Source organism: Pinus tabuliformis, chromosome 2_2 (genome assembly GCF_031772625.1).
Source record: "Pinus tabuliformis cultivar Carrire ecotype Pingquan chromosome 2_2, CPIR1, whole genome shotgun sequence".
NCBI classification, from domain to species: Eukaryota; Viridiplantae; Streptophyta; class Pinopsida; order Pinales; family Pinaceae; genus Pinus; species Pinus tabuliformis.
Genome location: NC_142300.1, coordinates 458,405,219 through 458,477,307, shown reverse-complemented (window position 1 = coordinate 458,477,307; position 72,089 = coordinate 458,405,219). Strand labels below are relative to the sequence as shown.

General features: G+C 36.4%; 2 pseudogenes; both read left to right on the top strand.

The window, feature by feature from the left end:
- The first annotated feature begins 35,267 nt into the window (after nucleotides 1–35,267).
- On the top strand, nucleotides 35,268–42,363 carry LOC149193254 (putative kinase-like protein TMKL1 pseudogene; annotated as a pseudogene).
- A 3,551-nt stretch (nucleotides 42,364–45,914) lies between these two features.
- Nucleotides 45,915–64,437, top strand: LOC149193253 (protein NRT1/ PTR FAMILY 8.3 pseudogene; annotated as a pseudogene).
- Nucleotides 64,438–72,089: the final 7,652 nt, after the last annotated feature.

The window sequence follows — 72,089 nt, the reverse complement described above, 5'->3', positions numbered from 1 at the left end:
CGGAGGAGAATTTGTGAGTAAGGCTAAGATGCCTTATACAATAATCGAATTCTGTATATAATAGAAATATGTGTGTTGTCTGGATATTTTGTGTATCTGTATATTGTTTGCCTATAGTTCAGATGTATGTGTTGAAAGAGTTAAATTTTGTGTGACAGGTTATTGATCGACCATCGATCACTATAAGGATTGATGGCGATCTAATGATAATGTGAGAGTTGTTGTATGGAGTGATGTGAGTGTAGGACGAAGTTCCTATGAACTTTGCCTTAAACAAGTAAGGCAGAGTTAAATGTGTGTTGAACACGAATTCTATCAAATAGTGAATGAAATCAAGTCAACAGAGGAGTCGATGGAGTAATGCAGTGGCACCGTCAGATTGTCTAGATCGACGGATAGTATGGGAGAAGTTCGTGGAGAAACCTAGGAGTAGACCTCGATCGTCCGATCATTAGATCCATAGATCTAACAGTCATTGCGTGGTCACCAGCACCGAGGTTTAATTCTAAAAATGGACCCAATGAACTCATTAAAAAGAGTTTACAATTCCAAAGGATCGGGTCGTTTGTTTCAGAGTGATCGGATGCATATCATGTCGAGACAAGCATGGACGTTAATTTAAAAAATGGACCTGATGAGGTTTTATTTAACAAGGTTAAAACCTCGTTGAGTTTCAGACATCGAGACTGTCCGTTGAATGTCTGATCGGACGGTAATTGCGCACGAATGTGTGCATGGTTTAATGTGCCAGGTGGACCCGATAGGTTATCAAATTTGTTTTATTTTATTTGGGGTCGGGTATTGTGCGTTCAAAGTGGGACTGGCGTTGTAGGTCGGGTTTTATCATGATTCCATTATTTGTTTGCTTTCGGTTTAAGGCCACCTATTAAAGGGTTTCTGATATATATATATATATGTGTGTGTGTGTGTGTGTGTGTGTGTGTGTGGGCCCATAACCCATAGGTCCACGAATAATTTTGTAAAGATGCAGCTTTGCTGCGTAAAGCAGTTTAGCTGTCATCATTTTGGTACCAGAGCATAAGAAGATTCTGTGTGAAGTATGATTATATTACAGAATTGTCAATGTTAGTCTTTCTAATTTTTGTGCAGAGTAATGGTAGAGGAAGGTGAGAGATTTGCAGTAGCCTAGAGTAAGGAGTGCTCATATGGTTCTAGAGGAGTGAACCAGAGAAATGCTAACAGACTAATATCAGAGGAGGAAAGCTTGGTGAAGCATGTGTAGCAAGAAGGAGACTTGTTACTATAGAGGCTCATTGCAGCTCACAAGTTAAATCTATTAGAGAGATCAAGAAGACATATGACAAGGAAAATCAGGGCGCAGCGGAAGAAAAGGAAAAACAGAGGAGTTAGTTTTAGAATTTGATTAAGGTAGATATTTTTTTTTATTAGATTTGATTTTGAAGAATTAGAATGGAGAAACTTAGGAAAGGTTCAAATAAATGTTAGATGAGTGATGAAGAGCGTAGGATAAGTATTGCAGAGATGAAAGAAAAATTGAATATACTACAGGAATGGTTTCAAGAGAAAGTGAATGAAGACAGAAGACATGGATGGAGAATAAGGAAACAAGTCAAGTGGAATCTATTGCAACAGAGATGGAATGCTATGTTGATGAACAAACTTGAACAAATACATATTTCTTTGTTGGAGAAGGAGAGACTCATAGGAATTGAGTCACAACAAAGAGGATTTGCTAAAAACCAGAAATTCCATGGTGGGAATTTGGTGCTTGAAGCATCAAGAGAGACCAAAAGGTCTGATATTTTTAAAACTGATAGTTTGTCTGTGAATGCAGGTATGGAATTTGTTGCTATAGAGACAACTAATGACCATTGTTATGATCCAGAAGTCTTTTGTGAACTTGAAGGAAATTGGGATGATTGTTCTTCATTCCATGAAGTTGAGTTTGCAGCTCAATTAGAGAAAGAACCAGTAGCTGAAGAGTCAGAGGCCAAAGAAGTTGAGACTAGAGAACCTGTAACAAATGAAGGAAAGGACACCATAGAGAACATCAACTGTGTTGATGTGATTAGCAAAGAGGAATTACTCCTAGAGCATGGTGGAGAAAATTGTAATAGATCATCATTGATCCATCCTGTGATCAATGATATACAAAATTTGGTTGACAGTTCGAGTGATGATAATGATGAAATTTCAGGTTTAGTTCTTACTAATCTCAGCATGACAGAGTTACCTGGAAAAGCTATAGGTGCAGATGGTGAACCAGTTCTAGACTCGTTAAACAATTGGAAACCAGGGAAATGGCTATTCAAGTTTCCACATGCATTTCATAAGTCTGTATCTCTAGAACAAGGGATGATAAAGTATGGACAGTCGAGAATCATGTTTAATAATTCTCTAAAGATATTATTCTGCGAATTTAATACCAAACTACATGATGACGTTGTTCCTTTGAAGGACCATCAAGAAAACAGAGTTTGGAATCTTGGAGGTAGCAAGTCATTCAGACTTGTAGCTGTCACATTACTATAGAAAAGTGACAGACCTCATAGACAGGAGTCTATGACTCTTTTTCTACATCGGGAGTCTGATGCAGGAGCATCCTACTCAGAATATTATTGTACATTTGGTTGAATTAGGGGGATGATGTTTTTAGTTATTTTTAAGAATCTTGTATAAATTGAGTGGAAATATATGTGTGAGGCTTTTAGTTGTGAAATATTCTCAACTATGTGAGAATATCAGGGATAATTAATGTGTGTAGATCTCATAGAAATCTTAGGGATATGAGATCCTCGAATAGGAATTAGTTGAGTATATTATGGAGGAAATCACGGATTTAGGATAATCCACAATCATGTAATTATGCTATAAATATAAGCCTGCGAGGAGAGTGAAGGAGAGAGTGTTAGCCAATGTTATATAGTTTTTGAGATAGTTTTGAGACAAAGTGTTAGAGTGTTAGACAAATCTAAGTAGAAGAGAGAACAAAATAGAGCATGAGATGTTCTGTACATATATGTAAATATTGTGTGAATGAAAGAGTTTTTGTGTTTAAATCTTGTTTATGTGTATTCTATTATTATGTGATTGATTTTGTTGGTTAATTAAGATGTAGGCTAAATTCCTCTGTATCGTGTGAATGCTGTGCATGGATGTATTCAAGATCCTGTTGAATAAAGTTTAGAGAAGGACTAAACTTAGTAGAAGGGATAAGTCTTGGTGGAACCCTAACAATTTCGTGCTAAATCCAAAGGAAGAGCGGAAGCCGTTAGATCAACAGATCTACAGTCATTGCATGGTTAAAAAGCATGAAGGTTAATCCAAAATTGGACGTGATATTTTATCAAACTGGGTTAATAGTGTAGTTAATTTGGGCCATCCAATTAGAGGAGCAAGATCCAACAGATATTGCGTGGAAAGGTGAATGGTGGTTAATAAAATTTTCGGACCCGATGAGCAATTCAACTGTGGCCTAATTCTATTGAAGTCTGGATGATCGTAACCATCCGTTGTGGAGGCCGTGATCCAATGGTGGTCATGTGGTAAAGTTGTGCACGGTTTAATTCAAGAATCGAATCTGAGAAGTTTATGAGTTGTGGTTTTTATTTCTTTCGGTTTTGTGGAAGATTTGGGTTTTCGCAGTATTATGGATAAAGCAAATAGTTCGGCTATTTTAGAAGGATAGCTAAATTAAAGGTTTGAATGGGATTTTGCTAAAGAAATCGAGGTCTATTAATTAATTAAAGAGGGTTTAATTAATTTAAAAAATTTTGATATGTGTTTAAGTGATAGTTTCACCCCATCAGAATCCAAAGAATTTGTGCCAACCTACAGCTCCAAGGATGAGTAACTCAACCCACAAGGCTCTAAAGTGTTTGTCCTAACTTTTAGGATCAAGGAACTAATAACTCAACCCATGTTGTTTCTAGGCTTTAGAACATTTGTTTCAGCCCATAACCATAGAAAACCTGAGAACCAATCATGAAATATGTAGGGAAACCACAATACGATGACTAATCTAGAAATGGAAAGGAAAGGCTGAAACCACTACCAATCTAGTAAAATATCAACGCCAAAGACAACACATAACTAAGGAATGACATGCATATACCATGTATCCAGAGTTCAACAAAGAAATCACACTTGCAACCTATTACCTTCAAAGTATCCCTATTGTAGCTACTAATCCATTTGTCCCCTTGTGCTCCCTTACTTTCCTCTTCTTTATTTCTCCAATCCAAGTGAATGATAGAGTTCTCCAAGCATGTTCTAAGTGTGAAGAGTATGAGATAATAAGAGAATGAAAGGAGAGAGACAAAACTGAATAGACCCAACAATCGTAAATGACCAAAAGTTGTGAACTCATTCTATGATGCCTTTTTATTATTGATGTTTCATTTTTCTTCATTTTCCCTCTAATTTCCTTTGCATGCAAATCTCTGTCTCTTCACCTTCCTTTTCTCCTATTTTCCTTTATTTTCATAATTAAATTCCAATTATCACCTCCTTTCCTTTGCCAATTCCTTTCCCAATTTCCATAGTCATTAATTAATCACAAGTGATTCCCACCATAATGTCTACCCAAAATTCAACTTGGAATACGTGTTCCATGACCTTGGCCTTATTTTATTTACATGGAAAAACAACCAGAGGTTGTTACAAACCCCTCCCCCTTGGGGAACACTATCCTCGATGTCCAATGATGATAATAACTAGAAAAACATGCGTATCATGGAACTTTATAACAAAACTCAATGCAATATTTACATCATACCAAAATATTGAAACCATGAACACCATACTTCTTGTTGTAGCTTTATAACACAACTCGATGTAGTATTTATAGCATACTTCTTATTGGTGATTTATAGGACAAATCATTACATTATTTAAAATAAACATATGAATATGTATATATGTATATATGTATATATATATATATATATCTATATATATATATATATATATATATAGATATAAACCAAAACACATAAACTAAACACATCTAATCAACTAGAAAATAAAAAATGATACAAAGCCTGCATCTAATCATTCATCTCCCATGTAGCTTCATTGGGCCGAAAGTGCTTCCAATGCAGTTTAACTTTCTCGATTGCATAGTTCCAGAGCATGACTTGTTTCAGTTGCAAAATGCATTGAGGTTTTGGATGGAATTATCCCTCTAGTTCCACCTACAATATAGACCAATCAATCACCTGAATAATATCCTACAAATATCTCTTAAGCAATGAAATATGGAGAACATCATGGACTTTCACTCTTCGCAACAGTGAAAGTCTATAGGGCATTGGTTCAATCCTCTGAAGGATCTCAAAAGGCCCACAATTCTAAGGTTCCATCTTAGCACATGGTCGAATCATCAAGGAGATCCTCTTGGGTTTGATGTGCAAGTACACATCCTTTCCAACCTAAAACACCTTGAATTCTTTATTAATGGTTTACATAAATATTCTGCATGTCCTTTGTTGCCTTTAAATTCCTTCTAATAACTTTCATCTTGTATTCCATCTCATTAAACATATTGGGTCCAATCAACACCCTATTCACTAGATCACTCCAGCTAATATGAGTATTACAACTTCGACCATAAATAGCCTCAAATGGACTCATCTTCAATGACTCTTGATACCCATTACTATATACAAACTCCGTCGGTGGAAGATACTCTTCTTACTTCCTCTATTGATGCGTTACATACATCCTCAACATATCCTCAAGAATCCTATTGACCCACTCTATCTATCCATTTGATTGTAGATGATAAGTTGTACTGCAAGCTAACTCTATCCCCAAGACTACAAACAACTCCTTCCAAAACATCGAATTTAACCTGACATATTTGTTTAATATAATCTTCTTGGTAACACCATGCAACCTCACTATCTCCCTAGTGAATATCTGAGCTACTTCAGTGGCTGAATTAGTAGACTTCATTGCAATTAAGTGAGCTACCTTACTCAACCTATCAATCACAACCATGATGAGATCATGTCTTGGTGTCCTCAACAAACCAATAATGAAGTACATGGAAATGACCTCCCACTTCTATTCTAGAATCCGAATAGGCTGCAACAAACCAGCTAGATGCTTACACTCTACTTTCACCGACTAACAGTCAAAACATCTCGTAAGACACTCAACCACGTCTTTATTCAAGTTCTGCTAATGATATAATTTCTTAACTATTTTCAAATTCTTCTTTTATCTCAGGTGAACCAAATGCAGCTTGACATGAAACTCCCTCAAGATAAGCTTCTTCAGTTCACTTCTATTAGACACATAAATCTTGTTCCTCAATCTAGCCAAGCCATCTTCCATGAGGTGATACTCCTCATCCCTATCACCTTCAACCTACTTCTACAATCTTTAATTTAGTTGCTGATACATGTCATCATGCTTGCTTTAATACAAGATATTCTCCTATAAGTTTATCCCATAAGAGCTTACAACTGAAACATCATTCACCTACACTCTCCTATTGAGAGAATCTAGAACCTTGTTCACATTTCCCTTGATGTATCTAATCTCAAAGTCAAAATCATTGAGGGTAGCTAATCATCTAGATTTCCTAACATTTAGATTAGGTTGGAAAAATAAAGTGCTTCAACCCACTGTGATCACTCATCAGAAAAAACCTCTTGCCAAGAAGATAACATCTCCACATCTTCAATGCATGGATGATAACTTCCAACTCAATATCATGAGTCACATATTTCCACTCGTGCTCATTCATCTTCCTCGACTCATAGCATACCACCTTGCCTTCCTGCATTAGGGCTCCACAAGTCATTCTTTGAAAGCATTTGTACATACAACGAACTCTTTATCAGGATCTGCAATCTTCAAGAGTGGGGCATTTGTAAGTGAATGCTTCAACTGCTCAAAACTAGTTGAACACTCCTCATTCCATTCAAAATTATTTCCTTTTATTTGCGAAGATGTAATAGGATAAGAACTTTGTGAGAATTTCCTTATGAAACTCCTGTAATAACTTGATAGCCCCATGAATGATATGACCTCATCCATATTCATAGGAGTTGGCCACTCCATGATAGCCTTAATATTTTCTGGGTCTACTGATATCCCCTCGTTGGAAATAACATGCCCGAAGTAATTAATCTGAGTCTCAAAGAAACTAAACTTATTGAGTTGGAATACAACTCATGCTCTCTCAATAATGTCAACACGGTTGCAAGTGCTCTACATGCTCTTCTGCATTCTTGCAGTATACCAATATATCATCAATAAAAATTATCGCAATATTGTCCAGGTAAGGACACAACACACTGCATAAAACACATGAAATTGGATGGAGAATTAGTAATACCAAAAGGAACAAACACAAACTCATTATTCCCATACCTGGTACATAACGTGGTATTGTAAATATCTTCTTCCTTGATGCGCACCTGATGATATCTTGATCTGAGATCAATCTTTGAGAATATTATTTCTCCCTTTAGTTGATCAAACAAGTCATCAATCTCAGGAAAAGGATATTTGTTCTTGATAGTCACCTTATTCAATTGTCTGTGATCAATGCACAATATGAGAGTACCATCCTTCTTCTTTACAAAAAATACTAGTGCACCCCAAGGTGATACACTTGGACTTATGTATCCCTTATCAAGAATTTCCTTAAGTTGCAACTTCAATTCCACAAACTCTGGAGTAATCATCTTGTATGGTGCCTTAGATTCTAGTGCTACTCCTGGCATCAACTTAATAGAAAGTTACACCTGTCTATGAGAAGGAAACTCTAAAATATCTACAAGAAACACATCATAAAACTACTACAAAATATAACACCTCTTCAAGAATTCATCATCCTAAACATCCTTCACTTTGTCACTAGAAATATGAACTCCAAATAATACACATCCATTCTAGAAATTGTGATTTTCCTGCATAGTTTTAATTGTTCTCACTAAAGTATGCCTCTTCTTTCCCTGTAAGATTCTCCTTTCCTCAACATCATCCAAAGAGTCAATAGCCTTTCCATAGAAGTCCACCTTAGTCCTGTGAATTAACAACTAATCCATACCCAAAAGAAAACTATATGATCCCCAAGGACACACATTTATATGTATTTAGGTAGGCATACCATTCAACTCAAATGCACAAGATTTCACCCAATAATTAACTCTTCTCTTTGTCCTTGTAGCCAATTGCACCAACCAAGATTTTGCATACACTTCTTTATTCAGGAAACACTTATCCACTAGGTGATGAGTGATATAACTATAGTTAGATCTAGGATCAATCAAAATACAAACAACTTGATCATAAATATTACCTTCCATCTCAATAATGGATATCTGATGATCAACCAGCTTATTATTCATTGGTGAATAAATTTGGGGAATAGTCTACCCAACATTTCCAACTGTTTATGACTCATCAACATTATAGATATGAGGCCTACCACCCTGATGTGATTCAAAATCCATCATTTGATGCTATCCACCACAATTCCAATGTTGCAAAGGCTTCCTTCCATAACCCTTGTTCTACGCCTTAGACTGAAGTCCATGTCCTCTGTCAATTGCATTTAACTTCTTATAAGGTTCCACAATCTCCTTATCACCTTCATCTTGAGTTCTTCTTCACTTCTTAGCCCACTTTCCTTTAGTATTATCATTACCTTCTCAATCTTGCTTAGGCTCATACATACACTTAGACTACTCATAACAATGATTCAGCTTCTCAACGAACTCCTCCAATGGCTTATGCTCATCATACTCAATATGATATTTAAATTCTAAATGAAATCCACTGATGAACATTTAGACCTTTGGCTTCACATCCTTAATATATGGCAAATACCTTAAAAAACCAAAAACATAGTCATGCACTCATTATCTATCATATAACCCATCTTCAAATCAGATAAATCCTTATCCTTTCCATCATAGTATCTCTCGGGAATGTACTGCTTCCTAAAGAGTCTTTTAAACTCATGCCAACTCCTTTATCTTGATGCCTCTAACCCACTTCACATATTCCCACCAAAGATCTACTTTTCCCTTGAGACTGAAGATCATTATCTTGGATTTCATATTCTATGAATAATCATGCAATACAAAAAAATTATTCATCCAAGGAAACCATACTTCTACATCTTTCAGTTTCTTCACATCCCCATCAAAATAGGAGACCTAGATTTCTTGAACTCCTTTGGAAAATGTTGCTTCTCACTCCGCCTATAAGGATGTTTGAAGTAATTATAATGATGTTTCTCTGAACCAGAACTAGAATATAATCCATGAGTGTTAGCATGTTTGTCAGGTGTATCCCAATATATGCCACCTATGACTGTATCATCCATGTCCAACCTATATCTTGATTGAGACCTGCTACCATATGCACCATTAGTCTTTTCTTCCTATCCATGATTGATTCCCCATTGTCCTTGCTTTTACAAATATGAAACAATATGAGGTATCACTACATTAACTTATGCTTGCTTTTCCTTAGCCCTAACAAGTCATTCATGTGACTCAGTCAACCTGTTATTGTCTTCCTTGCAACTTCTGATTTATTCCTTCAAACTTCTCATTGTATCTTCTATATCAGGAGAATAATCATCTCCTTTCTACTCAACTAATCTATAAGAAGATTCACGTGAACTGTAATCCACCATTCTGCTAACAATTTATGATCTTCTATCTCCTACAAACATGTCATGTTAGATAAATCAAATAGAGACATAATCAAAATCATACCTCGGTCTTTCTCATGGGAAGCTTTCTTATTTGCATAATCAATTCTAGATTATAAAAATCTATATATACATAATAACATCAACATGTCAACATGTCAACATCATCATGATGACACGAGACTACAATAATGACCACCATAATGCATATCTGACCTACTTTGCATGATAGCCATAACAATCATAATGCATGCACAAAAAACACATTGACAACTAACATGCATGCATAAAAATCACATATATCCCATTTAGTCTAAGTGCTTGAACTTGGAAGCTCTAATACCACCCTGTAACCACCGCTCCCACATTTACACACTTTTACAATCTCTCTAGCGTAAACATGAGATGAACATCACTATGATATGAATCGACCTCCAAGTTCCAATTATGGAAGTGGGGTCTACAAACCCACAACAAACTAACATCCCACAGGGACTACGGATCACTCATGAGCCTGCAAACCACCCCACCTGATCAATCGTTGAGCTGGAATTATTTTTCACTAGGTTTACACCCAAATCGAACCATTGATACCCTATGCAAATAGTTATGAATCCAACCGCACCCATAGGCCTTTCTGCATGTTGTTATGAAAAACATTTCCTAGTTCAATGCATGAAGTCATGATATTTGTGCCACTTTTTCAGGCAAGCCTCCAGACCACTTCCCAAAACTGCTTATAACTTTCAAAAATTATATTAATAATGATAATGATCCTAAACAATCAAAACTTAAGCAAGATCTTGACAAGGAAATGCCTAGTACATAATAGACATTTTGTCAAACATATGGTAAAGATATAAGAAATATTTCATGAATACATATTTAATCATAAGATTCTAAATTTCATCTAAGAATCACCAAGAAGGCTTTAAGCCCACTCTATCTAGCTACAACCAGACTTGTTAGTCCATGCAATCATCAACCCTCCATTAACTTAAAAATCATGGACAATATCCATAGTTAGAGCACATCATATAACAAAGTATATAACCAGAATAGAGACCATAAAAAATTAGCCATAATATCAAAATGATAACAAGTATGTGCTCATAGATCACAATAGAAATATAGCTCATAATAACATATGAAAATTCCAACCAATTAAGACACTTCCACATATCGACCAACCATAGATTGAGCTGAACCAAATCTCTCTTTCAACCAATCACCCCCATGCCATATTCCAAGCATGAATGTGGGATAATATGGGTTGAACCAAAGAAAACCAACCAAGGCTTCGAGAGGCTAAACCACCTCAACACTCAACCATAGTGATCTCACCTATATGGTCCAAAATTCACTAACATCAACCAAGTCGGTCTCTACCCAAGCTTTCCAGGGCTCCAAGAACTAGTAACTCAATCGATAGCTAATTCAAGCCTCTAGAGAATTTGTCCGAACCCATGGATCTGGGGACTAGTAACTCAACCCACAAGGCTCCAGAGCATTTTTCCCAATCTACAAAACTGATTCTCTGATACATTTTTATTATTGATGTCTCATTTTTCTTCATTTTCCTTCCTTTTTCCTTTAATTTCCTTTGTATGAAAATTTGTGTCTCTTCACCTTCCTTCTATTTTCTTTTATTTTCATAATTAAATGTCAATTATTGCCCCTTTACCTTTGCTGATTTCCATAGGCATTAATTAATCACAAGTAATGCACACTATATTGTCTTCCCAACATTCAACTTGGTATACATGTCCCATGACATTGGTCTTATTTTATTTACATGGAAAATCAATCAACAACTATTACAAAAGATTCTTGAGTGAATCATTACTTTCTCTGCCTAAAACATCTTCCCATGGTGCAACCAATCTTAACATGTTGTCTAACAATAATTTTTATACAGAAGACCAATTGGGCCTGTGTGGATTATAGAACATTGGTTGAATGATGTTATATTAAGAAAAAATATCGTCATATAGCAATGAGGTAGTAGGAATTATAAAATGAATATTTTTAATTAGGATTATGCTTGACAACAATTCAAGTATTGATATTGTGATCACAACACGATGCCTCCATTCCTATCTTTGGCTTGTGATGTAAGAATGGTCCAACCTCTCGTAAAAGTGGTTTTGGGAATCCTGCATTTCTCGTGTCTACGCTGCTTTTTCTTTCATAGCAACAGAACCTCGAAGCTATGCACATTCTTGAATTAAGCTTCTAGGCATAGCAAGCTAATAATGTTGCTGACATGAAAGAAATCAACTTTTAGTTACATTAACAAAGTAACGAACTCTGGTACATTTTTGTTCAAAACACAGGAAGGTTGTAACTATCAAGTTAATAATTTACACTCATATATGTATTAACTTCAATCAATTTGTTTAATTAGGTTACAAGATCCCCGCGAAAGCTATCAATTTCTTAGGGCATGGGACACATGTCAGGAACCCTGAAATCAGACATACAAAATTTTAAGCCAATGAAATGCTAACAAATTAATTTTTTCAATTAAAATAAAAATTACTTTAATTATTTATAAATTTAAACATTATAACTTGCCATGGTCAATGCAAAACTAATAGTGGTCAATAGGAAAATTGATTGCTAGAGTCATGCCTTGGAGGGACTAATAACATAATTTTATAACAAATTTATATAAATAATAAAGTAATTTAAATTAAAAGTTTCCTTATATTTTCTCTTTCTGCTTTTAAAAACATGTGAAAATATTAATAAAAGAGATATATAAAATTTCAAAAAATATTTATAATAAATCAATTCGATGTGTGTGTGTCTGTGTGTGTGTGTGTGTATGGAGAGAGAGGGGTTTTCTATTTCTAAATATGAGGGGGCATATATTAACATTGTAATGTGGATAATGTGAATCGTAAATGAAATATTTCAATGTCAACTATGTATATATTGTATAAAGGAAGTGAAGAAAATATGTATGTTATCATTAAAACATTTTATTAGCATGTTTCTCAAATATAGAATAGATTTATTGGGACAAACCTCTCCTCAAGTTTTCACTCAAAAATGGGTTTCCATCATGAGAGATTTGATCCCTCTTAGTGATTGGTAGATCTAGAATTAAGGTGGATCTATGCTAGTTTAAAGTTTCATTTCATTTGATTTTGATATCATATATTTTTCTTGATGATAAAATTATGTGACATTGCTAACAAAAAAATGTTTGGTAAGATTTTGTCTTATTAATATTTATTTTTAATATATTTTATTAGTATAATTAATAATTATGTAATTTAAATTTTATGGGGTTTTAAATAGATGGTAATAATTGTAGTGCTACGACATTTCATAATATTAATGTGAGTGGTGGACAGTCTCACTTGGAGAATTAAATAAGAAAAAATAATTATATAGTTTAAAACTAAATGTTAAAATTAATAACTTAATATAAAATATATAGAAAATGATAATAATTAAAAAAAATTTTCTGTATTAATTAGGTATACCTTAGGTGGTTGAGAAGAATGATCATTATTCTTCACACTTGCATTCAATTCTCTCAAGTGGCATGTTAAGCCCTTAACAAGTATATTCTATTAATGCCCTTGAGAATTATATTGTGAATCCTTGAGCTGCAAAAAAATCTAGTTTAGCCCAAGAATCATGCTCAAACTAAGGAGAAGATTTGTATTACATGGTAAAAAATAAATTGGAGGATGGATGTTTCCATAGACCAACTTAATATTTTTATAGGTGCATAATACGAACTGTTGATTTCAAGAGTTATGGCATTGGGTTGATTCATGATGAATATGGTGGTAATGGAAGAGGAAGGAGTGCATTATCTAATCAATAGTAGTGAGGGTTAGGTGATCTAGGTTTCCCTAAGGTTTAACCAATCTAGAATTCCAATTGAGTCAAGGAGAACATATTTGGTGGGGTTTTCCCCAATAAAGGAGGACACAATGTACATTATAGGAAAGTTAGCTATGGGCCTAGTCAATAGTGGCCCTATATTTTTTTAGGAGTAGGAGCCAAGGACAATTGATATAAATGGTGATTACCTTGAGGGATGTAATGGTGCACCTAATGTCCAACCTATGGAATACAATGGTGCACCTAATGTCCCACCTAAGGAATACAAATAGTTAAATAATGCTTCACTAGCCTTGACGGAGATGGAGCCACTAATAATAGTTATGATGGTAATGGAATTTGTATCCTTTAAATGCATCCCATGGGAATTTCAAGCTGCATTCCTACATGTTAGCTAGGAATTTTGATGCTCAATTAGAAGTAAGATTCATTTGCAGGCACCTAGATCTAAACCTAATAAGTGACTCCTATACAAAGGAAGTAGGGAGCCTAGTGAGACACATAATAGAAGGATAATGGAAATAAAAAACGAAGAAATGAATCAAGAAAATGCTCGAGTTAATAGCCCTGAATTTAGGCTTCAAAACTAGATTAAATGATGTTGTGGACCTAGAAGAGTAGGTAGTCATAGGATAATTTCCTGGATGAGACATGTCATGTGAATGTTGAAAGGACTAGATAAGGTTAAAAATTGAACCTCTAGTTGGTTACATGTCCCACATAATGACCTTGGAAAATAGTTGGTTTGTATAGGTTTTAAATCAAATACCAAGTTTAAAAAATCATGTAAATTAGGGGTATGTGGGGTTCATAAAACCTATTTATGAAAAAATTTTGGACATGTAGATTTCGATTCTAGAGTAGACTAAGCAAACATACTACAAGGGTTTAAATTCAAAGTATGCCACTTGTATTACAATTAGAGAATGTGTTTAAAGAAATAGGAAACCACCCTAGCTCATTTTAAGTTGATTCATCATCCTGGAACATTAGGTATTTCAAGATGGAAATAATCTTGGTGGGGTTAGATGCTAACAAAGGATTTGCAAAGGAATTGGTTATTAAGAGAGGTGAAGCCCATTATTAGCTAACACATTACTATGAATGTATACCATTTAAATGTACATGTTGCCACAACTATGGGAATAAGGAACCACACTATAGCTACCCTGTTTAGAGGAAGGCATGGGATCAAACAAACTAGGCACAAGTAATTGAATTAGAACTGTCAAAATTTCCTATAAACACTTGAAGGAAAGAAGACATAAATGAAATGAGGAACAAAATTAGTCTTCTAGATAATATACTATAATCGATAGAGCATCCTTCATCCTTGGGCCACCATAAGGAATAGAGCACGGATGACATAAATGACAAGAGGAACATAAAATATCATCCAAATATGATGCTACTACCAAAAGAGCATATTTTATTCTTTGGTCACCACAAGGACTAAACATTACAATAAAAAAGGTCATTGGTGAGGGTTATACCTATGACAGATGTTTAAGGTTTGTCAGCAATGTTGCATATGGTGATGGTCCTTAAAAAAGTGTTATTGTAAGTGTATATAGTGATGGTCCTTTAAGGTTTGTCACCAAATCCATTTTGAATGACACTTTTGGTGAGGGTTGTTAAATGGCCATCATTAATTCTATATTTGTTGACACTTATAGTGACGGTCTTTTATTGAACCTCACCAATGCTCTTTTTGGTTACTTTTGGTGGCAATTAAAAAATGTTCATCATCATTGATGATTCCAATGAGTTTTTGATTATACTATGTGACTCTTGTTATATTTCTTGTCAAAAGATAATGATTTAAGTTGAACTTATTGAGTATTTTTCATTATGCATCGAAGGCCATAGTGGTTAGATTCAATCAATTTGTTAAGAAGTAATTAGTGTGTATAATTTCCCTCTATTAATGAGAATATAGTTTTCCTATGAGTCAACACATGATTCATCTCTGTTAGGTTTTTTATATAGTGAATTCCCTTTAGATGAAGTTACACTAGTGTGTGTAAGACCCATATTGTTTACTACATAATCAAGCTTGCTCAATTATATTAATGAGAGAGACCTGACACTCCTCAACCCTCCTGTCACACCCTGATATGCTTTGGAACACACTAACATTCGTTGGATCTTACATGTCTTGAAACTTATTTGTACCTAGAACATCTTGTCATGACAAGGATTCCCAAGCACATGTTGGCATGTCCTAGCACAAGATAACACTCCCATACCCTAGCATGTGTTGGAATACCCTGTTTTCCCTAGCATACCCCAGAACACATTGGCATGCTGTGAAACACATTAGCACTCGGCATGCATTGGCACATGATATATATTGGAACCTATTGTTAGTGTTCCTATCATGCCCCTTTTGAAAAAGGTAAAGTACTGATTTATTAACCCTCTTATGTGTTGATTTCCTTGCATTTTAGCTTGGTCCTCCCTTTTGTTTCCTTGACACTTCTTGACACATTTTGGCACACCCTAGCACCCTACACATCTTAGCATGCCTTTCCACTATTTGGCACATGTTAGGACGTCTTGTAACTCTCTAGCACTCTTTGGAACTTCTTGAAATGCCCTCGTATTCCCTAGCATGCATTACCACTACCTAGCATACCTTGTCACTCTCCTCCTTAGCACAACTAGCACTCATTAACACTCCCTGGCACACTCTCATATTTATTAATTTCTATTCATTTTTACCTAGTGCCCCCTTGTCATTCCCTGGTACTGCCTAACACTCCTTGGTATTCATTATCATTCTATGGCACACCTTAACACTCTTCGACATACATTATCACTCCATATCATGTGTAACACTCATTGACACACATTGGCACTTGGCACGTGTTGGCATGCCTAGAATGCATTGACATGCATTGGTATCCTTTGACATGTGTTGTCATGGTTTACGATTAAATTTATTTGAGATAAATTATTGGAAACTAAGAGCTAAGTAACAGAAAAAAACTTGTCACTTAGAATGCATTAACACTTGGCACTTGGCATGTATTGGAAACTACACTTCTATTAAAAAAAGGCCTTTAGGGTAGGTTTGTCTTGCGGTAGTCTTTCCAAAACCACCTCTAAAAGTGTTTCTAGAGTGCTTTGAACTTTTTCAAGGGGTTTTCTAACAACTTCCTCTAAAAGTGCTTTCTCATGACTTTTGGAGGGTTTTTAAAATTAGTTCCGCAAAATATATTTTTCATGGTGATTTTTTGAAACCCCTAGAAAGTCATGAAAATTGAACTTTGGGGTTGTGGTGGGGGGGGGGGGGGGGGGGGGGGGGGGGGGGGGGGGGGGGGGGGGGGGGGGGCGCGGGGGGCGGCGTTAATGACTTCCCCTAAATATATTTTTCATGGCGATTTTTAAACCACCCCCCCCCCCCCACTCAACCCCCAGAAAAAGTCATGAAAATTAAAGTTTATTTTTTGTGGTGGGGGGTATTAACAACTGCCTCTAAAAGCGTTTTCTCATGAATTATTTTTGGGGGGGAGGGGTGGGGGGCGGGGGTTAAACGACTTCCATAAAATATATTTTTCATGGTGTTTTTTAGAGAACCTCGATAAAATTCATGAGAATTTAACTTTTGGAGGTGGTTTTTGAAAACTGCCCGCCCAAAAAAAAAATCATCCGAATTGAACATTTGGAGGCGCTCATTTAACAATTGCCTATAAAATTTAGAATCCCCATGAATTTAGGGGAGAAGGTTTCCAAACCCTCCTCCAAAAGTTCAATTCCTATGACTTTTAAGGGGGTTTGTTTGAAAAACCCCTTAAAATTCGCGAGAATTTAACTTTTGGAGGTAGTTTTCTACAACCCCACCTCCCCTAACCCCCCCCCACCCCCAACCCCAAAAAAAAAGTTATTAGAATTAAACCCTTTAGAGGTGGTTGTTAAATGTCTGCCTCGAAATTTTCAAGTCTCATGACTTTTGTGGGAGGAATATATTTTGGTGTATTGAATCGGACAAGGGGACATAAGGGTAGCATGGATGGGTAGAAGCGAGAGGTCTGAGCATGGTTTATTGAGATCTATAATCGTAGAATTAGATAATAATAAAGGGCCTTATGACCTGATGCATAGGAGCTATGGAGCCTAAACGGAAGGCGACAAGAGAAATTGATAGGGGAACCCCCAGTTATTGTGATAAGGGTATTAGGGGCCTCATTATCATAACCCATAAGGCCTTAACAATTGATGACTAAATTCCCTAACTCTTACTATCATCATCCTTTAACATTATTCCTTTCTCTTACCAAATTTATGGGTAACAATATTCTCTTACTATATTTATGGGTAACAGTACCATACAAATCTACAATCTTTCTCAAAGGTTTTTTCCACAACATGATCAAAACAACATTCAAATTCCATTAGTTTCCTCCAAGTCTTTCAAAATTGCCACAAAGCAGTCCTCATCTACATGAGTGGTGCAATCTTCAAGCTATCCATATCTAGGTGCATCCCCTTTTAACCCCCTTTCTTGTGTCTTAAATACAAATCTAACTAAAGTCATCTTACAATTATATATCCCTTTTAGATCTGGTGAGAATATCACCTCATTATTTAGGAATGGTTTAATTCTAAACATAATTACACTAATACTCAACATATGTGGGGCTAGAAGATACATTAAGAGGAGAAAATATAGGTCAAAATCAACCTTATTATCAAACATAAGTAAAAAATATATAAAAAAAAATAAATAGTGTAAAAATGTAATTCTTACATTGTTGGATTGTTTTGGATTAACTCCACCATTTTATTTCCCCACCTCCATGGTAGCATTTCATTCCATTAATCCTTCAAAAACTACTTTCAATTTTCTTTGTTCCTTGTCTTTTTCTCTTTATTTCTCTTATGTATCATGCAATTGAATTTGATTAGCAAACCCCCAATAGTTGTCACAAGGGAATTAGGAGCTCCATTATCACAACCATGAACCCTAATGAATTTAAAACCTTAACCAAGGCAGCCTAAGGGTATAGTTGTAGTGGCATTAGGATTAAATTTGGGGATTCATAACATTAGGAGAAGTTGAATAGTATGACCAAAAAAGTGGAAGGGATATCTTGTTGTGTATTGAATGGGGAAAGGGGAGGTCTAAGCATGGTTTAGTAATATGTATAATCCTAGCATTAGAGAATGAGAAGGTGGCTTAGGACCTAATTTCATATGGGACAAGGGGCGTAGAGGGAAGACAAAGAGATAAATTGATGGGGGAACCCCCAATAATGGTGATAAGGGGATTAAGGATCCCATTATCACAAACCATAAGCCCTTAACAAATAACCACTAAATTCCATATCCCCTTAACCCCCAAGGCATAATACCTTCACCTGTACGTTCATAACTCATAACCCATTAACCCCTTGATCCATTAAACCTTAAGCCACTAACCCCTAACCTAAAATCCACAAACCCCCTAAGCCATAGCCCCTTATCCTCTTAACCCATGACCCTTAACCCATAACCCCTAACCCCCACTAGGACTCTTCTTTGGACTATGAGATTTATAATGATGAAGAATGGGAAGAGGTACCCATCACTAAATATTCTTGGTAAAGAGTCTTTATCCATATTTATGTAAGCTTTTCTTAACTTATCAAATATCTTCAGGAAGATCCCGGGAAAGAATTTCTAACTGTGACAAGGATGATGAGGAAGAAAATATTGAGGCTGAGATAGAGAAGTTTAAATCCAAGGAAGATGATGATAGTGATGGGTTTTTTTGTACCCGATGGATATCTTTCTAAAGATGAGGTAAATTCTAGAGAAAAAAATGTTTCATGAGGTTCTTTAATCTTCAGTACTAAAAATCCTTTTCTGTCATTTTAATATTTCTTTTTTCAATGCTCATTTTTTCTTGGGGGTAGTTGAGGGTTAATATGTTCATAGTGTTGCTAGAATTTACCTCAAGATAGGGTTATTATGGAAGTAGGCATATAAGATGATTGAAACAATTTAGTTCCATTGGGTATGTATATGATAGAATATATATTTGTTGGCCTTGATGACACTTAGGAATAGTGATTTTACATTGGAGTTTCAAAAATACATAGGAATTATATATGGTGTATTATAGTTTGAAAAATACATAGGATGTCACAAGTAATCCTAAGACTCAACTTCCCTAATGACTAGGATGTCTTAAAACTCTACTAGTGGTTTTTGCACTAAATGTGGGTATAATCGATTGATAAAAGTGGGATCTTAGAGAGACAATGAGGGTAATGAAGCACTAAAACATGTATGTGTTTCTCTATAAAAGGCTCTTCGATGCTTTTGATGTTTGTGAAAATAATTTAACAACTATAGTTTTTAAACAAGGCACTATCAACGAAGTTTGAATATGCTGAACATATTCATAGAACTCACAACCAAAGATTCTCTAATCAATCATTTGTTCTCATGCTGGAAGTGTTGACTATCTAATCTTTGATTTCTGATCAAATTGTGAATGCAAGACTATGATCCCCAATGCTCCACCTTTTCTTCATGTTCTACTAGCATCTTAATTTCAGTACTACCAAAACCCATAATAGGTTATCAATAACTCTTTTCTTGGATTGTTACATGCCACAATTCTTTGGCAATATCAAATCTTCTTTAGTCTTGATGTCATTTTCTTTTCTTGGAATTCTATAGCCCTCACACATTATAATCCCATGTTTTCACAATGCATTGTCTATATATATTGACCTTTTTAAACATTCAAGGCATATCTAAAGCCAAATTACTTGCAATCAATCACCAATCACCATGAAATTAATCATTTGTACATCAAGTATTAACTAACGATTCATCAAATATTGACTATGACACCAAAAGAGATTGAGAACTAGAGTTACTGAACTAAAGTGTAGTAAATAAAATACATCAAAAGGATCTCATCCATCCATAGTATAACTCAACAAATCTAGATAATCATACAATAAAACTCAGTTCACATGCAATCACACAATAATTTTTAGGAACATGAGCTAGGAGATGTGCCCATTCAATGGGACTACAAATTTATTTTCTAACCATTCCCATTGCTACATTCTCATGATGAAGGGATTTATTTGTACATTATGAGAAAATCATATCCAAAACTCTCAAGATAAATTCAAATCCCTTAAAAATCAAACAACATCCTAACTTCTACCTAAAATTGCTAAAATTTCATATCTTGAAATTGTAATTAGAAATTATACAGAATTATAGCGAAACAAGGAAATGAACTTCCTCTTCTGGAAATCTCTAAGACCTTCATGAGGAAAAATACAAATTTTGAAATAAATTATTGAAATGATGCTCTTGTATCAATAGCTACCAAAGTATCCTCATAGGCCACCCACTTTAGCAATATAATATCAATGTCCTTTACCTTGAAGGAACTCTAGCTTACATAATTATCTCTTACATCCTACCAAGCATGAAATTTTTTAGTAAAATGGATGTTCACCCTACAAGATTATATCTCCGTGACCTAATATAAGGCATCTCTCTATGTAACCCAAGACTATTGCATTAATGGTACACTATTAAATAGAAACAACATTTGAATGGATCATTCTTGTTGTTGAGTTTCATGGATAGTATAGGAAAGTTTGTTGATCGAGCTTTGTAATTTTTCATCATACTCCTGAGAACCTTCTCCAATCATTTTCTTAATATGCTTCAGCTTAGTCAAAATTTGTCATTCAATGTCTAGCCTCTAGAACTTATCTAGAAATCCCAGCTTTAATTCATTCAAGGCCTTAGCCACACTGCAGGGATAAATCTATATGAACTTCATGCACCACCAGTGAAGCTTCCCCCACAATGTGGTTAGGAACTTTATTGACTTAGAAACTAGCACTAAAATCCTTTTCACCCTATAGATGAATCCACATAAAAATTAACATGGTTTTTCATCACCATCACCCTTTATAAAGATCTTGGAACAATTATAACCATATTGTTGGTTGGATTATTCACCGATATAAAATCTTATGGAACTATTTGAATAATCAAGCCTACTCCCCCACTTGAACTAAAATTAAAACATAACATATGGTACTTATACTTGTATTCCCACCTTCATTTTTTTTTCACTACTACTATACCCCAAATACTAAGAAAAGGTGCTTTCAAGTAAAATGTAGAAGAAACATTTGGGACTACCTCTATACTTTTATAATTCATAGGGGGGTTGGTTTAGACTAGATCAGCTTGTCTCAGGCTATAGAATGTCTACTACTTGACCTTCATCTGGCTCAAACAGTTAGAACACATTACCAATTATTTCTTCCTCTTCTTCTTTTGTGATGATATCTCTCTCCATAGGCTAATCAATACCTTACAAATTGAAGCTTCCTTTTGGACAATCATGATCCATCTAACTGAACATGCTCACCTCCTTGTGCCATAACTTCTCTTTTCTCTTAAAAATTTCTAGACATGTTCTCACGACCTATTCTTCTCTCCAGGCTCTTTCCAATTACTAAATCCCCTTATTTGAACAAATGTTTGGTATCCTCTAGACAACTTTGAAAATTTTTGAACTCTTTTACTTGTGCCTCCATGTTTCCATCTTCACAATACCATATTATTGTGACAAATCCCCTTCATTCTATTCATCCACCACTGCTTAATTATTTCATTTTGATTCAAATCCTATTTTTCGCTCTTTGTGGACGTGCTTACTACATGACACCTTATTCTCTTAGTTTTTCAATATCAATCAATCCATTATAGGTCACCTCCAGGCATTGGTGCTTACACTTATGTTATGATTGGTTCATTAGGTGAGGCTTTTTACTTAGTTTCCATATTATATAGGAGATATAGAGTACAACTATATTTTACATATTAAACAATATTATGCTAATCCTAAGTTATTTAACTTTCAAAATCCTAATTTGTAGATTATATTGATTGTTTACCTTTGTCTTGATATATCTCTAAAACTTGTACCATTCTAAATTTGAAATTCCCTTATTTTCAATCTTGTCAATGTCAATTTGATTTAAAATTTATATTGGTTAAATTATTTGTAATGGGTTAATAATGAAAACACTATTACAAAAAATACCTTTAGCAGCAGTTTATGCTTGTGGTAGATTTGAAGCTGTTGCATCAGATTGAGATGATGGAAAACCCTAGGGGTTTGTATGTTTTTTCTCATGCTCCAAATAGCTTCGTGTTGGCCTTCCTAGGCTTGCACCATGGGCATATGAGAGTTGAGCACTATGGCCTCAAGAGGACAAAATTCATAACTTCCCATGACTCTCACATTGACTTCTTGCACTCACCCTTGATGGCATCCTGGTTGCGACTGCTAGTACAAAGGGGACTCTTATAAGGATCTTCAACACCCTAGACACCATTCGATTGTAAGAGGTATGGATTGCATCTCTACCTATTTTGTTTGAAACATTTATGTTGTCCATTAAAATCCCATCAATCCTTAGTTAAAGTCTCATGCTTTGAAGCATTGACCTCAAAAGAAAGATTCTTTCGTAGACAAGGGTTAATCAGGATGGCCTCTTTGGAAATATTGGTCTTTAAAGATCAATTTTTGTTCGAGAGGGTTAATAATGATCTTATGTATTATATCTAATTGATTGATCAATTGAGGAATTTTTCCATTCCTAAGTACTGATAGATGAAAGTTGTGAACAAAATTATAGGGTTTTGAGTCATTGTTGGTTAGTAATGTAAGTTAGATAAACTACCATTAAAATATGTTAGGCTTATCCATGCTTATTTCTATGCTCTGTCGGACATTTCTGTTAAGAGTAGAGGTAAATTTCTTGTGCATTTCAGCCCATGTGAAGGTGTTTGAACATAGGTTTCTTGAAAATAATCTCGTAGCAGATACAATTTTTAGTAGCAGGTACTAGGTTGTATAGTTTCTTATGCCTGAGGAAGGAGAATGAAGTAACATTATATAGTTAAATATAATTATGTTTATTTGATAATGCAATAAGTTGAATTTATAATCCATTAGAATTGAGAAGAACAAGGTTCGAATCCTCTCATAATTTAGGTATCATAAATTTAATTATTTTTTATTTCAACCATTACTATCTTGTTTGTACTACTTTAACTTTATCAGGTTAATGTTTTTTCAATTTTTTCTATGTTTCCATTTTATAAGTAGTATGTTACTTGCTGGAGAATAGCTGGTAAGTGGTGACAAAATTTGTTGTCTCAAATGAAATCTAATTTGCTAAAATTGTTGGATTACTTAGGTTTCAGTCGATTTGGATGATTTTTATATGGTTACATGTTTTTTTAATAGCAAGAAATATATTCAGGTCAGAACATAGACATTTATATGTTTTGTAATATTAAAAAATTGAAATCGAATTTTCTGAATGAAATTTGTCTTACTTAAAACAGAGGAGAATAACACTAAAATATTTTTTAAAATCTTTGAAATAAAATATTGATGGATATTAGAAAAATGTATGTAACTCCAAAAAATGTATTTCTAGACAAGGGATGGCAACTTTAACTTATATTTTATTCACTATGAGTGGTAGTCTTTGTGTTTTTAGGAATAATAAAATCTTACGAGAGAAATAATTAACCAGCAACTGTAGGAATTTACAGGGTAAGTTCCTCAGAAAGAACACCAAAAGGACACCGCTCACAACCAGATCATAGATCAATACACCAGTATTTTTGACGTGGTTAAAACCCTCAAAGAGGGAAACAGTCCACGGCCTGAGCCAACACGGCCACTTCAGGCAATTTATTAATCAAAGAATAAAAATTTACATAAGCTTCTCTCATGCACGGATTACCCTACAAATGACCCTCCATGCGCTTTAAATAGAATTCATGGACCAATCGGGTGTCAAGCCACGGATCAAGTGTCGGTAATACCGAGGAGAGAATGAATCGTCGGATCACTACATATCGTGACCGTCAGATTGTAAGTTACAAAATGTACAACGGTAAAGAAACACACTTTACCTAACTCTATACCTAACTCTACACTAGACCAAGTTGAACTTAACTATTTCCTATGTGTCGGAATATCCTAACATCCCCCCTTAAGAACAACTTGGGATAGGATTGAAGGATTTACAAATATGACACAATATGAGAAGGAAGGAGGCACTAGAGCCTATCCCCCCTTAGTGACAACTTCCAGAACTCCAACCATAAATCGAAGTTTAGTGAACTTCACCTCTGTGAGAGCCTTTGTGAAGATGTCTGCAACTTGATCATCTGTTGAACAATATTGCACTTCAAGAACATGGTCGTGAATGAGCTTTCTGATGAAGTGCATGTGCAGTTCAATGTGTTTGTTGCGCTAATGTTGGACTGGATCTTTGCATAGCTGAATGGCACTTTGATTATCACACCAAAGTGTAGTCGGATGCTGCTGCTCAAAGCCAAACTCTGACAAGATCTGACGAAGCCACAAGGCTTCCTTACTAGCTTCTACGGCACCACGATACTCTGCTTCTGCTGATGAAAGAGAAATGGCACCCTGTTTCTTGCAAGCCCATGTAATAGGTCCTGAACCAAGAGTGAACACATAACCGGCAGTAGACTTCTGATCATCAGGGTCACTAGCCCAATCGGAATCAGTGAAACCAACCAATAGAGGAGATGCTTTGGCACTGTAATGAATCCCAAACTGAACTGTACCTCAAACATAACGAATTATTCTTTTGGCTGCTTTCCAATGACTTTCACGGGGGTTTTGCATGAACCGAGCAACAAGGCCAACAACAAAGGAAAGGTCAGGACGAGTATGGGTTAGATACAAAAGTTTTCCTACAAGTTGACGGTATAAGGTAGCATCAACTTCAGGAGAAGTACAAGTGACTGAGAGTTTGACTCCAGACTGAAAAGGAGAAGGGGCTGGCTTACAGTCTTCCATGTGAAAATGACGTAGAATATCACAAGCATACTTGGACTGGGAAAGGGAAATACCCTCCTTGGTTTGCAAGACTTGAAGACCGAGAAAATAGTGTAAGTGTCCTAAGTCTGTCATTTCAAATTTCCTTTTAAGGCTAGACTTCACATTGTTTATAAGGTTGGGACCACTACCAGTAAGGATAAGATCATCAACATAAAGAACAAGGGTGATAAGAGAGTTTCCCACTTTCTTGGTGTAGACAGTATTGTCAGAATGACACCTAGAAAAGCCAGATTCTAAAAGAAAGCTATCCATTTTGGCATACCAAGCCCGAGGAGCTTGCTTGAGACCATAAAGGGATTTCTTAAGTCGACAAACAAGGCTGGAGTCTGTTTGTATGAAGCCAATGGGTTGTTCCATATAGATTTCTTCATGCAAGTCCCCATGCAAGAAGGCAGATTTAACATCCATCTAATGGACTTCCCATTTGAAAGAGGCAGCAAGGGAAAGAACAAGGCAGATAGAGTTCATTTTGGCAACAGGGGAGAAGGTTTCAGTGTAGTCAATGCCTTCAACCTGTGAAAAGCCCTTAGCAACAAGACGAGCTTTATGTTTATCAAATTTCCCATCTGGTCCATACTTGGTTCTGTAAACCCATTTGCATCTTACAAGTTTCCGTCCCTTTGGTAAAGGAACAAGATCCCATGTATCATTTGCCAATAATGAATGATATTCTTCATTCATAGCTGCTTCCCAATCTAGATGGCCTGAAGCTTCTGCAAAGGTGTCAGGATCATAATTTACTGGAGCTTGAGCTAGTAAAGAAGAGGCTCTCTCGAACTGAGAACGTGTGCGTCGCTGATCTGTAGGATCACCGGCAAGATCACCTGCTACATCTCGAGTAGCACGAACCCATTTTGGAAGCTCAGGAGCTGAAGGAGGATCCTGAGATGGTGGGGGAGGATTGTCATCCTCACTTTCATCATCTGAAGAAGAAATGTTTTCAAAGGTAGAAGAGATAGGGAGAGGTGGCACATCTGCCGGACTAGGCTCGCAGGCCGATATATTTTCATCAAATTTTACATCTCTTCTAATGATAACATTTTTGGACTTAAATGGAATAAGTCTATAGCCTTTTACATCTTCAGAGTATCCAACAAAAGTACATTTTTCACTATTAGGTTCTAAAGCTTTATGCTTTTCATCTGGAATATGGGCCCACGCTTCACTTCCAAAAACACGAAAGTGACTTACATCTGGTTTGATTGAGCTCCATGCTTCTTCTGGAGTGATATTCTTTAAAGCCTTAGTAGGAGTGCGATTTATTATGTAATTTGCACAGTTAATTGCTTCTGCCCAAAAACTAAGACCAAGTCCTTTATATTGTAGCATACAATTAGCCATTTCCTTTAAGGTGCGATTCTTCCTTTCAGCTACACCATTTTGTTGTGGAGTATATGGAACAGTATGTTGCATTTGAATTCCATTCTCAGTGCAATAGTTGATGAATGTGTTTTTAACATATTCTCTGCCATTATCAGATCTTAACTTAAGAATTTGATGTCCAGATTGTTTTTCAACAAAGGCCTTGAAGGCCAAAAAAGTGTTAAATACTTCACTCTTGAGTTTTAAGAAGTATACCCAAGTGCGTCTGGAGAAATCATCAATGAAAGTTAAGAAATACTTGCAACCAGAGAATGACACAACTGGAAGTGGACCACATAAATCACTATGCACAAGCTGTAAAGGGGCTGAGGCGTGCCAAGAGGCACGTTTTTCAAAACTGTCCCGATGACGTTTTCCGAGTACACATCCGGAACAAACACCATCTCTGCAAGATACCATAGGAAGACCTGTCACCATATTTTCTTTACATAGATGCTGAAGGGAGCGATAGTTTAAGTGGCCAAATCGCTCATGCCAAAGTTTGCTCACTTCATCGTTATGAGCAACAAATACTGAGGGAAGATTTGATGACCCAAAGTTGTGAAACTTATACAAACTTGTAGAATCATCAGCAATGCCAGTAGCCAAAATCTGTTTAGGATCTTTTAAGTCCTTGATTACAACATCATGAGGTGAAAATTCAACGATTTTACCTTCACCTGAATGAGTTATCTGATATACAGATAGAAGGTTGCAGGATAAGGTTGGAACACATAATACATCATTAAACTGACCATTGTCTAGATGAACAGTTCCAGTCCCTACAACATTAAGAGATCTGTCATCACCAACATATATATTTTTGGTGTTACAATCATTTAAAGAAGAAAACATGGCTTTGTTTTTGGCCATGTGATAAGAAGCTCCAGAATCAATGAGCCACTCATGAGAATGAGAAGAAGAAGATACATTCAATGCATAACCAGACCGAGATGATTGACAATGACATGCAGAAAGTGCCATTCCTGAAGATGAAGTTGAAGTTGAAGATTGTCCCAAATGAATGTTATGCTTCTTCATTGCTGCTTCCAAGGCTTCCATCTTTTTAAAGCATTTTGATTCTAAGTGGCCATCTCGATTACAAAAATTGCAATGTCTATCAGTCTTCTTCCATTTGTTTTTATTGGTCTTATCATTTTGCTGAAATGATTTTTCATTTTGGGGCTGAAATTGCTTAGGACCCTTGTTTGGTTTAGGACCATTCTTTTTAGGATATGACTTCTTAGGATTCTTTGAATTTGGTTGCTGCTGGGCGGCTAACGCTTTCTTGGAAGAGTTTCCAAGATTAAGAAGACCAAGGTGTAAGAGTTTTTCTTGTTCTCTTATTAAAGAATCACAAAAAGAGTCAAAGGAAGGAGGCTTATAGTCTTTTCCTTGAGAAATGAAGGCTTCCCTTGTAGAATGGAAGGTGGAAACAAATACAGAGTAGGCTGGTCCCAACTTAGTAAGGATGGAATAAATAAGGTTACTATCTTCTTTCTTAACCTTAACACCTTCCAAAAGATATCTAAGGGTCTTGAACTTAGACAAGAAATCTTCAATGCAAGAAAAATTATTAGGGTCCAATGTAAGCAACTCATTTTCAAGTTGATGGGCTCTAATTTCATTTTTAATCCCAAAAACTTTATTGATTTGTTCCATTGCTTCATGAGGAGTATCAAGTTCTGCAATATGGAATCTAAGATCAGGAGAAATAGACATCCCTATCAAACCACGTGCTTGATCTTGTCTATTTTCCCATTTAGCAGCCTTGTCTTCATCTTTCGGTTTCTTTTCTTGGCCTGTGGCTATTCGGTAGAGACCTTTACTTCTAAGTAAATCCTCCATGTAGGACAACCATTGGAAGTAGTTGGTGCTGTCAAGGGTAACTTGGTATTGACTTTCCATTTCAACAGAAACTAAAGCTGAAGATGCTGAAAGTAAGTGTTCCAATGGATAGATCTCGAAAAATTAGGCTGGTTTAAAAAAAACAGCTCTGAAAAAGGCTTCCGGATGAAGAAGTTATGGCTTTTTGAAAAAAAGTTGTTGAAGTTGCCGACGAAGTGCGGGAATGTGCGGAAATGAAAAAGTCCGCCCCCACAAAATGGAGACTTCAACCCAAGACCTCTACTCTCTTAAAATAGCTTTGAACCAATTGATCTATACAAAAAATTTGAGAGAGAGAGAGAGAGAGAGAGAGAGGGGGGGGTGCTTTGGGTTGCGTGCTTGCCTTGAGAAAGCTCTTTTTCCCTACAAAACACAAAACACAAAACCCAACACAGACATGCAAAGAAAACGAACCTTATGGCTCGAAGTTAGCTTTAGCCGAAAAACTAAATATTTTCAAAAATGAACCTTGCGGCTCAAAGTTAGCTTTGGCCGAAAAACTAAATATTTTTCTCAATGTTTCTGATTTTCCGAGATCACACTAAGGTGCAGGGAAAAGAGCATACGCATGAGAAAAATCTTTCCTTTCTGTTTCTGATTTGCCCAGATCGCACAGAGTCACAGGGAAAAGAGCATACGCAGAAATGAAAGGTATAGATCTGGTTAGAAAAAAAGCTAAATAAACCGAAACCGAAATAAGCAGAGAGAAAATAACAGTAAACTGCAAATAAACACTGTATACCTCCAGATCTTAAAAATGATGCAGCTAGGGCTACCGGAAACCTTTTCACGTGAAACGAAAGGGGTTCCTCACTGGAACAGATGCTCCGAACACAACAGAGCAGTCCTCTCGGCCCGAAAGCAGTCAAAAATAGCAGATCTAGGAAACAACAGTCAGATGCAGTTCTACCGGCTTCAGATTTGGATCACCAACGGACGCGGCCCTCAAATAGCTCTGATACCATGTGGAGGTTTGCCGTTACACCAAAACCCGCAGGTGTTGGTAAACATTACAAGCCAGTAACTAGGATCCCCAGGGTGGAAATTACGGATTCTATAGAGGTGCGGTGATTCTTCCAACACCCCCCCTCAAACGCAACTTGGGGGAATCGAACCTGGGTCCAAGCTCTGATACCATGTAGGAATTTACAGGGTAAGTTCCTCAGAAAGAACACCAAAAGGACACCGCTCACAACCAGATCACAGATCAATACACCAGTATTTTTGACGTGGTTAAAACCCTCAAAGAGGGAAACAGTCCACGGCCTGAGCCAACGCGGCCACTTCAGGAAATTCTTTGTCAAAACTCTGACCGGAAAAACAATCACGCTTGAAGTTGAGAGCTCAGACACTATTGATAACGTTAAGGCTAAAATTCAAGACAAGGAAGGGATTCCACCCGACCAGCAGAGGCTGATCTTTGCTGGAAAACAGCTCGAGGACGGACGCACTCTCGCAGATTACAACATCCAGAAGGAATCGACTCTTCACCTTGTTCTCCGTCTAAGAGGAGGAATGCAGATCTTTGTCAAAACCCTCACTGGCAAGACTATCACTCTGGAAGTCGAAAGCTCTGATACCATGTGGAGGTTTGCCGTTACACCAAAACCCGCAGGTGTTGGTAAACATTACAAGCCAGTAACTAGAGGAGGGATGCAGATCTTTGTCAAAACTCTGACCGGAAAAACAATCACGCTTGAAGTTGAGAGCTCAGACACTATTGATAACACACTAATGATAACAGCAACAAAAACACATAAATCATGCACACATTGATGGGAAATTTACCTTGGGAAACCCTTATAGGGAAAACCAACCAAAGTTATCATTGTACCCTTGAGAAAGGCTAAACAAGTCTCCAAGCCCATTACAATGGAGTATCCCAAGCCTTTTTAAAGGCTTAATTACATCAAAATCTAGGGGCTACCAAAACCATGGCTCGAAATCCACCACTGTTGACCTTAACAAAATCACTCATTTACCAATTTAAGGTTAACCTAACATTCCCCTCTTTAAAGGCTTCACTACATCAAAACCCATGGGAACAAAACCATGGCATGGAATCCACCAATGTTGACATTAACATAATGATTCATTTAACATGTCAAGGTTAACTAGTGTTCTCCCCTTTAAACTTGACTTGGGATAATTATCCATGTTTTATCCTTGTAAAATTTTTTGATCAATGTATCTTGGAATCTGGCGTGTTGCCCCACTTTTTCAGTCTAGTCTTTACTAGTAATTTGCACATGTGACATCATCAATATCGAAATAAATTGCAACAGTTAATTGCCTTGGTGTAGAGGTATTTTAATTTTTAAAAATTACATAGATTTTTCATTTTCCCCGGATTCTATAAACGAATATGTAGTGGATCCTTGAGGAGGGAATATACCTTTGTTAGTAATACTTCATTTAGTTACAACAAACCCCAAGATGGCATAAAGTTCTTTTGAAAATAAGTGGTACTGCTTTAGTAGGGAATTCACAAAATGTCGACCCAAAGGTATATCATTGTTTCATGGTTGCTTCTTAAAATCACTTACTAGATGGTTGAATGGAATGTAGATACTATTGTCGTACAACTATATCAGTGAATAATATTACCATAATATTACCCTATTCCCTACTTAAATATTAAGGGGATTGGTGTTCATGGAGATTGTTTAACAATTAAAATTTCATATTCTTTTTGCACAAGTGACATCATCAATAGCCAGAGAAATTGCAGCAGTTAATTGCCTTGGTGTAGAGGTATTTTAATTTTTAACATTTACAAAAAAAAATCATTTTCTCCAGATTCTACAAACAAGGCTATAGTCGAGGAGGGAATCTATCTTTGTTATTAATTATTCCTTCTCAGGTTGCAATTATTGTAGGAGGGAGGAACTTCTTTTGTGGAGCTTCATGGGTGCTATCTACAGGTCTGGATATAGATTCTATAGATCAGATAGGGTGATGTAAAACTACCTCTGTTTATTCTTGTTTTGTTGTGTTTTGTTGTAGATATTTATAATTTGATGTCATTTATTTCTAGATTTATTAAACTTCATTTTGCAATGAATTTTTATTTTCCTTATAAAATTGTCTAAAGAATACATAACACATGTTAATGTATCAAAAACCTAGGATATTGTTTGAGACAGGCTATTTCTTGTTTATGTTTTACTATAGATAATCATATATAGGACACCTTATTGCTAGTTAAATGAGATGCATGGATTGTATTGTTATTTTTCCAAGAGGCTTATAGAATTAAATTCACTATACCCAATCTTTTGAAGGATATTTATGCATGCATTTGAATTTTGACATTATTCAATACATCCTTTGATGGAACTTAGAACTATATTCTTTTATAAATTCTTCCAACTCCATGCAATTGAACCCATAACCTCGCAGTTGGAATCTTTTATTGATTGAGACGACAATGTGTTATCTTAGGTTTCATGGCTCAAAGAGTATGCATATTATTTGTTTATGCATCAATGTTTTAAAACTCAGACTTAGCCTTGGAACAATCAACTGTTAATTTGGACTTGGACTTGGACCCAGATTGACTAGGGTGGGTATGTTTTCAATTATTTTTTTGCTAAATAATACACAAAAATGTAATTTTTAATGAAAACATATTTTTCAAAGTTTTCAAACCATTAGAGACAAAAAATGCAAAGTATACTCATGTATATACCATGTCGGGGTGAATATATCAAAATGGTAACAAGTGAAATACATATCAACAAGAAAATACATAATCAATGAGGCTTTGCCTCTCCAAGTGGCCAAAAACTCCAAAAAATACACAACAGATTACTGGAGTCTGGCCTACTACATAATACATTATTACATAGTACATATCGTTAATCAACATGATCAACCATCAAACTCATCACCATTGTTGGGAATGGAATCCTCAAGAGGAGCTACAAAATCATTCTCTACCTCAAAGTATTTAGACTCCTCAAGGGCATCTACAATTGCATTAATTATAGTAATACTAGTAGAAGCACAAGCTCAGCTAGCTTGTGCTTGCATGTAACACGCTCAGTGCTATGTCTACTCCTATACTAGTGGATATAGATCCAAACCAGTTCCCCCCAACCCCAAGTGATCAATATGAAAATCAATATCAAACTCTACTAGGTGAGACTCCTTCATCCATTTTGAGGTTGGATCAATATCATACAACATAATGGGATTTTTATCATGTATTTTGTTTAGCAATTAGTTGTCTTAGTCAAATGTTGTATTGCATGAAGGTGAGATCATTTACCCTATTTTGTTCCAAATGGTTTTTCCTTTTCTTGTGAACCCACTCAAAGAAAACCCAATTGTGCTCATAGCTAGAAGCATCACAAGTTTGTCTTAGGACTCTAACTTCAAGCTTTTTCAATTCAGGACACTAGCTACAAACTGAATCCCACCAAAGTATTTCAAAGAAAAAGTTATTTCAACAAATTAGATTGTGACTGTGGCTAAAATTTCAAGTGTATAAATTTTAAACAACTGAACCTAAAAATACTTTGGAATTGGTTACATGGTTAGTCCACATATTTTGTAATCCTTTCTAGGTTTTTTCCAAAGGTGCCCAACTCGTTGTACTGAGATTATTGATCCATCGATGTACTTCCAATTATTTTGTCTCATTAGGGACCATGCACCCCAAACACTTGTGTAATCCATCTTTTACCTCCATAGTTTGATCTCCCCTTAAGTGAGCTCTGTAATGATTTCTTGGGTTCAAGAGAAACTCAGTTGTGTGTATAGGGCGATAGAATTGAATTTTACCTTTGTTGTCAATGATGTCCTAGATAGGCCCATACTTAGATACTTTGCCTTTATATGTTTTACTTATTTTCGCTTTTTCTCGATCCATAGCCTCATAGATGTATCCCATCCACCAACTTTAACACCTTAACAAGAGGCTCACCAATTTCCACAAATTTATAATTGTACAATTATTTCAATCAGCTCATCCATCTGAGATATGGTACTTGGAAAAATGAAGCTCTAAAATCCTTCAATTGTTCCTCTATGTATGAAATATATTTTGCAAAATAAATCCTCTCAAGTCATGCAAACCAGGGCCTTTAAAGTCTTTCTTGTAGCAATAACAAAATCCCACATAGGTCGGTAATAAGGAGAGCATGAAGCATTGAAGGGGATATCTACATCATACTAGCACCTTGCTATGTATTCACAAGTAGCATCTTTGTATTTATTCTTCTAATGGGTATATAAGGTGGAATTAGTTTGACATAGTTGGGACCCACTAGCAGAGTTAGTGGTTGGTGGGACATAGTTTTGAATGTTCTTCTTTAGGCTACTTATCATCACTAGCAGGGGAAGGAACATAATGGAAGGTGTCCAATACATTTGTATAGGGGATAGAGGAAGAGTCTTCAACCTCAAAATCAAAACCAACATTTGCTCCCATTGCAACAGGTTGCCTCTTCTCCTCAATTTCGTTATTTATTTCATTTTGCCTAGCATTTTCTTCTTCAATTTTTTCAAACTGACTTTTCATCTCCATTATTATGTGTCCAATATCCTGTAATGGTTCCTTACATGGGGCAACTTGGCCTCTTATACCAACCAACTGTTGCTTCAACCTTTGAATTCTTATGTTTCTCGCAAAATTTGCAGTACATCTCACCATCAAAAACATCAGAATGGATCCATGTAGGGTCTTTCACTCTTGGGACCATGGTAAATGGAAAGAAATATCAAAATTTGAAACATTGAAAACCTACTTTAAACTTCAAATTTCAAGTTTCAAAATAGTATAACTACGAACTATGGAAGGTTGAGTGAAAAAATACAAAGATAGATTTGAAATATGCATTTGAAGGAGAGAAAAAAATAAGGATGAACATCAGATCCATATTTTAAAGACAGAAAAAATAGGAACAAACTTGTCATTTGACTTTTTACGTACTTGGGAATAAGAAGAATGGACAATGTGCTCTTTTAAGCTTGAAAAAGGGTTGTAGTTGCCTCCCTTATATGCCAAATATCCCCCATAAAAAACCCAATATCATTTCCAAAAAAGATTTAGCCTCTAATATGACTTTGAATCATTGTTCTTCAATGTTGCTCAATGTTATCAGAATCAAACCAGTAAACAAACAGACTGACCCTTTGAACCAGGAAGGGAAAAAACTAGACCAAAAAATTTGTCGACCAAAAATATATATATAATAATTCAAATTTTAAAGAAAAAAGATATACAGTCATGTGCATCCACATGAATCCAAACCATTTATACACAAATATGAAAAGGTTCTCATTTATATAGCAAGAGTGCATATAACCAAAATAGCACTTAGTGCAATACATCTCCAAACCAAAAATACATTAACAAAGATGCTCTAGATGGCCTATAGCATCAAAAGAAAGGCATGCTACAATAAATAACTACATATCATCAAAATAATTTCCTATATTGGGATTCTCATCATCAATATCACCCTCTAAGAATTACAATGAGATAGACATATCAAATTGAGATTTTGTTTGAATGATGGGTATATTTTTACTAGGGTCATGATAGAGGAGAGCCCTGATGCGGTGGTTGGAATTGTGATTGGTCTGATGGCTTCTTTGGTTGTTGCGTTGTCTGTTTTGATTTCATTTTTAGCTCTCATGATAGGAAGATAAGGGGGGAGTTTACGAATGAGTTTGAGGAAGAAGAAATAGGGGAGGGTAGGTTGGTCTTATTTGAAGGTGGGGAGCATCTCACTGTCTAAGATGTTTTGAATGAAACTAGACAAGTATTGGGGAAAACAAGATATGGTACTGTGTATAAGGAAAATCTGGTTCAAGGAGGTACTATTGTGCTTAAGTTTCTTAAAGAAGGCACTGTTAGGAGAAAGGAATTATTCTTCCCAATAGTTACTAATTTGGGGCGTCTTGAACATTCACATAATAATTTAGGCCGTCAGGGAATTTTATGAAAGAGGAGAAAAGTTGTTGGCCAATGATTTGATTTAGGAGGATCCATCGATCCAATTGTACAGAGGTTCGAAGTGTCGTCATCAGTGTTTATGGGTGTTGTTCAGTGTCATCGTCAGTTCAGTTCAGCCTCGACAGATCGACAAGTGTTGGTTATGATCAGTGTTGTCAATGGCATAGACGCATCGTCTGAGTTGTCAATGATGTGTTTGGGTTTTCATCATGGTAGAGTTTTGATAATGTCATTTGTCGATGTTATGTATGGAATAATTGTCGCCTTGTGACAAAGATGTAATTCTGGATTTTTAATTCTAGACCCTAAAAATCCTAAGACCTACTTCTTACTCCTAATGCCAAAATCCTATGCTAAAAGCCTATTCCAAAACTCTAATACTATGTCAAACACCTAACCTAAAATTCTACCCTCAAATCCCATGTTCCACATCAAAATACATTCCATGTATTAAACCTAAGTCCTATCTACCTATCACACCCTAGTCCTAGTGCTAAAACCCCTTTGCAGGCAAAATACATTCAAATAACATTAAACCTATGGTCTATTACCCTCGGCCTATTCTAAATTAAATACAATTACAACATTTCATTTAAACCCACAACAGTCCCTAACCGCGTGGTTGACCACAGCAGGACCGCGCTGTCATGTGAGATATCCATGGCATAAATTGTCGGAGCTTACCACGTGGGGAAAGGTTGACTGTGACCGCAGCAGGTTTGTTTAAACATGTGACCAACAGTTTGTAATACCATCACGGTTTCAGAATAGCGCGGAGAAAACTGGAACCGCCACCATAACAGTTGACATGTGAACACCACGCAGTTATCGGGCAGTTACCAGAACCTCCGGCACGTAAACCGTAAATAAAGTCGACTGTTCACATGAGGTGTCAAGCCTCTGCTCGGTCAGCTAAACTGCATGCGGTTTTCGGGTTTATTACAAAGTATTTTTGGGTTTTATGTGTTATTTTGTTTAAAAATTAATTCCAACACCATGACTATGAGCCTAAGGTGGCCTTAAACAATCTGATTCGACCTCAAAGCCAGCTAATTCATTCCTAAGTTGCAGAAAAGAAGTTTTTATGCATGTACAGTGTTATAAAAGGCATAATGGTCCATTGGAGAAAAGAGGATAGTTTTTATAGTTTTGTGTGCAGGTTCTGGAGAAAGATAGGCTGTTTTGTTTTCAGGATATCGGGAGAAATGGGAATCAGATTGAGGAACCGTAAGTGGCATTGGAAAGCTAATTCAGAGAGTTTTCTGTTGACAAAGGTCAAAATTTCCTATGAGCAAGTTTAGTCTGGCTAAATCACTGTGTAAACCACTTCTTCTTCTTCATTCCTAACAAAAATGGTCGCCCATCTTGAAAGCGGACCCAGAGACATAGTCCATCAGGGACAAACTCCGTAATCAATATCGTTGTCTGGTATATCTGTGTTTTCACTATTTTCACTTCAGTTTTGCATCTTTATTATGGTTTATCAACTGTCGTAAAGTGTTCTGCTTCAGTAATCTTCCTCGCTTTCTGTGCTTTGGTTTTCATTCAATTCACTATGGCTAATCAACTCTACATCAGTAATTAATATATGATCATATCAGATCATATAATTTGGTATTAGAGTAGGTTTTCAATTGTAGAGTTGCCTTTGAATGTTAACTAGGTCTGAGTCGCAACGAGGAGAAGGAATCCTTAAGCAGATCGATCTAGAGATTGAAATGCGACGAGTTGTTTAGAAAGAAACCATGTCAGGATCTGATGCAGATGAAAACACTGAGACTAAGATGAGTGAGGAACAGTTTCAACAGGCATTCTTAACTATGCAGCAGATGTTGGGAGAATTGTACGAAGACAAGAAGGTGAGAGATGCAGCATCCTCTTCGAAGGCATCGAAGAAGGACAAAGGTAAAGGAAAGAATGATAAACCTCCTTCACCTCCATCATCTCCATCATCCTCTTCTTCTTCTTCTTCTTCTTCCAGTGCAGCATCTGAGACGGATAAGAAACCTAAGAAGTCATCTCTTTTGAAACTTGATGTTAAATTTGAGTTACTTGTTTGTGATGGTGAAATGAATCCTGAAAAGTTAGATAACTGGATAAAGCAGTTAGAAGTGTATTTTCATATTCAGAACATTTCTAAAGATGAAAATAAAATTCAGTTAGCTACACTTAGAATGGGGGGAACAAATTTAATCTGGTGTGAAAGAAAAACTCAGTTAGATGTTAAGCATAAAGGAAAAGTTATCTCTTCATGGTATAAGTTTTTGAAAGCTCTTAGGAAATAGTTCTATCCTTTAGGATATATGCAGCACGCTGTTATTGATTGGCAGCATCTGACACAAGGTAAAGGGCAAAGTGTTCAGGAGTTTACTAAGGAGTTCAGGAAGAAAGCATTGGCGCTTGGTATTTCATTCGATTCACGAGAAACTTTGTTAAAATACGTCGACAGTTTACATTCATATTTTCAGCATACTTTATTAATGTTTAATCCTGATGATTTTGACGAGGTCTATGTTCAAGCCATACATATTGAATCAGGTGACAGACCATTCAGGTTGTCATCTCAGTCATCCAAAGAAATGGAAAACAGAGAATCCAAAGACAGTAAGGGGAACAGTTCAAAGAGAAAGAAATCAGTAGTCATTCAGAAGGAAATACCTACCTGTTCTCATTGCCAGAGGAGCAGTCATGATGAATTGAAGTGCTGGAAACTTCATCTGGAACTTAAGCCCAAAAGTTCCTTAAGGCGAAGGATGAAAATAAGGCTAATGCAACAATCTAGCAAGACCTCGGTTCAGATTCAGGTGATGAATGGAAAATAACCGCCATGGTTACATCAGGTAAAACTTTTGATACTGGTTCAAGTTCGAAATCTAATGTATCTTCTTCAAACATAAATCCTCCACATGAGGATAAACGAGTTGAACTCTTCCACATAAGGATAACTACTAAGAATACAAAAATTGACACAATGTTTGATAGTGGATCACAAGCAAATTTAATATCTGAGCATATAGTTAATCAGTTGGGATTGGAAACACATAATCATCCAAGACCATATCCATTAGGTTGGATTAATAAATCAACTCAGATACATGTCACAAAGCAATGTTGGTTAAAATTTGCAATTACATCTAAGTTCATTGATGAAGTGGAAGTAGATGTGGTCCCAGTAGACATTTGTGGAGTTGTCTTAGGGAGTCCTTATCTTTATGATAGAGATGCAGTCTTTTACAGAAGAGAACATAAATATCACCTAAAGAAAGAAGGGGTTGAATTTATTGTTAGGGCACATAAAGTCAAATAAAACTTGGATTTAATTGTTTCAAATCAAGCTAAGCAGTTTATAAGTTCAAGTAAGTATGTACTCATGGTTATTAAGGAACAACATAAGGTTGATTATTCAAGATGCGAGATTCAGTTTATAGATCAATTGGTTAAGGTGGTTAATTCTTTTCCAAGAAATCTTATTCATGAATAGGATAAGAAACATGAGATACATTTAATGTCCTACGAACATCTTATTAAAGACAAAATGAATCTCAATTCATTCATTCAACTGAATTATAGAAGTTATCATCATCAGTAGTGTATTGCAGGGAATGGTACATGTGAGTCTAATCAGAGACTTGTTTCAGATGGTATGTTTATTTTCAGTTTCAGGGGTGCAGGTTATTATTGGGGAAAGTTAATGTCGCATTTCTTTAATATTGCATCATCATTTCATGCTTTTAAAAGTAACGAAACCTCTCTTCAAGTGGAGAGGGAGTCTATAAGTTTTCATGACAAGGCATTTTCAGAAGTAGATCTAAAGTTTCCTTATCGACGTTTGAAAACTAATGCATTAACTGGAAGTGTTAGTCAATGGAAATATCAGTTAATAGACATAGTGATTCAAGTAAATCAACAATTACTTAGATACTTTTAGAATCAAACTAAGTTGCAACAGTCTTTACGTCACAGCTGGATGAGTTATGGGTAGCAAATTCACTTAGCAATCAGTCAATAGGAAAGTAAATCAAGTCAAGTAATTGATGTGAAGTCAAAGTCAAAGGAGTCTTTGAATATTTCAGTTATTCCAGAAAGTAGATTGTTGATACCCATCAGATGTATTGAACAAAGTTCTACAAACACTGTTTTCAAAGATGTTTTTGAATCACTAACTTATGATTCTTCGTGGAAAGAATCCAATTTCCATGTTGATAACAGGTTGTTTACCCGTCATCGCAAGTTGGCCATACTGCGGATAGAATAAATAGGACACCGAATCAAAATGTATCATGGTCAGCATCATCAAGGTCATCGCATGCAGATGATTGATCGAATGTGTTGGTACATCGTCAGGTCAATGTGGAAAGAGAGGGAGATCTACCCTCATCGACTATTTAATTAGTCAAAATTTTGTGGTCCAAAAGCTTTCAAGTGGAGAGGAATGATCCAGGAGGATCCATCAATCCAATTGTATAGAGGTTCGAAGTGTCGTCATCAATGTTTATGTGTGTTGTTCAGTGTCATCGTCGCTTCAGTTCAGCCTTGACAGATCGACAAGTGTTGGTTATGATCAATGTTGTTAGTGGCATAGATGCATCATCTGAGTTTTCAACGATGTGTATGGCTTGTCGTCATGGCAGAGTTTTGATAATGTCATTTGTCGATGTTATGTATGGAATAATTGTTGCCTTGTGACAAAGATCTAATTCCTGATTTTTAATTCTAGACCCTAAAAATCCTAAGACATACTTCTTAGTCCTAATGCCAAAATCCTATGATAAAAGCCTATACCAAAACTCTAATACTATGTCAAACACCTAACCTAAAATTCTACCCTCAAATCCCATGTTCCACATCAAAATACATTCTATGTATTAAACCTAAGTCTTATCTGCCTATCGCACCCTAGTCCTAGTGCTAAAACCCCTTTGCAAACAAAATACATTCAAATAACATTAAACCTATGGTATATTACCCTCGGCCTATTCTAAATGAAATACAATGTAAAACATTGCAATTAAACCCACAGTAGTCCCTAACCGCGTGGTTGACCGCAGCGGGACTGCGCTGTCATGTGAGCAATCCATGGCATAAACTGTCAGAGCTTACCACCTAGGGAAAGGTCGACTGTGACCGCAGTAGGTTTGTTTAAGCATGTGACTAGCAGTTTGTAATATCATCAGGGTTTTAGAACCGCGCAGAGAAAACCAGAACTACCATCATAATAGTTGACATGTGAACACCTCATAGTTATCGGGTAGTTACCAGAACCACTGGCACGTAAAGCGCGAATAAAGTCGACTGTTCACATGAGGTGTCAAGCCTCCGCTCGGTCAGCTAAACTGCATGTGGTTTTTGGGTTTATTACAAAGTATTTTTGGGTTTCATGTGTTATTTTGTCTAAAATTAATTCCAACACCATGAATATGAGCCTAAGGTGGCCCTAAGGTGGCCTTAAACAACCTGATTCAACCTTAAAGCTAGCTGATTCATTCCTAAGTTGCAGGCAAGAATTTTTTATGCATGTACAGGGTTATAAAAGGCAGAATGGTCCATTGGAGAAAGGAGGAGAGTTTTAATAGTTTTGTGTGCAGATTCTGGAGAAAGATAGGCTGTTTTGTTTTCAGGATATTGGGAGAACCGAGAATCGGATTGAGGAACCATAAGTGGCGTTGGAAAGCTGATTCAGAGAGTTTTCTGTTGACAGAGATTAGAATTGCCTGTGAGCAAGTTCAATCTATCTAAATCACTATGTAAACCACTTCTTCTTCTTCATTCCTAATAAAAACGGTCTCCCATTTTGAAAGCAGACCCGGAGACGTAGTCCATTAGGGATGAAATCCGTAATCAATATCGTTGTCTAGTATATCAGTGTTTTCATTGTTTTCACTTCATTTTTGCATCTTTCTTATGGTTTATCAACTTTTCTAAAGTGTTATGCTTCTACAATCTTCCTCATTTTCCGTGCTTATGGTTTTCATTCAATTCACTATGGCTAATCAACTCTACATCAGTAATTAATATATGATCATATCAGATCATGATTATATGCCCAAAGTTATCTTGTTCAATCTTCTTCATGGTTCAGGTAGGAAACATCTGAGTTGGTCTCATAGGTAAACAGCTTGGTAGCTCACCCTTCTGCATACAGGGCTTGAAACACCCATAATTGATGGAAACCTTAAATTTAAGAATGTTTTGGTTGATGAATAATATGTATCCCATCTCACAGATTTTGGGTTGGGTGGGATGATGAGTTCTAGTGTTGACGTTTAGATGATGGCAGCTATAAGTCTAGAAGGCAACAAGGCTCCAGAAGTTCAGAAAATAAAGACGGCTAATACCAAGACTGATAACTACAACTTTGGTATTTTTCTTTTGGAAATATTGATGGGCAATAGGTCAGGTAAGAATGCCTCAAATGACATTGTGGACATGCCTAATATTTTGAAGTCTGCAGTGCTTTAATAATGCACCACGGATATTTTCAACATCGAAATTTTCAGGGGAATTAGGAGCCCAACAAATGATGGATTGCTTCATACACTTCAACTTGCAATGGGTTGTTGTTCACCTTCACCTACTATGAGGCCATATATAAAGGAAGTTGTGAAAAAATTGGAGGAATTAAGACCCAAAATGCATTCTCCTTTATACAAGCCTAGGACCCCTGCTCTAGATTAGGCATGTACCTATTTTGGATTTGATCATCATCTCCAATGGCATTATGTTTTATTAGAACCTTGTGATGTTCCTGTACTGATCCCCTTTGTATGAGAGTGACACCCATACACCGAGACATGTCTCGTTAGTATAAAATACACAACAACTAGTGAAGTGTGTTTATGATGAATATTACTGATTTTTTTACCAAAAAACTTAAGTGATATTGCATTCTTTACACATTCATCTCTAGCAACTATTTTTCAAGGCATTTCATTCCAAGATTGGGATAGACTGGCCTTAAAATCCCTCTAAGGGACAATTTTTTCATTCTTGGAAATGGAAATGCCAAAGGTATGATGGACCATTCATTTGTGTCAACAATTTATTATATCCTCGAATGTGAGTGTGAATCATTTGAATATATTGAGCATATGCAGTTGTGCTTGTGATTGAGGAAGAGTTTGTAAAATTGCAATGTACAAAATAACAACAGTGGATGATCCTCAAGCTTTGAACAAGAGACTAATATTGAAATATTTCCAACATTGATGATAGTTTGTACAGTCTCACTCATATTGTCTATACAGGAAGAGACTAGATTTTAAGCCTTTTCTGAAGCTTGCATGTGGGGATTATCTTGATTTATTGAAATGTGTATGCTTCAGGAGGGTTAGGAAGGGAAATATACTCAGGATGGGTCTGTGGACATCCATGGATGGATGTATATGAGGAAAAAGGCAATTGGAGAGCTTTCCCATTTATTTTAGGTTCTCCCTCACCCTTGCCATGTTTGTGTTGAAATTTGGGGAAATTCAGGAAAATATTGCCGCACTATATTGTGACAACATACCCATTATGGATGATCTAATATGCATTGCATGTAATGATTGTTGTGAGCAATTGTCATACTACGGTATTCACATAAATTTGGTGAGTTATTTGATTACAAAATTACACGAGAGGAATGTGGATGTTGCAAATAATGTCAACAATTGGCTAGGCACGTGCTATCTCAGACTACTTTTAGGGGCCATTTCAGCTGATGCATACTAGGGAAGATGCTGGAAAATTATTATTTTCTCAACAATTTAAATTATTGTATGCTGAAACCTTCCCAATTTTTCTCTTGTTTCAATGGATTTACTCTATTGTATGATTAAATATCGACCAATTTATTCTAGTTTTCAAAGCATGTTTAATTCTCTTTTTCAATCTATTTTTATCTTTTATTGTTACAAAGAACGAATGGACATAGCTTGGGCTAAGGTTCCAGGTATGACGGGTGTCTATTTATCTAAGGTTCCAAAGAGGTAATTATTTGGCTAAGGTGTGAGATCTGAGGGGATTGGGACATCTATTCTATGAATATTGCTTGGTACCTATACTCAATCTCACCATATTAAAACTTAGACCATGCACTAATGGGGCAGGCCACAATAAGAATGGAGCCTAGTTGATGGCTTAGAATTTTTTTGCCCTAACCAGTGAACCAACTCCCCAATAAGAATGGAACCTCGTGGATGGCTTAACATTTTCTTGCCCTGAACAATGACCAACCCCTTGTTGGTTTATTTGTCTATTATTAATTAATTAATATATGACTAATGACCATTCTTTAAAATTTGTAGGGAATGACAACGTTGAAAATTTCAACCTATGTTTCTTCCTTTCAACCTCCATCTTGCACAGATTGTCTGCCTAAAGACAACAACACTTGAATATGTTGTATTTTTCCTTGGACTCTACCTGATTGCATTAGGAACTGGAGGCATTAATCCCTACTTGTCTTCTTTTGGGGCTTGTTTTAGTTCATTCATATTATAAAATGTTCAAGAGCCTTCCCTAAAGCCATACCGATATCCAAATATAATTATTATTGTGAAACTATTATAGATTATCACTTTTCCCTTTTTGTTGTACTTCTTTATGTCATTCAGATCATGGTATTTTGGAATTGAAGGGACCTCAATAGTACCAAAGTGAAATGTTTCAGTTCCTATAATGAAAAGTTTGGAGTTCTTAATAACCACATGATTTTGTTTGTTTTATTTTTCAACACATAAACTATTATGAAAGGGGTGTTTTCAAATATTTCTCGGTTTTACATAATACATTCACTATTAGGATACAAGATATGTTTTGGATCATATAGACTGAACAATTAAGTACTGGAACATCTATGCAGTTGCTTTTTGCCATTTGCTTCTTTCTTTTATTAATGTATTGGAAATTAAAGATAATTGTAGTGCATGGAAAACTTTTGTCTTTGGACTGAAAGTTGAACTTGTACGTATCATGCCATTTATATAGAACATTATTGATCAGATCATTGTATTGAAATTTTAAGACCTTTGTTACATTTCATGATATTGTGGTGTGCATTTAGAACCCGCTGCTAATATAAGAGTTTTATTTCGGAGTTTTAAATTTTGATTCAAGATTCATTTTTATGAAATTATCGTTATTTTATTCTTGGATTTTATATGTTTATAATTTCAGAACATTCATTCAAGTGAGATTAGAGTCATTATAGATGACTCTAGATCATTTGGATAGCATGCCTATACCTTTGTTTTGTTGTGCGATTCATTGATCATGAAAAAAAATATTTATTTAAAAATTATCCTTCCCCATTACTTTCAAGAGCTTTTACTAACATGCCACCATAGTTACGCCAAGTATATGTCTTGTTGAACTTGTTGTTTAGCAGAAACGTCAAAATAGTTATGACTAAAATATAGGTGGCTGATAAACAAGCACAACCTTTCTTTTCATATCCTACTTGAGAGTTGAGTTTCACACTAGCAATCTCATTTTTTTCCGCATATTGTAGACCTAAACTATTAATATTAAATTGAAACTATAGTTTCATTTTTCACATATCCAACAACATAAACTTTTAGAAATGTGAAAAGTTGATCATCTCCAAGAGGCTTCCTTATGCAATGTTTTTCATCTTTCTAACTTGCATGAAATAACCATAAAACTAAATATTAGGTCAGATGGAATTATGCATTTGATTATGGTTGGGAATAAGCACATCACTTCAAAAATTTCACCTGTCACTCACTGAAATTTTGTGTATTTTTTCGAGTCCAAAATCCACTGAATCATTTGTAAATTTGTGGGAAATAGCCACAGAACTAAATTTTAGGTTAGTTGCAACTATGCATTTAATTATGGTTTGGAGTAAGCATGCCTCTTCAAAAATTTCAGCTATCATTCAATGAAATTTTGTGCATTTTTTCGAGTCCAAAAGCCACTAAATCATTATGTAAAGTTATTTTTTCATGATGATCAGGTGCTCATGTCCTAAGTGTCGTAAAATGCTCAAAATTTAAAATGCTTAGAACTAGTTCAAAGTTGAACGAATGGAAAGTTCTCGTCTTCCTGATTCCGGCACTGCAAACGGTTCGAAAAACGGTCGTCGTATGAGAAAGTTATGCCAAAAACAAAATCGCCCAATAACCCTTAATTTTTGAATTTAAAAAAAAAATATTTAAAAAAGAATATTCCACGGAATATTCCTTGGAATATTTTGGGGAATATTCCTTTTGGACAGCGAATCAATGGCTGCCATGTGGCAAGCCCGGAGGCCGCCACGTGGCTGGGATGATGTCAGCAACAATGGGCGCATATATAATCAAAAGTTGGGTCGAACGTGGTTTGAACCCACGACCTATGTAACAACACTCCAACGCCTTACCGTTAGGCCACGGTATTATTTCTTGTTAGATGGGCGCAAAATTTTTTATTTAAAGTTTAAATTTGTGTTGAGGCGGGGCCCGAAGGGGGCCAGCCCCCCATGCCATACGACCCAGCGCCCAAAACCTAGGGCTTAAGCCCCAACCGCCAGCACACTAACCACCAGCACGCATTCCGAGGTAAACGGTCACATGCGCATTTAGTGTAACTACAGTCAAGTTGGCGGGAATAATGGTGGAGCACCAAATTTGGCGGCCGCTCCAAAATTGGCGGGCTTATCTGGCCTCCAACTAAAGTTAGCTGGAGTGTTTCTAGGCATAACTGGAGGAAAACTTTAATTGGCCATAACTTTGGCTAGGAAAGGTGGTTTTGGACGATTTTTTTTTTTTTTTTTTATTTTGGGTATTTTCGACCTTCTGAAGCCATTGGTGCAGGTATTATAGCCATCTGAGGTCATTTGCAGAGGTTTTGGAGCCGTGAAAGTTCTAGGAGCCACCAGGGCCCAGTATTGTGAAGACTGTATAGGGTTGTAGGTATCCATTGGAGGTGAACCAGTAGTCAATCCTGAAGGATTCAAGTGTTCTGAATCCATTTTTACCATCTATTCCACATGTAGATGCTTCTATTCAGTTGTATATTCAATTTGAGCATTTAATTAAAACAAGGACAAGCCCATTTGGGAGCTTTGGACCCAGCAGACGTAGCCCAGGAGGGGTGAACTGCTTTATCAACTTCTTTTGCATCTGTGGTTGATTTATTTTGCAGAACAAATTTGTTTTAGTTTGTTAAACCGTAAAATGAAATAAATCTGCTATGCTTAAATGGGTCGTGAACAGCTGAAAATTTCATTTGTTTTCTTTCTGCAAGACATGGAAATCTTTTAAACATGTATATTTCTGAATTGAATACCTTGCAAACAATTTACAAGTAGTTTCAAATTCAGATCAAGTTGGTATCAGAGCAGAGTTTTGTGCAAAGATCTTCTAACTGTCTTGCAAGTATTGATGCTTACCAGGTTGAAACTTAAAAGAGGGGAAGGACAGTTGACTAGAGAACGAGAGAATCCTCAGTCAAGGAAGGCCAGAGAGCCATCACCTCCACCTTCAATTTCACCCTCAAGAGTCTCAGCAGAAGCTTCAAGAATGTCTGCACATGAAGGAGAAATTCCTGCAGACATGGATCCAAAAGAAGAAGAAAGAGTCTTCAGAAAGGCTTTCTTGGACCTCATTGAAATGGTGAGGATATTGTACCAAGAAAGAAATGAGAAATTGGCTGGAGAAGGGTCCAAACATCCACATGAAGGAGAGGGCTCTTCAGGAGGTAAGAAGGATGATGATCATTCCGAGAAAGGACATGGAGGAAATGGTGATCCACCACCCCCATCATCACCTTCTTCCTCTTCATCCTCGTCTTCTTCTTCTATGCATAAGCATAGATCCTCTGGAAAAAGTCCTTTTTTGAAGCTTGATGTAAAATTCGAATTACCTATGTTTAATTGTGAAGTGAATGTAGAAAAGCTTGACAACTGGATTAGGCAGTTGGAAGTTTACTTGAGGGTCCAGAATATGCATGATGATGCCACAAAGATTCAGTTGGCTTCTTTGAGAATGGATGGAGCAACATTGGTCTGGTGGGAGGTCCAGACTAAAGAGGAGATCAAGAAATTTGGTAAGGTTACCTTAACATGGCCTGAATTTCTGTTAGCCATTAAAAAATAGTTTTATCCTCTTGCTCACATGCAGAAAGCCATAATGAACTGGCAAAATTTCAGACAACTTAAGGGTTCGAGTGTCCAAGACTACACCCAAGAATTTAGGAGAAGAGCTCTCTTGTTAGGGGTAGATTTACAGACCCAGGAAACCTTGCTGAAATACATTGGTGGCTTGCATAGCTACCTTAGACACACCATCTTGATGTTTAACCCTACTAGCCTGGACGAGGTTTGTGTCCAAGCTACCCATTTAGAGGCAAGGGGAAAAAACACATTTGAAGAGGGTAGAAACAAGCCCCCCCAAGGGGAAAAACAAAGAGAAAACCTCCAAGGGAAAGGGCAAAAAGAATGCATCTGTCAAACAGGAGAGTGAGAAAGTGATCTGTAAACACTGTTCTAAACCAGGCCATGAGGAGAAAAATTGTTGGAAATTACATCCTGAAAAAAGACCTCAATCTAACAAATCCAAAGGGAAACAGAAAACTGCTGCTACTCCATCTACACCACAGGATTTAGGGGATGATTCAGGTGATGAAACCAAAATTGCAGCCATGGGTTTGAAAAAATTTAAGGGAAAAGAAATTGAAACTCAAGCCAGCACTAGTACCTCAAACTGCCATGTACAAGCTCCTAATGAGGAAGAAAGAATTGAACTGTTTCATGTGAGGGTGATTTCAAAACATACTAAAATTGACACACTTTTTGATAGTGGGTCACAAGCAAACCTTATATCAGAGGACTTGGTCAAGCAGCTTAAACTTAAGACCGTTCCACATCCAAAGCGATATCCACTTGGATGGATTTGCAAGGATGCAAATTTACAAGTTTCAAGAAAGTGCACATTGCCCTTTGCAATTACTGCACATTTTATTGACACAGTTGAACTTGATGTGGTACCTTTTGATATAGCAGGAATTGTTTTGGGAAGTCCTTACTTGTTTGACAGGAAAGCTATCTTTCATCGCCATGAAAACAAATATCATCTTTTCAAAGATGGCAAGGAGTTCATTGTTAGAGCTCATCGCAAGAAGACAAATATAGCGATGGTGAATGTAGGACAGGTAAAAAGGCTAGTCAATTCAAGTAAGAATTTTGTTCTTCTTATGATTAAGCCCAAGGTTGATGTGAATCATGAGTCATTTGACAATTGTGATCCAAAACTTAAGTCAGAACTGTATGATGTAGTTGATGCATATCATGAGATGTTTCAGGAGCCAACAGGTTTGCCTCCTAAGAGGGAGATTCAGCATGAAATCCATTTGCATCCAGATTGTCCTCTTCCAAACATAGGCATGTACCGCATGTCTATTATGGAGAATGCTGAAATAAAGAAGCAAATCAAGGACTTGTTGGACAAGGGTTTCATAAGGCCAAGTACTTCGCCATGTGGGTCACCGATTGTATTGATTCCAAAGAAAGATGGCACTTGGCGTATGTGTGTTGATTTCAGGGCCTTGAACAAGATAACGGTAAGAATCGTTACCCACTCCCAAGGATAGATGATTTGCTAGACCAGCTGAAAGATGCTCGATATTTCACTAAGCTAGACTTGCGCAGTGGATATCATCAAGTAAGAATTGAAGAAAGTGACATTTGGAAGACAGCCTTTAAAACCAAACAAGGACTCTTTGAGTGGCTTGTAATGCCGTTTGGTTTGTGCAATGCACCTGCAACTTTCATGCAGGTAATGGATGATGTCTTGCATCCTTTTCTTGATGATTTCGTTATTGTCTACTTAGATGACATCTTAATTTTCAGCAAGTCTAGAGAAGATCATGTCATGCATGTTAGGAAAGTACTTGATGTTTTGAAGAAGAATCAGTTATTTCTTAAAATGTCAAAGTGTGAATTTGGAAAGACTTCTTTGGTTTATTTGGGACACATAGTAGGAGGAGGTGCTTTGAGAATTGATCCTGCTAAGATTGAGGCTATTGTGAAGTGGCCTACTCCCAAATCCATAACAGAGGTAAAAAGTTTTTTGGGTGCAGCTCAATATTGGAGGAAGTTTATCTCTAACTTCTCTTCTATAGCAGCTCCTATGCATGCAGTGACAAGTGTGAAGCATGCTTTCCAATGGGGAGGCAAGCAGCAAAAAGCTTTCGAATCTTTGAAAGAGAATATTAGTTCAGCTCCAGTCCTTGCATTACCAGATTTGAGACAGTCATTTGAGATACAAACCGATGCTAGTGATTATGCCATGGGTGCAGTTCTTTTACAGCATGGTAAGCCTATTGCTTTTCATTCTGAAACTTTTAATGGTGCTGTTGTAAATTATCCTACATATGATAAGGAGTTGTATGCATTGGTACAAAGCATCAAAAAGTGGAAACACTATTTGATGGGCAAAGAAACTGTTATACATACCGACCATCAGCCCTTACAGTACTTGCAATCACAAAGCAAGTTACAACAGTCACGACACTTCAGATGGATGGGCTTCTTGCAACAGTTCCATTTGGTAATAAGGTACAAGAAAGGTACTTTGAATAAGGTTGCTGATATGCTTTCAAGGCCTATTATTGGTGCTCTTACTTTACTTAAGAATGATTCCATTGTACATGATAGTTACATAGAACAATATGCATCTGATGATGACTTTAAAGATGTGTATGCTAACTTGAGTAAAGGGAATCATGTAGAGGAAAATGACTATCACATGCATAACCATTTGCTGTTTCATTTGGGAAAGTTGTGTATACCACAGGGGGAGAGAATAAATGTCATAAGAGAAGCTCATTCTTCTCTTATTGCTGGCCATTTTGGTGTAAGAAAAACAGTTGCACATCTACAGAGGTATTGCTACTGGCCTCGCATGGGAGATTCTGTTTCAAGGTTCATAAGAGGATGTTCGTTATGTGCTACAAGCAAGCCTAGTAATAGGAAGCTTGGTTTGTATACTCCTTTGCCGGTACCTTTGTTACACTAAAAAATGTCACCATGACTATTTACAGTTAGTATGGCTCTATCAACAGTCATGCTATCCTCTTAGGCAAGTCTTATGCCTTTGCTCTCCATGTCAAACTCCAAAAAGAGAGAAAGTCTTTATAAATGTATTTATCTCTGGGTACGCAGGTTCTCTCAACCTTACCTGCGGGTACGCACCTAATGTTCACAAAAGCTGCATCTTTGGACGCTCTGTATGTAAAGGGGCAGGTGCGTCCCCCTGTAAAGGTCAAAATGCGCAAGTTTCATCTTTAAAAAGTTACTTGTGGTCATTTCTAGAGCATTCTAGAAGGTTGTTCGACGTGTATTGAGCGCCTCCAGATGGTTCATGTACCCCTACCAAAGAGGAACTTATCCCATCAATAAGGGAGCTATCCCATCCAAATAGGGGATTATCCCATTGATGGTGGACCTGATTAACTTCCTCTTGAGCACTATAAATACAGGCATTGGGCCAGAAGGAGGAGAGGTTGAAAGCTAAACATTTCTAAGGGTAGATGCTGCAGGAATTAGGACTCCCATTTAGAAGCTTGTGAGGAGAGATTGTCATCTTTACTTGTTCTATTTGGAAGTGGGTGAGCTTTGTCAAAGTAAAGGAGAACTCTTGATGGAGCAGAACACCAAGGCTCAGGTTGTAATTGTTCCTTTTGTTTCCTATTAATGCAAATGAGTCCATTCTTCTCAATAACTTGTTATTTATGAGTTGTTTCATGTACTCCTTGGTCTATGTGTTAAATATGTTTTATTCTGTGAGATTATCAAGTGCTATTTAATCGTTTGATTGTTAGTGGATGCAGGTTTCAAAGTGAAGGAGGAGCTCATCCAGATCCGTGGAGCTGGACTGCTACAACAGCGTTGGACTACAGGTAGGATCTAAACACTTGATTTCTTATATAGTAAATGCATGTTTAGAGAAGGATTGCTCTTGTTTGTCTTGTTTGTCACTAGAGAGTCTTAGGCTCCTAGGGAGGTTGATTTGTGTCTGCACTATCGACTCTTTCCGCCTGACAAAATGGCGACTCCACTGGGGATTCCATTGATGTGAAAGTCTTTTCCTTTGTATGCAACTTTGATCTGAGAAAAGTCATTTATTTTCTGGTTTTTGGCTCTGTGAGTTTGTATTTGGGTGGGTTAGCTTAGGGTTAGATTGAATTTAGTTTTTCTTGGTTTTTTCAGTAGGACGCACCCTCTGAGTATTGCACAGTGCGTACTTGTACGCACTGTTGCTGTGTGCACAGAGCGGGCCCGCACCTGGCTTAACAGGTTGCCTGCGTCCCCTGCTAAAAATTAAGAAAATTCCATTTTTTGCATTTTTTCTCTTAGATTTTGCTTTTTATTAGTTTTTACTGCCCAGATCCCTTAGTCTCTTGTCAAAGATCTTCACCTAAGCTTGTTTCATTGGCATTCCTGCTCTAAGCTTTCATCAATTGGGTGTTTTGAGTCTCTTTCTTGAGAAATTCTTGATTTGTTTTCCTTTGGTCATTACTTGGAGGTTTCTCTCAGTCTTTTCACAATTTTGCATCTTTTTGCTTGTGTTTTTGCAAAAAAAAATTTCCCCCTCATTCGCCGGGGGGGGCTAAATTGTGTATGAGTGTTAATCGCCTTTGAGTGTTTTTATTTTTTGATCTTTGGAACTCTCACCCAATTTTCTCAACTTGCACTTGATTGGTTCTTAGATTACATTAGAATCATCTTGTGTTTGAGAATTCTCTTGCATAGATCACATTTGCATAATTAGAATTCTCATTTTCAGAATATGAATGAAAAATGTGCATAGATTACATTTGCATTTCATGTGAATTGTGCATAGATTACAATTGCATAGTTTACATTCTGAAAAATCAATTGTAGATTTAGATCAGTTTTCTTTGATTTGAATTTACACAAAAATAAAAAATAAAAGAAAATGGTTTGGAATTGATTTGCATTAGTTTTTCTTGATAAAATTAGTGCATTAGAGAATTTGTTGTATTTTCTCTTAGTGATCAAATTTTTTGCATTGTTGGAAGTGAATGGAAACTCTCTCCTTACTTTAGTTAGGATTCATTGAATTGAAACGATTACATTATCATATTCGATTGCATTCAGTTGAGTCGGGTCATAACACCATTGGTTTCATCTCCATTTACCCATTTGAGTAATAACAGCCTTAATAACACAGCGCTTAATTAAAATTCATCTAGTAATTTTTACATCTCTAGGGCTCTGAAACACCAACATAGCTTAGTCTAGTGTCTTGGGGTAGGAGAGTAATTAACTCTCCAAGACAGCAAAACCAAACAAGTAGCTCATCTTGTGGTAGGATAAATCCAACTGTTTCATTTGTACTATGGGAAAGCTCCTCTTAAAGGAGAAGCACGAGCTCGTGTCCGAACCAGTGAGGGGATCAATCCTCCCTCGTTGGGAACGACGCCAGACACGCACGTATTACAAACGGTAAACCTCAGATTAACCATTGTCGAGGAGCCAGGGGTCACTTGTCGGTAAACCTTGGATTATTGTCAAGGAGCCGGCAAGGGGATTGAGCTTGATACTCTGCCCTTGCGTGCTGTCGGAGTGTAGACTGTTCCCCCAGGTGCATTTGTTGCTGTTGGTGACCTTAGTGACCATTATCTTTAGGGTTCTACCCAAGGTGACGGTGGAGGGAAGATCCCACTGTACCTGGAGCAGACGTCGGCTAGACTCACTTGGATTTTCTGGGGGGTTCACTTCACTCGAGACGGTTAAAGTGGAGGAACTTGGTCCAGTCTATTCATTAAGCAGGTTGTCGGGGTAACTGTTCCACCCACCACTTCTGTACTGAATTCGGCGATGTTGGGCTTCATCACCAACTAGTGTTTTCGGTCCGGAAGGCTACTGTTTGTGTATGGTTTGACTCCTAGATTTGATAGCGCGTGTTAATTTGTTTGTTTTTAGTTTTAGAGACCATAGGTGTGAATTGTGAATTGCTAATTTTAGTTTTAAGATTGTTAATAAAATTCACTGAAGTTGAATATAATGGCAAATGTTCCGGAATTTATCAACCTAGGAAGCCCTCCTAACGAGAATCCTAGTACTTTTCCTTACTTTGGAAATGTTGGTCCTCCTTATATGGCTACTTTGTCATTACCTGGATTTACAATAGGTTTACCGATATGGTTATTTTCAACTTCGTTGGCCCAAAATACTCCAATTGTTCCACCTCAACCGGATGCTTCACCTCAACAGAGTTCACCATCTCAACATCACCAACCTTCTGTTGACCCTTTACCTTCTTCGCCTAATTTTTCTTCCTCCATTTCTTCCTCTTCGCCTGGTAAAAGCCTTGATGTTAGTCACCAGGAGGCTAAGAAGAAGAAGAAAGGGAAGAAGAAGAAGAAGAAGAAGAAGCAAGATAAGAAAGAAGTCAACCAACCAACCATGGCTGTAAGTGTTAGTTGTGTTGAGGAAAATTCCGACATGCATCGTAAACCCAAATACCCTTGCAGGCTTTGTAAGGGTGACCACTTCCTTGTCATTTGTCCTAGTATTCCAAAGGTCTTGGAAGTATGGTCAGAAAAATCTCATCAACTTTCCGTTGATCCATCAACCAGTGATAGTCAGGTTCCTGGGAAAAAGGGTAAAGTTAGGTTTCCTTGTAAGTTATGCAAAGGGAGTCATCAAACTCACATTTGCCCTCACATGGATGAAGCCTCAACTTTGTTGGAAAACCTTACTGTTCCACAGCAAGAATTTCCAATTGGTTATCGTAAACTTTCTCCCAACCTACCGTCAAATGACGGAGTGATTGATTCAAATTCAAGTACAGTCGATCACACTCTCCCATTGGAGAGTGAAACTCATGTCACTCAGTTTGATGATCCATTAGTTGATCAAGTGGTCGATTCAATTTCACATTCGGTCGATCCCACTTTCCATTTAGAGAGTGAACTTCATACCGCTGAGGTTCTTCTTGTTACATCAGATTCTTCTATGCCGGGGGGCATTTCACCCGTTTCTACAGAACCCCCTCCAAGCACTGAGGTCTTTTCCTTTGATTGGAATAGATTGACAGAACCTCGTCTTCCTTCCTCCATCCCTTTCCAAATCATTGTTAAGGCTGGTGGTAGGGACATCCATCGTACTCAGGTAGATGAAGGTGCTTCTGTTAGTATTTTATCCTCAACTGTTTGGAAAGCTTTGGGTTCCCCTCAGCTTGCGCCTATTACGCAGAATCTGAAAGCTTTTAACAGAACCATTAGTGAACCTTTAGGGATCCTTCCTAAGTTTTCCATTACCTTGGAAGGTAAAACTGTCTGTATTGATCTTATGGTAGTTCGAGGTCCCTTGGATTTCAATTTACTCCTTGGGCGAGACTATGTTTATGCAATGAAAGTTGTCGTATCGACACTCTTTCGCGTGATGTCTTTCCCTCACAATGGCAGTATTGTGACTGTAGACTAGCTTTCATTCCCTAGTCTTGTTTCAACTACCAATAATATGACACCCCTAAATGTTCCTGATTCTAAAGTGGTATCTACCCTGCCACGGGTTAATTATGTGGCAATTGGTCCCATGTTTTCAGTTACCGATGTAAGTGAGCCTCTCACTGTTTGCTCATCTTCCATTGATTTAGATCCGGTAATTGACATGGAAAACTCTATGGGATTACTTGAACACAATGTTCTTATCCCTTTTGAGTCCCTTGACATGTGTTCCTTCCAGAGAACTATTCTTCCTTCTGATGAAGATCTCTTGGAAGCCATGATCAAGGTGTGTCCATTGACATGTCTTTCTTCCAGTTGGAAGCCATGATCAGTGAGTACGAGGAAAGTTCCTTTTACTGTGTCAACCTCGTTAAAAAATGAATCAGTGTGTGCGAGGATAGTTTTTTCCTGTATCAACCTCGTTAAAAAATGAAACAGGCTAGTACGAGGATAGTTTTGTTCCTGTCTCAACCTCGTTAAAAAATGAAACAGGGTGTTTGAGGAAAGTTCCTTTTACTGAGTCAACCTCGTTAAAAAATGAATCAGTGTGTACGAGGAAAGTTCCTTTTACTGTGTCAACCTCGTTAAAAAATGAATCAGTTGGTCAGAGGATAGTTCTTTTTACTGAGTCAACCTCATTAAAAAATGAATCACGGACGAGGATAGTTTGTTCCCGTCTCAACCTCGTTAAAAAATGAAACAGGCTAGCATGAGGATAGTTCTTTTACTGAGTCAACCTCATTAAAAAATGAATCAGGTAGATTTTAGGATATGCAGGTAGATTGTAGAAAGTAGGATTTTTGAGGATAGTTCCTGTTACTGAGTCAACCTCATTAAAAAATGAATCAGGTACGAGGATAGTTCTTTTCTTGTGTCAACCTCCTTAAAAATGAAACAACTCCCTTTTCAAAGTTAAATATTGAAAGTAAACCTTCATTTCATCCAGCCGGTTGAATGGAATGAAGCCTGGGGGGCATGTACCTCGCTTTGCATCATTATGCTGGGGGCATGCGAACTTTTTGAGCATAGTTCCTTGTCTTGTGTCAAGCTCGTTAAAAATGAAACAAGAGTAGGTTAAGTAGGTAGATTGTAGAGAGTAGTCATGAGCATAGTTCCTTATCTTGTGTCAAGCTCATTAAACAATGAATCAAGGATTTTAGAGCATAGTTCCTTGTCTTGTGTCAAGCTCGTTAAAAAATGAATCAAGGTTTTTAGAGTAAAGTTTTTGTTAGGTAGATTGTAGAGAGTAGTTATGAGCATAGTTCCTTATCTTGTGTCAAGCTCGTTTAAAAAATGAAACAAGGGTTTTGAGGATAGTTCGTTTCCTGTGTCAACCTCACTAAAAAATGAAACAACTCCCACAAGTCTTTCCACGATCTTGAAAGTAAAGATTCATTCCATCCACCTCATTGAATGCAATGAAGCTTGGGGGGCATGTACCTCATTTTGCGTCATTATGCTGGGGGCATGTGAACTTATAACAAGCATAGTTTTTCGTTTCAAGCTTGCGTAAACATGAAACCGAATCCGAGCATAGTTCTTTTCCTGTGTCAAGCTCGTTAAAAAATGAAACAAATCCTCCTCTAATTGAGTCGAGAGTTTGACTAGATCTCATAAATGTTAGGTTGTATATTTAGGTTAGTTATTTCAGTTTTTTGTTTTAGGTCCAGTCTTTCAAATGATCTCGTAACTCAACCTTCATTTCATCCAACTGGTTGAATGAAATGAAGCTGGGGGGGGCATGCGCTCTAGCAGTTACGCTTAGGGGGCATCAAGCACAGTTTTCTCTCTGTTTCAAGCTTGTGAAAAAATGAAACTACTTTGAAGCATAGTTTTTCTCTGTTTCAAGCTTTTGTAAAAATGAAACCTATCTCGAGTCAATTTCAGTTATTTTCAAGACTCGTTAAACTCATGAAAATCTCGAGATTATTTTGCTATCTTTCATTCTCGTAAAACAAATGAAAATGTCGAGTTCTTTCCGTCCTTTCCTGCTCGTAAATTAAATTGAAAGTCGGCCATATGAGTACATTTTTTATCATTTTTTCGAACTCATTAAAACTTATGAAAAAGTGAAAACCATGAGTACATTTTTATCATTTTTTCGAACTCGTTAAAACTTACGAAAAAGTGAAACCTTAGAGTCACCTTTAAGCTCTTTTCTGACTCCTAAAATATGAAAAGATCGCCGAGTTTTTTCTTTTTAAACTCCTTAAAACGGAACTAAAAAGACGGTCCTCTTATAGCCCTTTTCTGACCGTAAAAACATGAAAAGATTGCCGGGTTTTTGTCGTTTCAAACTCGATATTGGAAATAAAACGACGTGTCCTTGATCGCTTTTTACTTTTCAGGTCAAAGGCACTAATCATGAAAGTACTCCTTGATCGCAAGATCAAGCGGTTCCCCCAGGTATTATTTTATACTTTTTCGGGCTTGAGGGATACAAATCTACGAAAAAGTTCAACTTGGAGTCTTCTTAAGTTTTTCAGACTCTCTAAAATTGAAAAACACCGAGTTTCTCCTATAATGGACTCGTTAAACATTTCACAGTAAAGGACCTGTTCAATTACAAACAGGAACGAACCACTCCTTCCTAGGGTTCGAATCAAAACTAGGTTGGACTCATCCGAAGGATGAGCTTATAATCAAGCATATGTTATCCTCCTCAAGCTTGTTAAAAATAAAGAGGTACTTGCCAGAAATGGTGGGGGAAAAGAGAGAAGAATGAGCCTATTTGTTATCTTTTGTCTCAGAAGAAACTTTATTACCACTCTTGGACACGACACTCTTCATTCACCTGGGTTGGGAAATCCTTTACCTCACAGTTGATCAAACCACTTTGAAAGTCTTTAGCCGGGTTCCGGGGATTAACTTTGAGTCATTCATCACCAAACCATCTGTCGTGTCGTTATGTGTTCAAGAGGTCTACAAGCAAAACTTTCATCTGCAAAATACTTGTCATCCATTTGACCATCCCTGAGTCAGTCCTTACAGCAACATTTCTTCAACTTGAACAAATGATTTCGTGTTGTGGGCTTGCCTGCAACGGGTCACTTTCTATCGACATCAGCACATTATCTAGAGAGATGACTTAGAAATCGTCAGTACCTTGAAGTCTGCATGCATCAATGGCAGGTTTCTCGCCTTTGACATCAGTTTACATCATTGACTTTCGATCAAAGGATTCCGTGAAATGTTCGACATCAACTCATTCATTCACATCTCATGGATTGTACTGGGTACTTTGAGAACCATTGACATTACTGGTGGTCTCTCTCACACTTGTTAACAGTTTACATCATCGACTGGTAATCAAGTGGTTTCTACCATGTTCGACATCAACTCATTTATTCGCATGGCTAGAATCGTACCAATTCGGGAAGTAGAAATGAAGACCCTGGATCTAGTTTCCACCATCCAGGCTGCGAGGAGTTTTGTATTCATTATCTAAGTAGACTAATCATAAACAGATGGCTGCGCCCATACTGTGTCTACAAAATTCTATGATTATCATGTACTGCAAGATCATTCCTGTATCAGAGTAGTTAGTCTGTTAGTTAAAGTTTTGATCTGAGTATGGGAATGCCTACCTCAGTGATGATATAATCTTATACATGTATTTTGTGTTGAAAATTGCAGGTTCTGACCAGGCTCTCCACGAGATAATACTTGAAATGATAAAGCGCTTCACCCTTCCTAGATAATACAAAACCCTAATCTATTACAGGCTTCGCACTTTAGGGGGCAATCTGTTACACTAAAAAATGTCACCATGACTATTTACAGTTAGTATGGCTCTATCAACAGTCATGCTATCCTCTTAGGCAAGTCTTATGCCTCTGCTCTCCATGTCAAACTCCAAAAAGAGAGAAAGTCTTTATAAATGTATTTATCTCTGGGTACACAGGTTCTCTCAACCTTACCTGCGGGTACGCACCTAATGTTCACAAAAGCTGCGTCTTTGGACGCTATGTATGTAAAGGGGCAGGTGCCTCCCCCTGTAAAGGTCAAAATGCGCAAGTTTCATCTTTAAAAAGTTACTTGTGGTCATTTTTAGAGCATTCTAGAAGGTTGTTCGACATGTATTGAGCGCCTCCAGATGGTTCATGTACCCCTACCAAAGAGGAACTTATCCCATCAATAAGGGAGCTATCCCATCCAAAGAGGGGATTATCCCATTGATGGTGGACCTGATTAACTTCCTCTTGAGCACTATAAATACAGGCATTGGGCCAGAAGGAGGAGAGGTTGAAAGCTAAACATTTCTAAGGGTAGATGCTGCAGGAATTAGGACTCCCATTTAGAAGCTTGTGAGGAGAGATTGTCATCTTTACTTGTTCTATTTGGAAGTGGGTGAGCTTTGTCAAAGTAAAGGAGAACTCTTGATGGACCCTGGGAGGGACTTGCACAACACCAAGGCTCAGGTTGTAATTGTTCCTTTTGTTTCCTATTAATGCAAATGAGTCCATTCTTCTCAATAACTTGTTATTTATGAGTTGTTTCATGTACTCCTTGGTCTATGTGTTAAATATGTTTTATTCTGTGAGATTATCAAGTGCTATTTAATCGTTTGATTGTTAGTGGATGCAGGTTTCAAAGTGAAGGAGGAGCTCATCCGGATCCGCGGAGCTGGACTGCTACAACAGCGTTGGACTACAGGTAGGATCTAAACACTTGATTTCTTATATAGTAAATGCATGTTTAGAGAAGGATTGCTCTTGTTTGTCTTGTTTGTCACTAGAGAGTCTTAGGCTCCTAGGGAGGTTGATTTGTGTCCGCACTATCGACTCTTTCCGCCTGACAACCTTCTAGACCATGGGAGAGCATCTCTATGGATTTTGTAGGAGGTTTGCCAAAATCTAGAAAGCAGCAGGATTATTTATATGTAGTAGTTGATCGTTTCAGCAAAATGTGTATACTTATGCCTTGTAAGAAAACTATAACTGCTGAAAAAACTGCTGAATTATTTTTTCATCATGTATGGATTCACTTTGGTTTGCCTACTTCCATTATTAGTGACAGGGATTCCAGATTTGTGGGGAATTTTTGGTCCAACCTATGGGAGATGATGGACACAAAGTTGAAGAAAAGTACTGCTTTCCATCCGCAAACAGATGGGCAAACAGAAGTTGTGAACAGAACCATTGTGCACCTCTTGAGAGGATATTGCAGTAAGCATCCCAAGCTATGGGATGAACATTTTCACTACATACAACATGCTTACAATCGTGCCAAGCACTCTTCCACAAACACCTCACCGTTTGAAGCTTGTTTTGGTTACTTGCCAAAATCACCTCTTGATTTCATTCTTGAGAAAGATGTTGCCATTGAGGGACATAGTGATATTGACAAAGCTCATTCATTCATTGAAAGAATTCAGCAAATACATCAGCAAATTCAAGAACAGCTTGAGAAGAGTCAAGGCAAGTACAAGGAAAGACACGACAAGCATAGAGTCGATCACAAGTTTCAAGAAGGGGATGTGGTATGGCTGTACATTAGTAAGGAAAGGATGCAAGGAGAAGGTAAAAAGCTGAATCCTATTCATTATGGTCCATTCAAAATCCTCAAGAAGGTTGGAAATAATGCTTTTCAATTAGATTTGCCTTCCTACATGCAAATGTATTCTGTTGTCAATGTGGAGAACTTACGTTTGTATGAACCTCCTTTGACTGCTGATCATGAAAGTGATGTTCAGCTGCCATCTATAGAATATTTCTCGCCAGAATTCTTAGATGAGCTGAAAGAAGATACAATCCTTGACAGAAGGACACGCACTTCAAGAAGGGGCAGTGTAGATTATGTTCGGGTTGGTTTCAAAGGCAGCAAACCGAACAAGGCAAAGTGGATGGAGGTGGACAGAGTGAGGGAGATGTACCCTCACCTCTTTAACAGGTAGTTGAAGGCTTTTGGGGTCCAAAGCTTCCCAATGGGGAGGCGTGATCAGGTGCTCATGTCCTAAGTGTCGTAAAATTCTCAAAATTTAAAATGCTCATAACTAGTTCAAAGTTCAACAACTGGAAATTTCTCTTCTTCCTGATTCCGGCGCCGCAAACGGTTCGAAAAACGGTCGCCGTATGAGAAAGTTATGCCAAAAACAAAATCGCCCAATAACCCTTAATTTTTGAATTTTAAAAAAAAAATTTAAAAAAGAATATTCCACGGAATATTCCTTGGAATATTCTGGGGAATATTCCTTGGAATATTTTGGGGAATATTCCTTTTGGACAGCGAATCAATGGCTGCCACGTGGCTGGGATGATGTCAGCAACAATGGGCGCATATATAATCAAAAGTTGGGTCGAACGTGGTTTGAACCCACGACCTATGTAACAACACTCCAACGCCTTACCGTTAGGCCACGGTATTATTTCTTGTTAGATGGGCACAAAAAATGTTATTTAAAGTTTAAATTTGTGTTCAGGTGGGGCCCGAAGGGGGCCAACCCCTAAGGGCTAGCCCCCCATGCCATACGACCCAGCGCCCAAAACCTAGGGCTTAAGCCCCAACCGCCAGCACACTAACCACCAGCGTGCAATCCGAGGTAAACGGTCACATGCGCATTTAATGTAACTGCAGTCAAGTTGGCGGGAATAATGGAGGAGCACCAAATTTGGTGGTCACTCCAAAATTGGCGGGCTTATCTGGCCTCCAACTAAAGTTAGCTAGAGTGTTTCTAGGCATAACTGGAGGAAAACTTTAATTGGCCATAACTTTGGCTAGGAAAGGCGGTTTTGGACGATTTTTTTTTTGATTTTGGGTATTTTCGACCTTATGAAGCCATTGGTGTAGGTCTTACAGCCATCTGAGGTCATTTGTAGAGGTTTTGGAGCCGTGAAAGTTCTAGGAGCCACTAGGGCCCAGTATTGTGAAGACTGTATAGGGTTGCAGGTATCCATTGGAGGTGAACCAGTAGTCAATCCTGAAGGATTCAAGTGTTCTGAATCCATTTTTACCATCTATTCCACTTGTAGATGCTTCTATTCAGATGTATATTCAATTTGAGCATTTAATTAAAACAAGGACAAGCCCATTTGGGAGCTTTGGACCCAGCAGACGTAGCCCAGGAGGGGTGAACTGCTTTATCAACTTCTTTTGCATCTGTGGTTGATTTATTTTGCAGAACAAATTCGTTTTAGTGTGTTAAACAATAAAATGAAATAAATCTGCTATGCTTAAATGGGTCATGAACAGCTGAAAATTTCATTTGTTTTCTTTCTGCAAGACATGGAAATCTTTTAAACATGTATATTTCTGAATTGAATACCTTGCAAACAATTTACAAGTAGTTTCAAATTCAGATCACATGATATTCAATGTTTATGTTGAAACTATCAAGTTTTATTAACATGACATGCAAAAGGAATGCCTTGTACTTTGGTTGCATCGATAAAATGATGTTTGAAGAATGCGGGTTTGAAGAAACACTTGTTTCCATGGAAGTATTAATTGTATTATTTGAAATGAGAACACTAAAATGACTCAGGTCACATGTTTAACATTACCCTTTATTTCAAAACAACATTTTGTCCACATATTTAACTATAGTCTACATAGGCAATGGTGAGATGATTGGTTCATTTAATAATAATAGAAAAATAAAGTTATGCATAACATACCATAACTATGGTCAATAAGTTATGGCCTTCTCCCATGCAATTCTGAGATGTCACATGAAACCCAAAAGATATTCAATAATGGTAATAACTGATTTGTAAGAGGTTTGGCTTTCGAATTGCAAATTAGAGGGGTGCAAAATAATGTAACAATTTTCACATTGACATTTTTATTCAGTATTATTGTAATTCTTTTGTTGGAGTTCGATTGAGGTATAACTTTTATTTCTTTATTTTTAAATTTTAGTTTGGACCAGAGGGGAAATTTCTTAAGGGGTGAGGTTGACCCTCTTCTCAGGGCATGCAATGGTGAGGTAAATACTATTCACTCTGTCTCTCATAGACTCAAATAAGATTTTTTTTAACGAGAAGGTGATTTCAAGTGTGTTTAGAGCCACATGCTCAGATTTAAAGTTTTCCACAAGTGGCCAAAACAAACCTTCAAAGTCATGGTGATGAAGCATGTTCTTCTAATAATCAGAGAGTTATGTTTGAACTCAGCCTTTCCAGCTTCAATTGGTTTTACTTCTCAATTAATGTTGGGGCTCTTGTTTCCAGCAGTGTTATTGTATGGTTCGAAGACAATGTTGGGTGGGGATGGGGGTTTGCTATCCCTACCATTTTTATGGGATTAGATGTAATAAGTTTCTTTTCTGGGACACCATTATATAGACTCCAAAAACCTAGAGGCAGTCCCCCCACATAGTTATTCCAAGTAATAGCTGCATCATTGAATAAATGGAAAAAGGACGTCCCTCAAGATAGTTCAATGATATAGGAGGTGCAAGACAAGCATTATGTTATTCAAGGAAGCCAAAAGATAGATCATACAAATGATCTCAAGTACTTCTCTTATTATTTTTTTAACTTTGAGGGCTTATTTTATATGATTCTTTTATTTACCAAAGTAATTGCATTGAAATGATAAGTGTACGCCACATAATTTTAAGAGTCTAGAACTAAAAGTTGACATAATTGCAGTATAATAAAAATTATTTAACAATATATTTCCCATTAATATTTAGGATCTAGCTTAAAATTCATGTAGTTGGATTGGCAAGCAAACTATAATAACAAAGATGATATTCACGACAATGAATTTTCCAATCCTTGGAAATAATGTGATTTGAACCAAGTGGACGAGATGAATATTTTGGTTCATATGTTTCCCATATGGGAGAGTATCATTGTATTTTCTGTTGTTTATGCTCAAATGTCAGCAACGTTTTTTGAACAAGGAATGACCATGGACACCAACATTGGTTCCTTTGAAATTGCTTCAACATCATTGTTTATATTTTATATAATGAGTTTCATGATATGGGTTCCAGTTTATGATCACATAATTGTGCATATTTCTTACAAGTACAATGGAAAAGGGGGGGGGGGGGGGGGGGGGGTTTACTGAGCTGCAATGAATGGGTATTGGGTTGGTCATATCAATAATTTCTATGGAAATACATGCCTTGGTTGAAATCAAGAATTTTTATATTGTTAGAACTCTTGATTTGGTCCATGATATAGTCACACCAGTTCCCATGAACACTTTTTTGGCAAATTCCCTGGTATTTCTTAGTGCTTCAAAAGTTTTTTCTTTATAGGGTCACTGGAATTTTTCTATGAGGAGTCTCGTGATGCAATCCGCAACTTGGGTAATTCTCTTTCTCCTATTTAAATAGTATTAGGAAGCTATTTGAGCACCTTATTGTTACCATTATCACTTTTGTGACCACTAAAGGAGGAAAATAGTGATGGATACCTGGTAATATCAATGAAGGTCATCTAAGCACCAACTAAGAAATAATGGGGAATTAGCCAAAAATGCTTGTGCAGTGATCTCTCTCTTCTTACAATAGCATTAGGAAGATATTTGAGCACCTTAATTATTACCATTTCACTTTTGTCACCACTAAAGGAGGAAAACAGGGATGGATACCTGAGAATTTCAATGAAGGCCATCTAGCCTACTACTTTTGGATTTTAACTTCCATTAGCTTTCTAAACTTGTTGGTATACATCGCTTGTGTACACAAATACCAATACAAGAAGCCAAACTAGGGCCAAATTCCAAATTTCATGTGATGCATTACAATTATCGATGAATCATTTCTCTTTAATAAAGTGATTACATAATTTTATTTAACATTATATTGACTTGTAAAGTGTTTAGTTCAATGTAATTAACCTTTTATCAGTGTTACAATGTTAGATATAATGGTGATAATACTTGTTTTTCATTAATATTTATCATGGAATTTTCTTATTTCTTTACTATCATGTTCTATTTTCAAATTCAAACAGAAAAACAAACTTACATTGGAAACATCACAATAAATTAAAGAATGGCCTAGAGGATATGCAAGCTTTCTAGTGCTTATTTATACTATGGGTAGATGTTCATAATATAAATTGATATTCTACCAGATGCTATGCTTCTATACACTTCTCATCAATGATTATTTGTTCTTGAACCTTTTTGGATGGTTTGTAGTTAGACTCAAGTTTGCAATATATTGAGGTGTTATCTAACTTTACTCATCATTAGAAGACTCTTTAATTATTTGTAATATGTACGAGCTTTACAGATCAACCATGCAAATTTTTGGATGCAATATTATTTTTTTGTTTGTATAAAACACTAGTCAAAATGATAAATATGCCTAATCTGACTAGAATGGCACTGGATTTACTTGATAGATTTGTGTTCTCTTACTCTTATCCGCAAAATATTTTCCTTCCCTCTCTGTTGAAATCTGGCAACTAAATAACCTATGATGTGCTAATCATGATCTTTCAACCTATAGAACTTCATATAACCCCCAAATATTACACAAAATAATGTACAAACTATTACCTTTAACATCCCCCTCAATCCTCCTATCATTGTTCCTTTACACCTCTCAGTGCAATTAGCAGTTGTATTGTGTAGCTCTTTTTGCTTTCAGGTTCTTATCTTCACACCCCTTTGCTAGTTGAATTATTTTTGGGAGGACATATTTATCATTAAGAGATAGATAATATTCACTGTATCCATGCAATTTGCATGTTTGGATAATTGTGCTTGGTGTGGATTTGGAAGTGTTTGAATGACTTGGATATTTTGTTGGTGTAATAGATATTAGCCAAACATTGTGCTTACAATTTTAACATTTGTTTAGTGTTTACATTTCAAGATAATTGCTATTGATTGTTGTATTTTGACATCATAAGTTAATTAATAATGAGAAGTGCTCCCAATTAGTTTTGTAGACCCCATAGTGAGTAGGATTTATGATTTGTAGCTTATTCTTCATAATTTCATCATATATACTCTTTGTTTTTACTTTTTGGCATGCAAATCAATCTTTTAAGGGCATATTTGCATGATAGACAAGGTGAAAAATCAATCTTTGGTGGTAAATTTTAGGTTTGATAATTATAGGTCATTTATAGGTTATAAATATATTCAACGTTTCCCTCCTAATTGAGTATTCAACTAAATATATTACCTTGTATGTAACTATTTTTCCCTCCACCCACTTTACATAAATTCCATAACCATTAGGTAGGGACCTACAACTTTGATGCTATTTGGCTTGTTCAGTAAAATATTTGCCAAGATTCTACAAAGTTTTATAATTTATTGAAAGTTATAGAATTTACAAGTTATAAAGTTTCAAGGTCCAATTTTTTAAAATCTTATTCTTTAAAGGGTGTTATCTCAATGGAAGATCACTTGCTTTACAAGCAGGATGTTGGTGGTTCGATTCCACGATGCCATGATATTTGTATGGAATGACTATGGTTATTTTTTGGTGAGAAAGGCTATTTTGACCATCACCAATGAGTTTATGGTGACATTTTTCGACCATCACCAAAATATGAAATGGTGACGGTAAACCAATGCCACTGTATATATGAATAAATAGTGACAACCATTAAATGTCCATGACCATAAATCATAGTTGTTCATATGAAATGGTAAGGGTCACTATCTGTCATTATAGTTATTATTCGTGACGAATCGTGAATGTCACCAATAATCTTATGGTGACATTTTTCAACCCTCACCAAAATATGAAATGGTGATGGTCGACACATGTCACCATATATATATGCATCAATAGTGATGACCACTAAAGGTGAATCATGATAATTGTTGTTGTTCATATGAAATGGTGACGGTCACCATCCATCACTATAATCATTATTCATGACAAACCTTGACTGTCACCACAACACCTATACTTTTGGTGATGCCACCTTTGGCGATGTTCATATTTTTATGATGAAGGCCAAAGTTCATCACCATTTCTCATATGAAATGGTGACGGTCACTATCCAAAATTATAAATCATTATTCGTGACAAACCTTGAATTTTACCACAACACCTATACTTTTGGTGATGCCACCTTTGGTGACAGTCAATTTTTGGTGTCGAAGGCTCTTTTGACTATCACCAATGAGCTTATGGTGACATTTTTCGACCCTCACCAATATCCTTTTTTATTTTAGTGAAAGAATGGATGTTACTAGTGACGAAAAGGGTTGAAAGTCTCTCACAAGTAATTTCCATAGGTACCTTTGCCTCATAAAAATAAAATCTTTGAAAAAATAGTTTTGGAACTTAAGGGTTGGAAGTAGAATTAAAAGGATTATAGTATATCAATGAGTTTCTACCCAATCTCTTATGAATGAGAAATATTATGGCATTGATGATGATCCCTTTACTTATGAATGAAAAGGTTCTAGTAGACAAAAAAATCCTAGGTGGGTATTTCTAAAAACCCAAATTTGGAAGTCGAGAATAGGGAGACCTCCAAAGACTCTACTATGCAAAAGTCCTCCAAATATGTCCTTCAGAAAAGGAATTATCAACATCCTAAGGAAGGTGGTAGGGAGGTTATGGTTCCTAACTTAAGCCATACAGGAGAGGGAGAAATTATTATATGTCTATGGCATAGAAACAAGCAACATCAATGGTTAGATGTGGGAAAAAACCAACTCTAATTAGTGATGTCATAGCAATTTGAGATGGGGAAAAAGTAATTCAAGAACTCTCAAAATTCATGTTTGGACAATATTTTAGTTACATTGATGCTATTGGGGGATCTAATGAGTATATGACTAATTCGCACAAGTGTTATTTCGAAGGCTTGAAATGACAGCCTCAACATGACCGAAAACCACCCGATCAAGACCTTAGAGCAGATCCTTTTCCATTTGGGATGGTGGCTCCAAATGGGATTATGGGACCAGTTTCCCTTAAAATGAAATTATAAGGAATAAATTGAGAAAAAAATTTAAAGCTATGATATAACTAAAACTGAAAATAAGATTAATAAACTTAATATCTATCCTGGGAATGTTGTTTGTATATGTGATTAAAGAGATTTCATAATTAACATGATAATATAGATTATCGTGTAAATATGAAGTTAAAATAGAAAAAGATAACTAATTTAATTAAATAGTTAATTAAATTAGCTTATGAATTCGTCACATATATAAGATCTCATTGTTCATACATACACTTTGTGATTCGAATCAAGTAGATCAGTAGTGACAATGTATGATTGTTATAGCACATATATAATGAACAATATACAATTCCCATTCAACTCTTAAATAAAAGAATAACACACAAATAATAGCACCCGATATATTTTTGCTCTACTCATGAGAAAAATGGTGTTGGTTCAACTATGTATTAAGGAAAAGTAAAGTTAGAATAGTGCAAGGTTGAGCCTTCTTTCAAAAATTCAGAAGCCTCTCTCATAATAAAAGGATGGGATTTATAGTTTCATAAGAAAATAAAAATATAGAAAATACATATCAACTTTGGGCAGTTTCAACAAACGTAGCCAAAATAAACCAAAAGAGACAATTTTAGAATCTATTGTAACAAATTATGTAAGCCTATGAAGAATATTATCCTCCCATTCTTTGTTGTAGCTCATACATATCTGTCCTATTCTTTAACTTAGGTGGAGTCCTTAGTTGAATTTTCATCTGGCTGGTGAAGATTGCACCTTTTAATGCTGGTAACATTTGAGTGGTGGTATCAGATAGACACCATAGCATCAACCACTGACTGTGTGGTTTGACCAAATACTTCCAATGACTTTCCAAGTTAATCTTGCATAGTTGATCGATGACTTTAACTCCTTTCTTGTAGGTTTCCTACCACATTTTAGTGAGAGGTTTGATACTTGGAAACAGGGAAAATTTTAGGGGCTAATATTCGCCCATGGGCTAATTTTCTATACTTTTTTGAAAAAAAAAGATTCTCTAATTTCCATTTTTTTGTAAAAATGATTAGCCCAAATTTTATAAAATTAAATTATTTTACCCTAAAAATTGCCAAAAAATTATATATATACTATATAAAAATATTATAAATTTGAATATTTTTACAAAAATATCTCCAAACATTTTATAGATTTCATATTATGGACTAGTTGGATTCGCCAAGGTTTCTAAACTTTAAGATAAACTGCCATCATTAAAATTTTCCCTGTTTGGAAATGTTCCTTCACGATGATCTGATATGAGATTGGAATGAAACAAATTATCGGTAATTGCCTTAATGAGATTATTGGAAATATCCCTGGCATGAAAAAAAATTTCTTCTGTTTGTTAGAGGCATATTTCCCATTCTCTAAAAATGATTTCCTTGTGCAATTATTCGATTCTAGGAAAAATATCTAATCTTCCATCATCATTGTCTTTCCATGTGAGGAAACCTGCAATTTTCTCTTCAATTTCATCACACTATGTTTTGATATCTCATAACTGATAAACTAGGGAATTGGATGTATTGCACAAATCATGAATATTTTCCAGCTTTTGACAACATATAGTCTCTTGTTGAGAAAGGAGAGTGTTTAACTCTTTTTCTTCCTTCTTGGACTCTGTCAAGTCAGGATTAACACATAGTTTTTCAATCCTACATTGTGATTCCTATATTTGAATTTCTCAAGCTTGCAAATCAATATCATATTCAACTTTGAGGCTATCAAAATTGTTTTGGAGTTCAGTAATTTTTCCTTGTTGTTTCTCGACGATCTTTTATTTCTCAATAATGCACAATTATTTCATCTTTTTCTTTTTATTATACTTTTGTGGCTTTATCTATTGTTGTTGAAGCATAAGATCTTGTGAATTGAGTGAGCCTTCCCAAATTCTCTATAGGAGTGGTCAAAGAGCCTTTCCATACAACCCTAAAAGAAGAATTTACATGGGCTAAAGCTTGGGATTAATCAATTTTTCTTTTCTTCGTCTCTCTTTTGACTATACCCTTACGTTGAGGACTATAAAAGATATCAAGAGGGGGGCTTTCTTCAACTCTTAAACAAATCTCTCATGTTGGGAAAGCTAGTATAATTTAAATGTCTTCATCTCCTAAAGGATTCTTAGAGGCCTTTGTTGTGATCAAAGTTTGTTCAAGACTTTTGGAAATATCTTGAACATTCTCCTGTGAAGGATTCTTTAAAGCTTGAGGTTCACTGACATTCAAAGCCTTATTATATTGCTCCTATATTTCTTCAATATTGGTATTAGGCATAATTCCCTCTGTTTGGGAAGAAGAGGAAGCACATGTTTCTCTTGATTGAGACACATCAACAACTTGTGGCATCAACAATTACGACATCATCCTAGACTAACCTTTCCTGAGGAATTCTTAATGAATCCATATGTAAATTAACTAGCCTTGTAGATTTGTACTAAGTGAATTGAACCATATCCTATGGAGTCAACTATTGTTATGCCTATCTCATAACCTTTGAATAAATAGGAGCCTTTTCAAAAATATCATCAAACTTATCTAGCTCATGAGTAAACTGCCTGGTGCTTGGTGTTGTGGTAACCTTTTTTACAGTATGATGGGGATAATATTGTTTGTTAGGAATAGTTGGGAAATTGAGCTCTAGAGTAGCATTAATATCAATTCCTGAATGCTTGAAATTATTCAAAGCATATATACCACATGGAACATGAAAACATGCTACATTTTCTTACTTGATTCTTTCAAAAGTTCCAAAATACCCTTTCCTACATTCTGGTATGTTATTTCTCAAGAAAGAAGCTTGTCAGGGACAAATAGAGGCAAGACATGAGGACGAGAAATACTACCAAAGACTTGAGCATAAGTAAATACCTCCTCACTGAACCCGTTTCCTACTTGGAGTAAGTTTGTTTTAGGTTCAGGAGAAACCCTTGGGGCTCTTTTATCAAAAACAATTTGATGAATAGATAGCATTATTCTATGACATATTTTATAAAAATGAGGGATATACTTTGAATCCCAAAGAATATCATTGTAGATGTGGATAGGGGTAGGTTCTTCTAACTTCCACTTCTAACCCATAGAAGTGAAGTCCATAGTGAAACACAAGGCATCCATTATGTAAGCACTCATGTAGAAAGGAGGAGTTATGTTTTCTAAGACTTTACGTTTGTTTCTAAAGGCCTGGATATGAAAGTATACATTATCTGAATGTATGTTTACCCAATCAAAGATATAACCTTTTGAAGCCCCATCAATCAGTGGCATCCATTGATAAAAAAACTTTTGTGTATTAGGGTAAGCAAATAGTATAAATATCATAGTGGCTAGTGGCTATTGAAAATAGGAACATCATAGTATACACATCATGGATATCTTCTCCATGATTTAATAGGCTCACGTGCATGGTCATGTTCCTTCATGAAGTTCTCAACAAACTATTTCTTATATTTTCACTAAGGCTCTAGTAAGTGGTACATTGTGCTCAAATCCTTGCAAATCAATGATCCTATGACTGTATGACTCATTGTCAAGATCTTTCTTTCTGTAATTCTCAACTTGTCAACTACCCATCGAACCATGTCTATATAAGGAAGGATTCTAGGGCATGCTACAATTATGTGTAAGAATCAATTAGCAACATCATTATATGTAGTGTCTGAGACTAGGGTAGAATCATCAGTTGTAATTGTTCATTATGTGACCTTGGGTCCTTCATCCTCAAATAGTTTATACATGGATTCCCAAGAAGAACTTTCAGAATTTGAAGAATAGACTATATCATAAAATAATCATGGCGTAGAAGCATTTTCAGTTGGAGGAGCAGCAGTTTGCTGCTGAGTAGTAGGTCTCTTCTTTCCTTTTGCTGCTTTTGACATTTCTTCACTATTGCAGTGGTCGGGACTAGGTTGTTAGCCAAAAAAACGGAGATGAGAAGTTAACTTTTCACACAGAGGAATTAGCGTAAACAATAAAACTTTCATAACAATCTCCTTCTTTAAAGTGAATTTTGATAGAATCGTGTTGAAATGAATGGAAGAGTTTATGATTTTGAAAA